The sequence below is a fragment of the Mirounga leonina genome, unplaced genomic scaffold (assembly GCF_011800145.1).
Source record: "Mirounga leonina isolate KUSES-001 unplaced genomic scaffold, KU_Mleo_1.0 Mir_200, whole genome shotgun sequence".
Taxonomy (NCBI): Eukaryota; Metazoa; Chordata; class Mammalia; order Carnivora; family Phocidae; genus Mirounga; species Mirounga leonina.
In genome coordinates this window covers 22,368,773-22,439,876 of record NW_023270503.1, presented here as the reverse complement: position 1 = coordinate 22,439,876, position 71,104 = coordinate 22,368,773, and the positions used below count along the sequence as shown (strand labels likewise).

The 71,104-nt window shown below is 46.8% G+C and overlaps 1 protein-coding gene across 2 annotated transcripts; it reads left to right on the top strand.

Moving 5' to 3' along the window:
- The first annotated feature begins 15,502 nt into the window (after positions 1–15,502).
- On the top strand, positions 15,503–45,975 carry KAT7 (lysine acetyltransferase 7). Of its 2 annotated transcripts, XM_035026889.1 has the most exons (15): positions 15,503–15,692; positions 18,127–18,274; positions 20,753–20,929; positions 22,718–22,957; positions 26,107–26,189; positions 29,451–29,540; positions 30,943–31,041; positions 34,352–34,462; positions 36,602–36,793; positions 39,260–39,349; positions 39,569–39,709; positions 40,784–40,877; positions 43,037–43,183; positions 44,030–44,136; positions 44,921–45,975. In XM_035026889.1, exons 1-15 carry the CDS (start codon positions 15,678–15,680, stop codon positions 45,020–45,022), a joined length of 1,836 nt encoding a protein of 611 aa, XP_034882780.1. In that variant the 5' UTR covers positions 15,503–15,677; the 3' UTR covers positions 45,023–45,975. The 2 variants fall into 2 exon arrangements, with proteins under 2 accessions (XP_034882780.1, XP_034882781.1); XM_035026890.1 differs by lacking the exon at positions 29,451–29,540.
- The last annotated feature ends 25,129 nt before the right edge of the window (positions 45,976–71,104 follow it).

Sequence of the window (71,104 nt, the reverse complement as noted above, 5' to 3'; positions counted from 1 at the left end):
TAGATTTTTTTTTTTTTTTAAGAATTGAGGAGCACCTGGGTGGTTCAGCAGTGAAGCGTCTGCCTTTGGCTTGGGTCATGATCTCAGGGTCCTGGGATTGAGCTCCGTCCGCGTTGGGATCCCTGCTCAAAGGGGAGTCTGCTTCTCCCTCTCCCCTGCCCCTCCCCCCATTCATGCTCTCTCTCTCTCTCTCTCAAATAAATAAATAAAATCTTTAGGAAAAAAAATTGATATAGATGTTAGAGACTCTACCTGATCAGCCCTCTGATTTTACAGATGGGGAAATGGATGCCCAAACGAGAGAAGGGCTGGTCAGAGGCCACTCAGAAAAACAGGAGACAGGGTAGGAGACCAGGACTCCTGCATCCTATTCAGTGTTGCCTCAAAACATAAATAACTTCTAAAAGAATTTATATGGAATACTATTCAGCAATGAAAACAAACAACTATTGATATGTGCTGCAGCATGCCTAGACCTCAAACATGATGCTAGGTGAAAGAAGCCAGACGCAAAAGACCACATAGTATAGGATTCCATTTATATGAAATGTCCAGAAAGGGCAAATTTATAGAGACAGAAAGCAGATCAGTGCTTGCCTAGGGTTGGGACAGGGAGCAAGGATTACCTGGAAACAGGCACACTGGAACTTTTTGGGGGGATAGAAAGGACCCACAACGGGTGCCTGGGTGGCTCAGTCGTTAAGCATCTGCCTTCGGCTCAGGTCATGATCCCAGGGTCCTGGGATCAAGTCCCACATCGGGCTCCCTGCTCCGCGGGAAGCCTGCTTCTCCCTCTCCCACTCCCCCTGCTTGTGTTCCCTCTCTCGTTGTGTCTCTCTCTGTCAAAATAAATAAATAAAATCTTAAAAAAAAAAAAGAAAGAAAGAAAGAAAGGACCCACAACTGGAATGTGGTGATGGTTGCATAACTCTAGAAATTTACCAAAAAAAAAAAAAAAATCACACAGTTACACATGTATAAGTGAATTTTGTGGTATGTAATTTATACCTCAATCAAGCTGTTTCCCCAAAAAAGGAGTTAGATATGTGTATGAAAGAGGGATCTCGGATGTGTGGCAAGCCCTGCTATTCTTTTAAGGGAATGTCTCAGGAAACAAAGAGAGCTACTTCCGTGATCTCCCTTTTAAAAGGTCACTGTGAGAGACAGAAGATTTGGCTCTTTGGCCTATGGAACACCCAGGCTGGCATTTTTCAATTGTTACACATGTCCTCCTCTCTAAAACAGAGAAGTTTCCTCAGGAGAACGGGTGTGTCTTGGTCATCACTCTCATTACTCAGTGAGCTCTGTGCCTGGCATGCAGGTGGTGCCTCACAAAAATGAACTTGACTTGTCAGGTCACGTGATCACAGGTGCCTTGAGGAACCATTTGGTAACTAGAGCAGTGCCTTGGTGGGAACAGTTTGTGTCCCCCCACACCAGGCCTTCTCAGAGATCAGAGTCTTTGCAGAGGACAGATTGGGTTATGCACACTCCCAGGAGACTGCAGAGTCTCAGCTCCCTTTATTTTTTTTTAAAGATTTGTATTTTGGGGGGCCCCTGGGTGGCTCAGTCAGTTGAGCATCTGACTCTTGGTTTTGGCTCAGGTCATGATCTCAGGGTTGTGAGATTGAGCCCCGCATCAGGCTCCGTGCTCAGTGTGGAGTCTGCTGGAGATTTTTCCCTCTCCCTCTGCTCCTCCCCCCGCTTGAGCTCTCTCTCTCCCTCTCTCTAAAATAAATAAATTTTTAAAGATTTGTATTTTTTAAGTCATCTTTATACCCATCGTGAGGCTCAAACTCACAACTCCGAGATCAAGAGTTACATGCTCCGCCGACTGAGACAACCAGGCGACACTCAGCCCCTTTGACTTCCCTCTTCCTTTCCCATTTACCTTAAGTTGGTCTCAAAAATACAATTACCTGGGAGCAAATAAGCTACAACACCCTAAACGTTCTCCATCTGATTCCATATCCAATCCCTCTCCCTTCCTCTCACACCATGCACCAAATCAGGCATCAAGTATCATGAGATCCAACTGGAAAAGATTCTAAATATAAGAGAAGGAATGTATGATTGGAAAGTTGGTCTGCAGTCTGATTTCCTTTAGACCCAGGGCATAGGCTCCAGAGCTTATTTTCAGAGCTCAAAATATTATCTCTAAAGGTATCTTTTGTGATAGATAACTGCAAAATATCACCACAGATTCTTCCTCCCTTTTATTCTCTGGGCCTTGGTATATGAGATTTGCCCCTCCCTCCCCCTGCCAGCCTCCTGGCAACTCCGTCTTCTTCACCATCTGCTTCAACTTCCACTTCCAGTTAGACCTCATTTCCTCCAAACATTCCTCAACTGACCTGGTCAGGCACTGATGATTCCCTCAGGATGTAGGTCTTCAGCTTCAGTGTTCGGCTTGCAGCCCATTATTTTGTACTAGCTTATGGGTAGCTTTCTTGCTTCTCCTAAGTCATTTTATGTATGTTTGTCCCTTCTCCCCAGTTCTGAGCAAAGGGAACCATTTGCTCTTGTATTTTTTTTTTTTTAAGTTTATTCATTTGAGAGGGAGAGAGAGAGAGAGAACCCGAAGCAGACTCTGCACTGAGAGTGGAGCCCGACGCGGGGCTTAATCCATGACCGACCTGGAGATCACGACCTGAGCCGAAACCAAGAGTTGGACACTTAACTGACTGAGCCAGCCAGGCGCCCCTTGCTCTCGTATTTCCTGTCAGTACCTAACATGACCCACTGCACTGGGCAGTGGTGAGTCGGTGTTGGTTATTTAAGTAACTGACTGTTTCTCCAACTGATCACTCTTGAATGTTCCTGATCACTCTTGGAAGTTGGGGCTAAAAGTCGTGACAACTGAAAGGAGGGAAGGAAGGCTCCAGGTTTTGTGAGGACTAATGCTTATCATCTGGGGGTTCCTCTTTAAGTTAAAGAGTAAAGAAATTATAGAATTAGGTACAAGGCCCTAGAAGTATTCTCTGCAAGTGAGGGGCTCAGACTCTTAAAGTTTCATTAGCTTCATGGTAAGCCTGTTTCTGACTGAAAGAATGAAGTCCAATTATATCCCGTCCAACTCTTCAGCCCTGACTGAATGAGGTGTCTATTCTTTTTTCCTGTGGATATCCTGTACCCAACACATTTATTCCACAAGATGGCTCTGGCTCAACAAAATGGCTTTGGCAGCCTACTCTGTCTATCTCATGAGAAAGTCCCAAAGTGCTGAATTGACACTCCTCCCATTTAGTAACTTCATGGCACTTAGAACCGTTCTTTCAGAGCAGGTGGTTTCTCCTGATGTGCATCATGGAGGGGAGGGGGAAGCTTGTGCTCAATCCTGGAGGCCCCCGATGGCTCAAAGACTTGAGGAGTTGTGTTGTTGTACAGCAGAAGGGCCTGGAATGTTCCAGTACATTCCACCAGTGGCCTTTGTGACCCCTGCTTCCAATCAACTTAGGCAAAGGCCTGGTTGTCTACAAAGTAGACTGTATTCTGCTGGGGTAGGAAGCAGTTGGGCCTTGCTTCTTCCATGCCACTCTGATAATATCACACAAGTTGGCACCTTCCTTGGAAGTCCCACCCAGAAGCTCTATCCAATTCTTTGACCTCCTGGGTGTTTGCCCAGAATGTCAAGCCAGGGTTTAGAAACCAGCCCTGTCAACTTGTTGGCCCTATACACTCAACTCTGAATTCTTCCCAACACAGACTAGAAATTCTGGGATCCCTGAACCCAATAATGGGCCTGCATTCCTCAAAATTCCCAAGAAGTCTGCACCACCTGTGCAGAGAGTAACATCAGCCCCCTCCCAGGAAGGAAGTGATATAATCAGTATGCTAAAGGCCATGTGCCCCGGCTACACAGCATTAGAAGAAAACATCCACTTACTGGGTGCTTACTATAGGCTATGCAATTTGCACACGTAATCTCATTTAATCCTCAGTCATAGTTATTATACCCTATACAGTAGGTATAATTAACCCCATTTCACAGGTTGAGAAAACTGAGGCTCAGAGAGGTTAGGAAATGGGTTGAAGTTTAAATAGCTAGAAGTGACAGGTCCACCTGCTTTCAAAGACTGTATGTATAACCACTATGGGGTTGGGGGGGTCACCACCCCTTACCCAGAGGTCAAAGGTCAGAGTTAGGAATACAGGCCAGACCCGTCATGCCACCCATCAGACGACCCACTCCCCTGCCTCCCTGCCACCTCCCCAGCCCTAAACTCTCTAGAATTCTGACTTTGTTTATATTGCAGGAAGTGGTGCTCAGAAATTGTGGAGGTGAGTCTGGCAGGTTCCAGCTGTTCCTGGTGTGGGAGTTGAACAGTTTTTGGAACTTCTCCTTGGCAAAAGCATGTCTTTCCTTCAGCGGACTAGCCTAGGATCAAATCCATTTGCTTCCTCCAAGCTTCCCAGCTTGGGGGAGGAGAGAGAGATGGGGAAGCTGGGGGATTTCCATTAGGAGAAACGAGAGCAAAATGAAAGGAGGTAGAAGGGTTAGTGCTGCTCTCTAAGTAAGGCCACCAGAGCTCTGGAACCAAGACTCAAGAAATTTCTGTAGTGTGGCAGGTAAAGTGAGAAAGCTCTTCGTGGGGTCAAAAGAGAGGCAACAAGAGGAGGCTCTAGGGAAGACTCGGCAGAGGAGGGTGGCAAGGAGGTAAGAACTGATCCGGGACCGAAAGTGTATTTTAATTCTGAAACCACTATAATCACCAAAGGAAAGGACTCACCCCTTGACTCTATCTCCCCACTCTGGGGCGGGGCAGCCAAATAAGGTGCGCTCTTGCTGGATTGTGCTCTCCGAGGCCAGAAAACGCAGGGGGCGGGGGAGGGCAGGGAAGAGTGCCTGACCGATGGCCCTGTTTGGCTGATAAATGATGAGCACCCCTGCCTGTTGCCCATTCTCTTTTCTCTCTGCTTAGTTTGCTGCAAACTTCTGCCTGGCAGGGAGCCCCAGAGAGGGGTGGGGTAAAAAGGGTCCTCTAGACAGTATTTAATACTCTGTGATTTATAGGCTGCTGGAAGGGGGGGTGGGGAGCCAGAGAGGGGAAGCCCCTGGGATTAGGGACTAGTTTCCATGACACATCAGTACACCACTGACAAGAGTCAGAGTATTTTCTTGATGCCTGTGCCTTCAGTTTCAAGAGACAGCCCTCACCCCTCCTGGGGCCCAAGGCTTGGGTACCATCTAGGTTGAGACCCGTGGAACTGGCTGGAATGAGACTAATGGACATACATCCAAATCTGCAGCCTGTTCTGTAAGCCTCATACTGCTGGGCGAGGGAAGAAATCAGTGAGGTCGAGCAGCTCAATATGTGTTTTTGGAGGATTTATTTTTTTCATGTACAAGAATTCTTTTGAACCCTCCACGGCTCCAAGAAAAACTATTTGAAATGTCCCTGCTTAAGGGGCCAGGGGGTTAAGTGCCAGGGATGGAAGGCTAAAAGCCAGAGATGCTGGTTGCAGGGATTCTTGGGATCGGGGCTAATGGCCTCCCTGCTGTGGGCTTGGGAATACCAGGCCCAGGCTTTGGTTGCCCTGAGAGATGCAGCCATTTTTACTTCTGATTGAAGGGCACCACCTTCTGGGATTTTCCCTTCTCTGGTCAAAAACCAGAGTAGAATATGCCCTGAGGACCAACAGGGCATGTGCCCAACAGTCTGGAGGGCACTGAAGGAGATAACAATGTGAGGTAGGGTGAGACCCATGCTTTATATAGTTTACAGTTTGGTCCTGGCTGGTGGAAAGAAGATGCCTTCCATGAGAGCGCCTGGTAATTGCCCTTCATAAGGGTGATCTCAAAAGGTCAAGGGATGGGCCTTGAATAGCCCTAATGTCCCTGAAACAGTCTATTGTATGGCTATTGTCTCTACATGTAAAGGAACCCTTCTTGACCCTATTCGTACTTTTCTCTTTTTCTTGCCTCTGGGGTTTCCCAAGTGAATAACTGCACGCTACCCTGTCCCCAGACCCGAGTCTACGAGTCTACGAGTCTACCGTCTTTAAGCTTTAACAAAAGATTTCCACATGCATTTCTTAAACTCCCACTATGTACCAGGCATCACACTCCGTGTGGGGATATAGAGGTGAACAACACACAGGGTTCACTTCTCTGCCGAGTCCACGGTCTAGTTTTCAAAAGATTTTCCTTTGTGCTTTGGGATTTAGTAATCCAATGGGCAGGTAACCCTCTTACATTTTCATATGCGGGGCTCAGATCCTCAGCCTCCATCTTTCCACAGTCTTTTTTTTTTTTTTTAATTTTTTAAAGATTTTATTTATTTATTCAACAGAGAGAGACACAGCGAGAGAGGGAACACAAGCAGGGGGAGTAGGAGAGGGAGAAGCAGGCTTCCCGCTGAGCAGGGAGCCCAATGAGGGGCTCGATCCCAGGACCCTGGGACCATGACCTGAGCCCAAGGCAGACGCTTAACGACTGAGCCACCCAGGCGCCCCTTTCCACAGTCTTTTAAAGTTTGCCTCATAGGGTAATCCCCACTTTTCCCTTGGCTAATAATTTACATGACCTTTCTCTGGACTCTGATAGGTCTTCCTTGGGAGTCAAGTGACTGGAATTAGGCACTATATTTTGTATACGAATGCTATATGCATGTGTGTATATGGGTAACACAATGTTTTCTAACTTCCTTCATTTAACTGTTGGCCGTGTTTTCAAACATCCAATAGTTAATTGAGTGCCTACGAAGCACCATGCTCGATACTGAGGATGCTGTGGTCTGGGGTATATGTTAAGGTATGGAAGATAAAGAATCCAGAAGTCACACAAGTACATTTAGAACTACAAACAAGACGAGAGCTATGAAGAAATGTACAGGGTGCCTAAAGGTATAGAAATGGAGGCCTGGATCTAGTTTGGAAGCTTTAGGAAAGAGTTCCCTGAGGAAGTGACATGTGATCTGAGATCTGAAGGATTAGTGGAAATAGGTGAAGAAGAGTATGAGGAAGAACATTCCAGGCAGAGTAAAGTGCAAAGGTCCTGAGGTAGAAGGAACCAGGGCACTCCAGAAGAATTGCAGGGAGGCCAATGAGGCTACAACACAGAGAATGAGGTGGTGTGGGATGAGCTGGAATGTTAAACAGAAGACAGACCATGCAGGACCCTAGAGGCCAGGTAAGGATTCCAGTCATTATTCTCCAGAGGCATATGAAACAAAAATCTACAGAAGAGTTAATAATGGCTCTTTTCCCCAGATTACTAAATTGCTTATACTTGTCTTGAAGGAGAATGGTAATGATGGCCTGAAGTGCTAGGAACTTTCCCAGTGTCCTGGCATGGTGTGGCTATGTTTGCCTGGCACTGGGGGCACCCAGGACTCATGAGCCAGCCCCACCCTGGCAGCCCTCAGGCAAGGGATGGCCCCTGCTCATGTGGACAGAGGAGCAGGGGTGGAGGGTGGGTGGAGTGCTTTGCCTGAGGTATCGGCTCCACAGTGACATTTGGAACAGTCCCAAGACTGTGGCTCTTGTTCCCAGATAACTCTATCATGTATGCCCCCCATTTAAATGGGGCCCACTCACTCTGCTGCCCTTCCTGTACAGCTGTTCTCCCCACCCAATCTGGGGAAGGCCCCTGGATAAGAACTCTTGACTGCCCAGAACTTGGGGTTTTGACCTGCTGAGTTCAGGCCTCCGTACTGTCGAACCAGGTACATATCCTTGATAGCTTTGCACTGGTCTTACTGGAAACCATGGGATAAGAGGGTCATGATGGTTGGACTTAGCCTTTCTGAAGGCCTCTCCTTCTTCCTGGTCCTATTTTTGGAGAATGTGGTTTGGTGTAGTGACATCTACTGGCAAAGCAAGGCAGGTAAGCAAATGACCAGATGCCCACTTACCCTCAAGTAATTTCTAGACTAGTGAAAAAAAAAATCATCCTAAGCCCCTGATGTTGGTTAGAGCAAGAGTAAGAAGCCCACGGTTGTGGGTTTGGACCATGTATGTGCTGGTTTGCCTTAAATAGAGAAATGTTTTTTCTAGTTGCAGCTCGCATCCTTAACTTCGGCCAGTTGATTACGTCTGGCTACAGTTAGTCACAAGGGAGACTGGGTAAGCATGTGTAAATGACTCAGGGACCCATTCCTAGCCCCCATTCCTGGGAAAGCATCTCCCAACAAAATAAAAAGACCCACAGTTTACAAATGGCAAAATTCAGGGTCATTTTTCATCCTCCTGAAGCTTGACTGGTTTTGGAATTCTTTTTCTTTCTGGGACTCGGTTTCTTCTAGGTCCCTGGGAAAATACTGTCTATAGAACCATCTTCAAGGTTCCTGTAGTGGGCAAGCGTGACTACAGCTTTTTAAAGTGGCCCCACACCTCTTGCTGAGGTAAAAGGGAGCCTGCCTCCTCACTGCTTTAATGCCTGTCACCTCCACATTCTGTTCACGGGGCCATTCTCTTTCAGTAGCGTGCATTCTTTTTTTTTTTTTTTTTAAGATTTTATTTATTTGACAGAAAGAGACACAGCAAGAGAAGGAACATAAGCAGGGGGAGTGGGAGAGGGAGAAGCAGGCTTCCTGCTGAGCAGGGAGCCCGATGCAGGAATCGATCCCAGGACCCTGGGATGATGACCTGAGCCGAAGGCAGATGAGCTACCCCTAGTAGCGTGCATTCTTGACTAAGAGTTTACCCCTAGAGGTCATTGGAAAGCCAGAGCGAAACAGTGAGGAGAAAATACTAGGGCAAGAATTACAAAGCGGATGTTCTGCCTTCTTAAATAACACTGACTCCGTAACCGAATGTGGCTCACATGACGCATCTGACTATCATCTATCTATCTATCTATCTATCTATCTATCTATCTATCTATCTATCCATCTATCTGACCCTCGTTCAGACTTAAAAAGAAAATCATCAAGACCCCAGTAGAGAAATGGGTAATGAGGATTTCATGGAAGAGGAAACAGAACTAGTAAAGAAACATACGGCAGACTGAAGTAAATCCTTACCAGAAATCAAATCCAAAGCACATTGGAGGCACAGTTTTCATTTTGACTAAAATTGCAAGATCTTTTTTTTTTTTTAAGATTTTTATTTTTAAGTAATCTCCACACACAAGGTGGGGCTCAAACTCACAACTGCAAGATCAAGAGTTGCACGCTCTACAGACAGCCAGCCAGGCGCCCCAAATTGCAGGATGTTTTAAAGTGGTAACACTCACTTCTGGGAATAATGTCTTAAAATTGGCACCCTCACATGATGATGGTGACACTTTACATTTGCGTAAGTCTTTGGGGAAAGAAAAAAAGTGATATATAAGGGGCAGACATAAACAGAGAAGAGACCTGCAGAGGCACGCAGACGCTTGCTGCCGCGTTATCTGACATAAAAGATCCCACATAGGGGAGTGAGCACATAATGTTACAGTACCACAATGCAACGTCACACAATGATTATAATCACAATTATGAAGACCATAGAGAAACATGGCGCATGTTGAGAATATGTAAAAATATGAAATTTCATGTAAACAATGGGCGCATCTATACAAAAATATACACAATAATAAAATGTGCTCATGTGGTGAAAAATTGGAAGGTACTCTGCAAAAAAGAAAAGTAGCTTTGTGGCAGCAGTGAGATTAAGGATTTCTTATTTTCTCAAAACTTATTTAGTGTTGGGGCGCCTGGGGGGGCTCAGTTGGTTGGGCCTCAGCCTTCAGCTCAGGTCATGATCCCAGGGTCCTGGGATTGAGCCCCATGTTAAGCTCCCGGCTCAGCAGCCAATCTGCTTCTCCCTCTCCCCCTGCCCCTCCTGCCCTGCTTGTGCTCTCCCCCTCCCTCTCTCTCTCAAAAATAAATAAATAAAATCTTAAAAAAAAAAAAAAAAAAAACCCAAACACCTTATTTAGTGTTATTCTGTGTTAATGTTTGAAAAGGTGGAGGGATTGGGACAAGTGAAAATCATACTCTCCCAGCCCCCTCTATACACACTTGTCCTACATCCTCTGCTCCAGGAGGGGAAGGCCCACGTTTGCTTATCCACAGTTGCACTCAGCCCCTAGCCCTATCCTAGCACTTATCAGATGCTCAGTAAATATTTGTTGAATGAATAAATGAAAATGCCTGCAGTCCAAAAAGTCTCAACCCGGGATCACTGGGCACGTTCCATCCTGGGGAACGAAGAAGAATTTGGTTTTGCTCAAATAAAAAAAGGAAGGTGGGGCGCCTGGCTGGCTCAGTCAGTACAGCAAGTAGCTCTTGATCTCAGGGTCATGAGTTCAAGCCCCACATTGGGCTTAGAGCTTACTTAAAAAAAAAAAAAAAAAAAAAAAAAATGAAGGCCCATCCACAATGGCAATTCCCCGGTCTTCTTGATAAGTGAATTTGGGCTTGGAGAACCCAGGGAGAGACAGTCTGTTAAAGCAAACCCAATTACCACCCGGGAACATATGTTGCCTGGAGGCCTCTGCTGCCATAACAACGCTGTGTAACTATAACTACAGCCCTGGAGGGCTTTGGCCCTGTCAAATATGGAAAAGGATGTCTTCATCACACGTAGACTTCATGCGCAGACTGACTTCCCTGGGGAGCTTAGATCAGGGAAGGGAGGTAGATAAGTGGAGGAAGGGGGGAGATGAAGGGCAGGAGTGGGAGAACTGCTATTGAATCAGGATTAGGGTGTTTTTTTTTTTTAGCAATTTTCAAAATGTGGTTATTTGACTGTTTAGTTTTGGTGGTTATTTATAACCCCAGCTGCAGAGGCGGGGAGCCGTGCCTGAGCCCGCTGGGATCTGTCCAATACCTTCCCCCAGGGTGGGGTTGGGGGTGGGTGGTAGATAAGGGTGATAACAGGAACCAAATTCACAAGCGGCCAAGAAGGGAAGAGAAGTTGCAGGCCACCCTCCAAGAAGAGTGAGAAAGTGACCAGTAGTGACAGTGCTGACTCCATGTTGAAGGCAGCTGTGAATGAAAGGATTTTAATATGAATTACAGTCGCATCGGCAACCTCTGAGGTTCTTCCGAAGGGACAGAGACTAGGCCAACACTTCTACTCAGAAGTCAGGAGATTGGCCCGGCTACACTAGCCACTCTGAAGGTCAAGGCAGGCTTTCCCACCTTACAGGACAGTTGTCTGCACACAGAAGAAACTACTGTCTCTATCCTCTCCTGGCACATCCCTGGTCAAAAACAGGCTTAGAGGAGAGAGGGTGGCTGGTTCTGTGCAAGTCTTTCCTAACTGAGCCAACACTTGGCAGTAGCCGCTTAATTTACTGACCCTTGGAGATGTCAGGAAGCCAGGGAGAAGTCGCCCAGGCAAGGCTCCCAACCTCCAGGAGCCAGACCTCTGAAGTAAAAGACAAACAACTCCACTTTGCATTTGAAATACAGTACCTATCATTTTACTGGCAGGGGAGCATTTTAAAGGAAACTCAGGGATCTTTTTTTTTTTTTTTAATTTTATTTATTTATTTGACAGAGAGACACAGCGAGAGAGGGAACACAAGCAGGGGGAGTGAGAGAGGGAGAAGCAGGCTTCCTTCCGAGCAGGGAGCCCGATGCGGGTCTCCATCCCAGGACCCTGGGACCATGACCTGAGCCGAAGGCAGACGCTTAACGACTGAGCCACCCAGGTGCCCTGGAAACTCAGGGATCTTTTAGGGAGCTTACAAATGTGACTGAAGAGATAAGATACAGATACAAGAAGGAAAAGGCACAAGAACATACACAAAAGATCAGTCCCACGCCCCTTGCCCTGTTCAGTTCCTCTTCGATTCTGGGTAAGGTTATTGTTACAGCAGGATTCGCACTGGTCTCCCTGCCACTCTGATTAGTCCCCCTCACGGCTTCCAGAAAGAGATCTCTAAAGTGCAAGTGTGATCGTGGGACTACTCTGCTTAAAGTCCTTCCAAGATGTTCCATCACCTCCTGTCCGGGCTCCTCAGCAGGGCGTTGCCCAAACCATTCCTGCCTTTTCCTTTTGCGAGCCAAGCCCCCAGCTCCACCCTGCTGTTGGTCACCTCCATGCACAATGCTGCTCCGTCCCTCTGCGCTTTTGTGCACGCTCCTCCCTTTGCATGGAAAGCCCCTCTTCTCCTTGCCCGCTGGCAAACTCATCTGTCCTATGAAACCCCACTCTTCTTTTACCTATTCTAGAAATCCTTTCCTTTACCCTCCAGACAAAACACTCTACTTCCTCCTCTGTACCACTTCTGACCCTTGCTCGTCCTTCTATTTTCCCATTAATACTCTATAGTATTTGGGGACCATGAGATTACTGACTTGGGGAGACATGCTGTCTTGCCCATATTGGGTGTGACTCAAAACCTGGGCTAGAATTCCCGGGTAATTACTCTGCATTTCTTGAGCTGAAGTGAGGGTGAACAGACAAAAGCAAACAATCACTAGACCATGTAAAGATATATTGACTAACAGTAGGATGTTAGCCATGACTAGGGTGACTGGAATTATAAATATCAGCAACAGCCATTTACAGAGTATATACTCTGGCAGGAACTGTGCTAAGTGCTTTACGACAGTCGTCTCCTTGAATCTTTACAACAACCTTGTGGGGCGGCTATTAGTGTCTCCATTTCACGGATAGGAAAACTGAGGCACAAATTCAAAAACCTGTCTGAGAGCCATGCAGACAAGTGGCAGAGCTGAGGGGCACCTGGGTGGCTCAGTTGGTTAAGCATCTGCCTTCGGCTCAGGTCATGATCCCGGGGTCCTGGGGTTGAGCCCCACATCAGGCTGCTTTCTCAACCAGGAGCCTGCTTCTCCCTCTGCCTTGGCCACTCCTCCCTGCTTGTACTCTCTCTCTGTGTGTCAAATAAATAAATAAAATCTTAAAAAAAAAAAAAAGAAAGTGGCAGAACTGAAAGTCAATTCCTGATCTGACATCAGAGCCCTGGGCTGGGTACTAGTAGAGCTATGAATAAAATAAATAGGAGTTCCTATTATCTGTTTGGAAAGGAGAAAGGGGAACAGAACATCGACCAAACTGTATAAGGAAAAGTATAAATATAGTAGTAAATGTAAAATAATATATCACTATGCCCTACTACCTTAGAATGAATAAATCAGGAAAGATTTTCTTCTTTTTTTCTTTTTTTAAAGATTTACCTATCCATTTTAGACAGAGGGGAAGAGCTCAAGAGAGCATGAGTCGGGGGAGGGGCAGAAGGAGACTCTTCAAGAAGACCCCCTGCCGAGCTTGGAGTTTGAGGTGATAGGTTCCATCCCAGATCCATGAGATCATGACCTACATGACCTACACTTAACCGTCTGAGCCACCCAGGCACCCTAATCAGGAAAGACTTTCTGAAGAAAGTAAATGTTCAAGAAAGTTGGGAGATGCATCCAGGCAGGAGAAAAAGCCCGTGTGAAAGTGTAAAGGCAGGAGAAACAGTGGAGCTGGGCTGCCTGTGTGAAGTCTGGCATATGAAGATGGGCCAGGGGCAACTAGTCAAGAAACTCTGAAACCAACATCAGTTTCTGCTTCAAGAGCTAATTGCGCCATGATGAAAATGACCCTCAAAGTAAAGATTATATTTGATCCAGAAAAAAAAATGAAGGGAAAAAAAAGCTTTTAGGGTTCCCTCTTCCCCATTCTAAATATACCTAGCTGTTCCACTTTCATCTTAAATACACATTTTCCTTTTGATCATCTTTCTATCCTATTGATGTTAGTTTTTTTCATCTTTCTTCCAGAGTGCACACTTTCCAAGGACAAGAACCATGTCTAAATGAAACTGTAAATTCTTCAGTGTCAGCTGCAGTGTTTGAGAATCCAGTGTAAGCAATTAATGTTGAACATTTGTAATGCTGGTATTTGTATGATGAATGGTTAAATCAGGATAAGATCTTATTCTAAAATACTAGTTTCCAGGGAGGGATATTTCACCATCTTTGAGTGCCATCCATTCAGAGATTGTGGAACAATAAACATGTCCTGATTGACTAGCAAGTATTTAGTGTGGGGAGAGCACGGTCTGGGCACACAATTAAGGACGATACACAAAACTGAGTTATGCTCTTAACACAAGAGCTCCTTACTCTAGTCTGGGAGCCAGAGCATCCACGACTGACCTCAGGCACACACCAGTAAATGCAAAATAACAGTAATAGTGGGAAATTAAATGGAGAGATACAAGAGGAAGAAACGTGAGCCCTTTTCCAAGAAGTTCTTATGTGCAGTTCAACCTTAGGTAGGTTATTCAGAGGTATTTATACTAAACACTAAACACTAAAAGCTAAATACTAAATACTGAAAGCTGCCTGTGTTACCAGCAGCCCAGAATATCCCCGATGACAGTGCTGGCTAAAGGTCTGGAACTTTAACTTCAGAGTCCTCTGTTTTTCTCATCAATCAGATGTTTACCTTCTGCTGCTTTGTTCTTTAGCTCTGCTCATGGGGAACTCAGGTGAAACTGGGGTCCAGGATTCTAACTTAATGACTGAGCATGCCTGGATTCCACCCAGTCGCTTTCCGCCAACCTTTGGTTCTCTCAAAGCATTTCCTCCAGCGAGGTTAAATCCTCAACGCCTGCTCATCATTTCCCAGCTTTTTAAAATAGCTCTTCTAGCCAGATATTCTTGACCAACTTTTCCTTCTTCTCACAACTGACCCTATTATTATTATCATTTAAATATCCATGCCTTTTTTAAGCTCCAGCTTCACTAAAAATATTCCTTCCTCTTCTCCCCCCCCCCGTCCCCCCGCCCCCCCACTACTGGCTCAAGCATTTAGATTTACAGAGGTCACTTGGGCTAAATGGGGTTCACTGCTTCTCCGATACTGGTACCGCACCGGCACCCGCCCCCACCCCCACCCCCACCCCCGCGGGGCCACCCAGGGCTCTCAAACCCATACAGAACGGGGAAAGGAGGTGGGCGCTCACCATTAAGTGAAACTGGGAATTCTTTGGAGCTACAGCTTCTGGAGAATGGTTTTACCTCCTTCCGCGACGTGAACAACTAACTTACTTGCTGTTCGCTAAGGGCAAGGACAATGTCTCCTCTACCAGAAACAAACTTACTGATGATGGACGCTACCCTTTAGTTCCTTTTATAAGCCCCCATTCCCACCACTTTGTGATGCAGGATGGCTTTTAAGATACAAGTTCTTGTGCAAAATATCCCTTCCCAACTTTGAGTTTATATAATAAACAGAAATGTCCTTTAGCCAATTAGGCAACGAAGGGGTTAAACCTCAGCCACCTGATGGATTCTGGGGGTTTCCTTCCTCGACTTCAGAAATTAAAACGACCGGGAAGGGAAATTTTGCCCAAGGTAAAGATGAGAACTGCTAACTTCAATTGTCAGGCTTCAGCCCCAAACAAGAATGGCTGCCCACGTCCACAAAAGGTGCCAATCCCCTAACTAAAAATGGCTGGCCCGGATTTCTACTACTGTGCTACTTTCTGCCCAATTGCAAAATGGCGCTCACTAGCCTCACCAAGAGGAGCGAACCTCCCAGCACCCTCTCGGGCCCTCAACGTCAGGTGACGCGAGCCCCAGCCGGAAGTGAAGGAAAAAGCGCCTCAGCCCGCGGCGCCTGCGCAGAAGAGTCTAGACGCTGTGAAGCAGGAGGCACTTGGGATCGTCCGCAGGATTGGGACTGCTACAGAGGCCGCCACGGAGCCCGCCGGAGCCACCGTTCCTACTGCTGCTGCCGCCGCTGCCCGAATCGGAACTGTCGGGCTGCAGCCGCCGGCAATGCCGCGAAGGAAGGTGAGAGGAACGGGACAGAAGGGATGGCGGGTGTCTAAGGACAGTCGATTGAGCAACGTGACGCAGTTGGCCACGCCTCACAGTGGTTGGGATCCAACTTCCCGCTCCCCCGAACCTAGCTCAGCAACCTTCTCTTCTGTCCATACCCAACAGAAAAATGTGGGCCCGATCCTGGCCTCGGCCTGTGCTTGCAACTATTCCCGCCCTCTGCTTGCCTGGCTCGGAGGCGTTCTTCTCGTTAATTGGTTGCTGAAACGCCTAGAAGCATATTGATTGGCTGGTGGCACCGCCCATTTGGGTCCAACGGTCACCTCCCCGCGTGCGGGGGCTGTGTCGGGGCCCGGCCCTACCGCTCTCCGACTGGCTGTGGAGAACGATCCCTCCTCTCTTGATTGGCTAGGCTTGGCAGTCTGTCCCGTGGGGGCGCGGTGTAGCAGTAGCGCCATTGGGTGGCACGAATCCCCGCCCTTCCGGCCGGTGATGCTGATAGGTGCATAGGCGGGGTTTTGGAGCATCCTTCCTTTCCAGGCGGGGGGCACAACAAAGCAGAGGACTGGGTGGTAAGGAGCCAGCGCCCACTCCCTAGGGATCCCACTCAGGCCTGTTGCATCTAAGCAGTAATTTTTCCTTATTTGCCCAGTTGGACAGCGGCCAGAAAATGCAGTTCGTAAAGGCAAAAACTTTCCAGAGTTAGATGGGATTTATAAGGTCACCGAGGGATACCCCCATCCCTTTTCTTTGCAGCTGAACAAACAGAGACCTAATGGAGTGCCCCAAGCCACTCCCATTAGGCAATAGCGGAGCCAGGACTACAGAACAAATCTAATTAAATTCAACCCATGTTTATTGACTACTTGCTACTGTGCTAGTTGCTGGGGACTCACGAATTAATTAGACATGATCCCTGGCTTAAGGAGATCACAGTCTGATGGGGAAAACAGACATATAAATAACTGTAGAAGGAGCTAGTAAATTCTCTACTTGGGGGTATATAACGAGTATTGTGGGAGGGAAGTGAGGGAGCAGTTAAGTCGCCTGTGGAGTAAGATGGGAAGTGGATGGTGCAAGCCAGAGAGAAGAGCTGAATTTCAGGGTCAAACCAGGAGGGGATGGTCAGGGGACCATCTGGGTAATTGGACTAGACGACCTTTAAGACTCCCCCTTCATCCCATGGATTTTCTGGAGCCTCTGCTCATTTCTGGGCAGATTACCCTTGAAATATTTGGAAAGCTGCATGGTATTCTTGCTCATTTCTGCAGAAATCTTTCTTTTCATGGAGGTTTTCAAACATCTGTACCTTTTATTTCCTCCTAGAAATGGCCTACACTCTTAGGTGGTATTATGTTAAGGCTCACCACATGCTGGAATAGTATTGGTGCCTTGGAATAGGTCCACAGGCCCCTTTCTGCAATTCCCAAATACAAAGAGCTTTTGAAAATATGTTTTTAGTAACATTTGGTTGGCAAAACCTGTCTTAAAATATGCTGAGGCTACTTAAAGTTTTTGTGTGTCTTGGGGGGTGTGATTGTTTATATATTCTGCTGTAGAAATATTAACGTGTTTGATGATGGGGTGTTGCTTACAGGATATATGCAAAGTATTCCCTTTCCAAAAAGCCAAAAAGTTATGAATTTCAAACACAACTGGCCCTAAGGGTTTTGAATAAAAAACAGGGGGCTTGTAGCTTGAAGTTTTATATGGTTTTCTAAGCAAATACTCTTCCCCTTTCTGTCTTAGTAAAGGGTGTAGTGTTAATGTTCAGCTGTTAAAAGTTATATGTATGACTAATCATGCTTCAGGAAGATAATAATTGACAAATAATTATTAATTGAAGAGATGATAAAATCTCTGTTCTTGAATATCTACAAGTCTTCATGTGCAAGCTACTTTTTTTTTTTTTAAGCACTTTTGGTATTCATGTGGAGAAACTTCATAGGTAGATAACATAAGAAAGAAGAATTTTAGTCTTTTTCTTTACGTTCTCTTGGGATCAGAGTTGTGGATCATGATATTTTGAATTAGTATATGGTTTAAAAAAACGTGATGGCCTTTCGTGGAGACTTTGAACAAAAGCTACTCTAAAGGTAAAAGGAGACTAGCACTGATATTTTTCTCATCACCATGGACTTCAAGTGCATAGCATTGTTGGCCAGACAATTTTGAATTGGGTACTTTTATTTCCAGTTTGTAGTACTGACTGATAAATGGGTTTGTTTCAGAAGTAGTGTTAATGAAGTAAGAAATAATTCATTCATTCATTTATAAAGGTGCATTATTTGTAGGTTGTTCCGTTTAAATGCCTTAAGTAAAGGGAATTTGGCGGTGGAATCCTTCTTTAGTGTTTTCAGGATCATGGTTCACTTTATTTCCAGTGTTAACACAAACCCACAGAGTAAATGCTTCTGTGCTAATGTCTGGATCTATGGTGTTACAGAGGAATGCAGGCAGTAGTTCAGATGGAACCGAAGATTCCGATTTTTCTACAGATCTCGAGCACACAGACAGTTCAGAGAGTGATGGTACATCCCGGCGATCTGCCCGAGTTACTCGCTCTTCAGCCCGGCTGAGCCAGAGTTCCCAAGGTATAAGAATTCATTCTTCCTGATCACGCCTCACTGCCTACCCACTGGTCATGTTATTGTGTTAATATGGAAACTGGTCCCTTGGCTTGGTGTAGGTGACAGAATCTGGTAAAATGCAGAGTGAATGACTGCAGAAGTATCGAGTCTTAATGGTTCTGTTGAGAGTGTTGTCCAATTTGGAGACCCAAAGGAACTATGTCTGATATAATGGCTGTGTGACACATGGATGTCTTAAGTCGTTTAACTTTTTTTTAGACTACCTTTTTCCATCAATAAGATGGGAATGCCATCTCTTTACTTTCTATTAGAATGGTTTAGACTTAGGGACTTAGAAGAGTCTCTTGACCTTGTTTTTGGAGGAGGTTCAGTACTTCTCAGTACTTCTAAAACTTGTACTTAATTCTGTTATGTACTCAGACACAATTAGTGAATATAAATAGTTGCACCCAACTGTCAGTTGTAAATACCTAGAATTTTGCTTTGGTAGTAAAGAATGGAGAATCTCTGTGTTGGAAGGTAGTTTGAAGGTTCTCTTCTGCAATTAGCCATCTCGGCTTAGATTTGGAGGGTACCCCTGATCCCTCCTGGTTCTGCTCTGGGATTCCCTGTGGAGGAAAGAAGGTTGCAGTTAATGCAAAAAGCTGATAATCAATAGGTGATAACAGATTAAGAGGGAAAAATTTGTAATATGCTTTGAGCACTTAAATAGTGCCAATTTGGTTACTACTTCATGAGCACATTGCAAAATGAGAGAAAAACAATTTTTCAAGCAAGAAAATGGGAACATTCTCAACAACTGTTCTATATTTTATTTTTTAAAGATTCTATTTTATTTACTTTGACAGTGAGAGACAGCAAGAGAGGGAACACAAGCAGGGGCAGTGAGAGAGGGAGAAGCAGGCTTCCTGCTGAGCAGGGAACCCAATGTGGGGTTCTATCCCAGGACCCTGGGATCATGACCCGAGCCGAAGACAGATGCTTAACGAGTGAGCCACCCAGTCACCCCTATTTTATTTTTGAATTTAACATTTCAGCTGAAATGGTGCTGTTGTCTCTTGAGTCTCAGTTTGTGTTTATTTTTTTTAGCACAGTGGGAATATTGATAAACGACTGCTGTAATTCAGATACTGTGCTGTGTACTGGAATGCCATGATAGAAAAATCATAGTTCCTGCCCTTAAGGTGCTCACAGTTCAGTGCAAGATGTGTCAGTCGATCATGGTCATGGATTGTGGTAAGGGCTCTGAGAGGTTTGCATAGTGTATTTTGGAAGCTCAGAGAAGGGGCCGGCAACTTGGGGCAGGTCTCCAAGGTGGAATTCCTAAAGGATCTAGTAGGAATTTATAAGTTGAAAGATGGGAAAATGTTATTCTAGGCAGAGGGAACAGTATATGCAAAGGAAGGGGCATAATATTCTTACAAAGTGTAATTGGTCATGCCCCGGACACCTGAAAGTTGTAAATATTCAAAACAGCTAGGAAATACCTGGGCCCTGGGTCTCTTCCTAGTTGTTATACTTCATAACTGGGGAGTTGCACAATTCCTAGGGGCATTGTTCACAATGTAGTCTATGTAAGGTAGCCTCCTCAAAAGCAAAATGTAGACTGTGTTTTGAATTGAGACTTCTGCAGGTATGCAAGCCGATAACCTAGCTGTGTGCTAATTTTTTTTTTACCCAAAAGTTTGAGAATTTCACTTTTCTTCTTTGGAGAACCTGTGAGATTTACATACCACCTTAAGATCTTTTGTTGTTTAAAAAATGCTTGTTTTCAGCTTTGCATCTTTTTCTAGTTCTTTTTTAAGTGTCATCAAATTAGAGATGTCACAAGGCCGACAGGTGTTTCAGAATAGGTTTTGTTATCTAAAAAAATTCCAGAAGCTGTGTTCTTGCCTCACTCTTCATAAATCTATTATGATTTTGCTTCAGAGTATCAGAGATCCCTAAAGAAAGGAAATATTTGTATATTGTTATACCTTTAATATTAGAATATCTGTTTTATGGTGGGTTGGACTAAGGGAAGAAAGGGAGGATGCAGCTAATATTTAGAAAGCACTAGATCTAGGTACCAGGGATCACGTTAAATGAAGTTTATATGAAGTATTTCACTTAATTCTCACAGCAAACGTGTGAGGAATGTGCAACTAGTATTTTACCTTTTTTTATAGAGCAGGGAAAAGGCTTGAAGAGATGAACTTGCCCAAGATGCTATAGCTAGTTGGTATGGTGGAGTGGAATGGAATGGGAGTCAGTCTTGATTCCAGAAGCTAAACTATTCTATACTATATTGCACCTCTATATCTGATCTAGGCTCTTTAGCTTATATTTTATTTAATAAAATAGATATTTTAACTATTTGTCGGATTTTGTGAAGTATGAAGAGGAGGGCATACATGCTAATAAATCATATGGATAAGAAATAAAACAAATTTCCTTCTTTTCTCTTTAATTATTTTTTTATCTTTTAATATTGGGGATCAGATTCCAGTCCTGTTCGAAATTTGCAATCTTTTGGCACTGAGGAGCCTGCTTATTCTACCAGAAGAGTGACCCGTAGTCAGCAGCAGCCTACCCCAGTGACTCCAAAAAAATACCCCCTTCGGCAGACTCGTTCGTCTGGCTCAGAAACTGAGCAAGTGGTTGACTTTTCAGATAGAGGTGAGTGAGTTTTGGGATCATTTGGTCAATTACAGAGAGGATCTGGTCAATTTCCTCTTAAGGAAGGCTTGGGCCCACTGCAGATAAATGCCCAATACTGACAAAATTCAGCTAGGTAAATGCTGTTTGTCTGATTCCTTTCTTGAATGGCTTACTGAGCAGTTTTGTACTGGAGTACTCTTAAAGTCTAGAGTAACAAGTATATTAGATTGAACCCATAATAGGCAAAAGGGACTGGAGCCCTTTTACCCATAGATGAAGAAGGCTTGAACCAGATTTTCCTATAGTTAACGCTTTTCAGTCCACTTACCTCTGAATTTCTGAGGAGGAGTGACCTTTGGTAATGGGCGTGGTGAGCTGTTGAGATTGTGATTGACCAGCCCAAATCAGATGCCTTAGAGCACAGGTTGCAGACTGGGGAGCATCTAGCCTGCCAACATGCTCTGTTGGTTTGCTTGCACATATTTACCCTTTTTAAAAAAAATTTAAAAAAAATTTTTTAAGATTTATTTACTTATTTCATGGGGGGGGTAGCAGAGGGGGAGGGAGAGGGACAAGCAGATTCATGGGGCTCGATCTCAGGACTCCTGAGATCACAACCTGAGCTTGAAACCAAGGGTTGGACGCTTAACCGACTGTGCCCCTCAGGTACCCCAGTGTTTACATTTTTATTTTTTATTTTATTTTATTTTTTGTTAAAGATTTTATTTATTTATTTGACAGAGAGAGAGACAGCGAGAGAGGGAACACAAGCAGGGGGAGTGGGGGAGGGAGAAGCAGGCTTCCCGCTGAGCAGGGAGCCCAATGTGGGGCTTGATCCAGGACCCTGGGACCATGACCCGAGCTGAAGGCAGACACTTAACAACTGAGCCACCCAGGTGCCCCAGTGTTTATTTACATTTTTAAAAGTTTGTTGCCAGCATTTGAAAATACAGAATTTGATAAAAAAACAAAAACAAAAACCTGGGTTACTAGTTTCTTTTAAAAACTGGAAAGCTCTGGGAACATGAGGTGACCATTCACTCACAGTATTGATTGGAACGGAATAGCAGTTGTCTTCTTGAGGTGGACAGTTGCTCTCGATTTGGCCTTGCTCAGCCCTTTTAGGCATTTAGCTTACAGCCCATGATTTACAGTCTGGATTGTTAGATTACTAACAAGCTAGCTTGAGAGTCAAGTTCATTCACACTCTCACACCAAGTCTGTCATCCAGAAGGACACCCATTTTCATTTCCATCCTGTGTGTCTCCTGGAAGGAGAGCTGGATGGTCATTTTATTTTACTTTATTTTCAAAGAATTTATTTATTTATTTGAGGGGGGGAGAGAGACCACACAAGTGGGGGGAGGGGCAGAGGGAGAGGGAAAAGCAGACTTCCCAATGAACAGGGAGCCCAATGTGGGGCTCAATCCCAGGACCCTGGGATCATGACCTGAGCCAAAGGCAGACACTTAACCAATTGAGCCACCCAGGCACCCCATGGATGGTCATTTTAAAGAAAAATTTACTTCCGTCCAGTTTTGATTACCCATGATGGGGGCCTTATGAGAAACACAGATAAGTGAAATGTATTAGGGTAAACCCGAAACTGAATTTTACTTAGAATGTAAAGTTGCACAAAGGAATGATGTTAGTTTCTCTTCATTTTCCTTATAGCTTTATAGCAGATAAGTGGTTAAAAGTCACTAGTTAAATGATAGAGGATCTGGGAAGCCCATAAACTCTTCTGAATAGTAAAACTAAATAAATGAACCCCATTCATGAGCTCTACCAATTGCTTTTGCTTTAGAAACTAAAAATACAGCTGATCATGATGAGTCTCCACCTCGAACTCCAACTGGAAATGCCCCTTCTTCTGAGTCTGACATAGACATCTCCAGCCCCAACGTGTCTCATGATGAGAGCATTGCCAAGGACATGTCCCTGAAGGACTCGGGCAGTGATCTCTCTCATCGCCCCAAGCGCCGTCGCTTCCATGAAAGCTACAATTTCAATATGAAATGTCCTACTCCAGGCTGTAACTCTCTAGGTGAGTGTGACCGGCTCCATGACACCTGTGTTCTGTGGTTCTCACCCTCTGGAATTAGGATCATGAAGAAATGTTTTGTGTTCTCTTGTGATCTGGCTTCTTAGGTTCTTCAGTGGTGCTCAGAGTATCACCAAGTTGCCCACTCAAGTAGAGAGTATTTTTTTTCTTGGCCTGTTGTCCATAATAATAGATCTGGTTGCAAGGACATTAAATGTGATGCACTGATCAGTTTATTGAGAGCTTCTCCCTGCGAAAAATTTCCTCCTTTTTCCTTCAGAAACAAAACAAAAGACCAGTTACCTCCAAATGGCTCATTGTAAGGTGCATAGTTGGAACTTAATGAGGAGTGTATGCTAATGCAGAATACTGGTTGTATGGCCAGAGCTGTTAAGGAAATGAGAAAAACAAGATTTCTTATCGCACGGCTGTGAAACTAAAAGGGCACAAATGAGATGCTGGACTTCTGTGACTTCAGTGGTTTTAGGTTTTGTGTACTTAATAAGTATAAACCAGACAAGTATTTCTTCTCAGATAAATGAATATCTCAGTGTTTTCTTATGACCTTTAGCCCTTACTTGACAGATTATTATAATGGTTTAAACCTTATGAATGCTCCTTAAGGCGAGCTTCAGTGCAAATGTTGCGCTTAAGCTTTTGTTTAGAGTTGGAAGGCGCTGATTGAGATTACAGGCTTTTTCTCCACTGGGTCTACTTCTCAAATTTGTAAACTTTTCAACGTGGCCATCAGGTTCAGAAAGTATGTTCAGCAAAATAACATCATTAATTTTTTTTTTTTTAATAATTTTGGTATAAAAGTATTCTGTGCTCGTGAAAACTTAAAACCCTATAAGAGCCTTGAAATGCATAAGTAAAAGTTTTCCTTCACTCATATCCCTGGGTATAAAACTATTCTTGGGTAGTTTTTTAATGGATGATTCTAGTAAGTTTGTATGTACATGCGCACACACACACGTATATATACATATATTTCTATTTTGTTATTCACAAAAGGGAAAATATAATAGTTTGGCATCTTGGATATTTTACATTACTTAGGGTTCCATCTGTTTAAAGAATATAGAAAATTCCATTATATTGATAGTTTATAAATTTTTTAAATTGTCCAGTATGGATTGACCTTTAGATTATTTCTCATTTTATTTATTTTGAATTATACTATAGTGGATAGCCTTGTATATATGTATTTTAGTATCTTCCTAGAAAACCTGTAGGACTAAATTTATAGCAGTAGAATTGCTAGATCAATAGACTAGCCATCCTTTTTAACACTTTTGATATAGACGCATTAGATTGGTCTTAGTTTATATGTTCTAGAGTAAGACATGACTTGAATAATTTACCCAGAAGTTATAGATGCATAATATTTTAGAAAGAAATATTTATAGAAGTATTTCTAAGAAATACTAAGAAGGCTTTCTGTAGTATTGATGCTTTACATTTTATATATGGTGTTTGATCACTGAAGGTAGTTTTTTCTGTGCAAGATAAATTGAATGGATCTCTAAAATCATATTTTTAATAATACAGTCCTGGAGAAATGGCAGCCTGCATATCATATATTAATTCCTCTCTCCCCCCAGTACTTGGATTAATTTCATCCCTTAAAGCTTACTCCATAAATCCTGTATGATTTTTTAAATGGCAATGTCTCCATTACCTAAAGGTCTTGTAAACCTTTTGGTTAAAGAGATGTATAAAAAGGAAGTAACATTCAGTTCCCTGTGTGTTTCCCAAAACCACGTGAAAAACAGAAAAGTGAAAAGTACCCCTTTAGATAAAATGAGCTTTCAGTATTGTTATTTACTAACATTGTACCCTCGTAAGAGTGCCTTGTGCTGACTTCCTATATATTTTATTACAGTGTTAGATTAGTTTCAGGTGTACCATATAGTGATTCGGCAGTTCCATACATTACCTAGGGCTCATCAGGATAAGTGTACTCTTGATCCCCTTTATCTATTTCACCCCTTTCTCCCTTCCCCTCTTTGGCATCCACCAGTTTGTTCTCTTTATTTAAGAGTCTGGTTTTTTTTTCCTTTGCTTTTGTTTCTTACATTCCACATATGAGTGAAATCATACGGTATTTGTCTTTCTCTGACTGACTTATTTCACTTAGCATAATACCCTCTAGGTCCATCCACATCATAAATGGCAAGATCTCATTCTTTTTTATGGCCGAGTGATATTCCATTGTATATATATATAGAACACATCTTTATCCATTTGTTTTTAGATAGACATTTGAGTTGCTTTTATATCTCGGCTATTGTAAATACTAACTGCCTATTTAAAAGTCTGATTACAGAAGAAGCCTAAATTTTATTTTATTTTATTTTTTTTAAAGATTTTATTTATTTATTTGAGAGAGAAAGAATGAGAGAGAGCATGAGAGGTAGGAGGGTCAGAGGGAGAAGCAGACTCCCTGCTGAGCAGGGAGCCCGATGCAGGACTCAATCCCAGGACTCCATCCCAGGACTCCAGGATCATGACCTGAGCCGAAGGCAGTCACTTAACCAACTGAGCCACTCAGGCACCCAAGAAGCCTAAATTTTAAACAAAATCAGCTCCCCTCCAAAAAAATGAATATATTTAATCTGGTTCAAAATTATCAAAATACGCTTATTTGTAGATTTGAAGAGTCCATTTTCTTTATTTTCCATAAGTTTCTTTTGATTATTGAAGAAAGCTCAATTCAGATTGGGTAGCATTGCATAATAGAAAGGAAGGAGCACTTAATATACATATAACTTGAAAATTTAGCATAGGAAAATTAAATTTCACTGGAAGAAAATGTTCATTTGTTTTGTTCCTTTATTATAAATGTATGGCTTATGATTTTTTGGGAATTTGAGAACTATATTATCAGAAGAACAGAAGGAACTATAGTTGATATTGAACATATACAAGTATGTTCAAAGATTGCCAGATCCATCCTGTGGAAGAAAAGAATTTATTGTGGGTACAAGTTATGGCCCTGACATCACTTACCTTTGGTGGATTCAATCTCTGATCAGATATATATTCCATAAAAATGATACAGCAAAATAACACGGTTGACATACAGAAAACTATCATTTTATGAGCTTAAATCTTTTATCTTGAGATTAAGTTTTTACCTCTTTTAACAGGACATCTTACAGGAAAACACGAGAGACATTTCTCCATCTCAGGATGCCCGCTCTATCATAACCTTTCAGCTGATGAATGCAAGGTAATTGTATTCATTACTTGACGTATACTTACCAAGTGAGCGCTTACTTAAGGTTTGCCAGGCACTTTGCTAAACACTGGGGATCCAGTGTGAACAAAATAGGCAAGGTCCTTTTTCTTACATTCTAGTGGAGGAAACAATAAAAATACAGTTGTTTTTTAAAAAAATAGTTAAACAGGTAAAAGAATTCTAGTAGGTAATGAATGCTTTGAAGGAAATTAATAGGGAGATTATGTATGGAATATTTGGAATATCATTGACTTCAATGACTGCCAGGGACCTTTTCCATTAGGAAATAATTCGCATAAATATGTGATCTCAATAGTTATGCATTAGGTTCTCTTCTCACAAATCTGTGAAGACATTTTGCTCTTTAAATTTTTTCATAATTATTTTCCTTTTTCTCTGTTTCCGTGGAATAGTTTTTGTTTTTGTTACTGTCAGTCACACCTACTCTTGGCTAATTCTTGTTTTAAATTCTTGAGAAATATAGTCCTAAATAACCCTTGGGATCTGGGGGTAATGGATTTGGGAGAGCCTAAGATCCTATGTTATATGTTTCTGTGTGGGTTGCTTCTACCAAGGATGGAACTAATAATGGGGAAGCAAGAGTTGAAACATGCTTAATTAAATGGGTTGCGTGGGTAGTATTTGGACAGGTCATCCAAGCTCATTAGATCAAAGTATTAACTGTTGTTCTTGTGGCTGTTATTTTCTGACAATGCCGAGGTCACAGATTTATTCCCGTCTGAGCCAATTTCATCCTATGAAAAATTAGAATCCCTAGCCAACATTAGTTCTTTCTGATTCAGGAATTTGGTCTCTTATTCACAACTAGACCACACCATAGGAAATTTCTCTATGTGTTTAGTCTTTCATCAAAGTAGTATACTTGGAATGCTTACATGGATTTTAAGGTTGAAGACACTCTTATTTTTCTTCATTCCAAATTTTCTTGTATAAGGAAGGTCATTTCTTCTGCTCCTCCACGTAAGAGCGAGTGGTAGGTCTTCCCATTATCTTGCCATTCGCCTGAGACCAGATCAAAACAGGAAGAGCTTGGCCAACATCTGCATCAGATCACGGACAAGGCACTAGATATTTCTTTCTCTGAAAAGAACCGTGATCTCTTTTTTTTTGAGAGTTGTCCTCTGCATCTTGTCTTTAAATATCACGATCTGATACTGTGGACGGTTTCACAATTGAAGTCTTTCTGAGGTACAACTTGTTAAATTGTTGGCTTGTGGCAGTGTGAATAAGTGAAGCAATTTATTTTTAAAAAAGAAAAAGGGGACGCCTGGGTGGCTCAGTCGGTTAAGCGCCTGCCTTCCGTTCAGGTCATGATCCCGGGGTCCTGGGATCGAGTTCCGTATCGGGCTCCTTGCTCAGCGGGGAGCCTGCTTCTCGCTCTGCCTGCCACTCTCCCCACTTGTGCTCTCTCCCTCTCTCTCTCTGACATAGAAATAAATAAAATCTTAAAAAAAAAAAAAAAAGAAAAGAAAAAGAATTCAGTTTGGGGAAGAAAATTCTGAAAAAAAGGAAAGCATTTCCTGAATCTTTCCTCTCTTGTGCTTTCTTCTTCGCAAGAGAAATGAGGCTCCACATAATCCATCTCTACTACTGGAACTTAGAGGATCCGGGGAATTTCTGAAAGATACATGTTTTTATTAATTTAGAATCCCAAATGGAAAAATTAGACTAATTCCTGGCATTTATTGAAAGCTCTGTCATTTTTAACATACTTGCATATACATGATTACTCTTGAGTTTCCTGGTAAGCGTTTGCAATCAAGGATATTGCCATTTTTATTTGGTTACAGAATGTCATGACTGCATACATCCAGGTACCTGGGGGTTCTCTGAATGAGATAAAAAGACTGCATTCAGTGAGCTAACTTTCTCATGGGGGGAGGCAAAACGCATACAGATGAGTAAGTAGAGAAGAATTTCACGCAGTGATAAATGCTGTGAGGAACAAAAAAAACTAAAGATACAGAATGGCTGTTTTGGGGGTGATGGCTGTTTTGGGGGTGATGGCTGTTTTGGGGGTGATGGCTGTTTTGGGGGTGATGGGTACGGCACTGCTTTTGCTCAGGTCGTTAAGGAAGACCTTCCAGAGGAGTTGGCATTTGACTTGAGTCATGGCTGAGGGCAAAGAGACAATTGTGTCCAGATCTAGGAGAAGAGATGTAGATGGAAAGCTGAGCAAGCACAAAGGCTGTGAGGTGGGGATCAACTGCTGGGTTGGAGGGGCCAGAAGTAGGCCAGTGTGGCTGGAGCATGATCGGAAATGAGGAAGGAGGATCCAGATCCTGAACGACCCGTAGGCCTTAGCACAAGGAGTGTGTCTTTATTGTGACGACGGTGGGAAGCACTTGGAGGGCTGTAACAGAGGTCTAATATAATTTCATAAACGCTTTTTAAAAATCACAGCTTGTCGTGTGTGGAGAATGGACTGGTCGGGGCGGGAGTTGATGCAGGTCGACTGCCGAAGCTCAGGCAGTAGCTGGTGGCCCGGGCTAGTGCTGTATCTGTGGAGATAGTAAGAACTGATCGGGTTCAGGATATATTTTGGAAGGGAGTAGCCTGATAGACTTGCTGATGGATGTGATGTGAGAAAGAGAAGCAGCAAGGACGACCTTCAAGTTTTTGACCTGATGAGTTGGTTAGAAAGTGTTGCTATCTGTCGATAGAAGGAATGGTGGGAGGAGCAGATTTGTGGGAAAATATCAGTCGTCCTGTTTGACCGTGCTGAGTTTTGTTGTGAAGTGGAACAGGAGGTTGCATATGAGCCCTCACTTCCAGAAGGTGAAGCGGAAACTGTTGGAGAGCTGATGTGATTTGTCTTAAGATCACATAACTGCAGAGTTCAGTTTCCCCGTAGACTTGATCTCCAGCTATCCAGGCTTTTCTTTTGCACCTCTTCACCCTGTTCTTGCACTTCCTCACGGTTTCTTGTTTCTTACCCATTGTGCATTGCAAAGGGTCCAGGCTCAGAGTTATCAGACTTCATTAAAATCTTCGCCTTACCACCATGGAGCTGTGATGATTTCGCTTCTCTGATTCTCAGTTAATGGCTGAGAAAGCAGACCGTGAGGCCTGCCTTACCTGTTCTTGTAGAGATTTGTGATAATAAACACGAAGATCCTTTGAAAGTAAAAGCGCAACATAAATTCAAGGGATTACCATTGTATTCTTATGCTTTTAAGTAAATTTAGTCTTAGAAGCAGGAGGATTTATTGACGTTGTTGATGGTTGCAGGTGAGAGCACAGAGCCGGGATAAGCAGATAGAAGAGAGGATGCTGTCCCACAGGCAAGATGACAACAACAGGCATGCAACCAGGCACCAGGTACGGGCCTTGTTCAAGCTCCGGCCGCTCACAGCCTGAGAGCCAAGTCTTGGATCTCCTCTGCCCGGGATCGGGTGTTAGGTCTCTCTCTGTCTTTTGTTCCCGTGGTATTTCTAAGTAACTCGTCTTAAGTCGTCTTTACTTGTACACTCAGAAGCATATTTGCTTTCCAGAGAGTAAAATTTCATGAAACAAGCACTTCTGCCTCATAAATGAAGGAATCATGTTGTTTATGAAAATAATAGTTATCACACATAATCCTCATTATTTCAGAGATTACACTTGCTGCTCCATGCCCTCATGTCGCATCTCCATTTTAACCCTTTGTTACTTTCAAACCCCCTCACTGTGCTGGCATGTTTCCAAGGTCACCAGTGACTTGTGCTTATTAGCATTTGACACTTGTGGATGGTGTCATTTTCCTTCTACTTCTCTCTTGCCTTGGATTCCAAGATGCTGCTTTGCCCTAATCTTTCTGATTCTCTGAATATTCCTGCTTATTGATGACGCTTAATTCCTGTTCCTCCATGAATGCCTTTGGTCTTTGCTCTTGCTGTTTTTCTGGCTAACTCTGTGCCAAGAGATTGTGTTTATCCTTCAAGGCCTTGAACACTTCTCAGCTGTTGTAGGAATTCTTCCCAGACCTCCTACCATTGAGGAATTTCTTCCTTAGGTATTCTGTTGTAGTGTTCTCAGAATGCTGGTTTAGCCCTTGTCACGTATATATACACACCTCATCATACGGATGTCTGTTTTTGTGGTTAGATTATAGGTGGGTAGCAGAGGAAGCCTGGTGAGGAGGAAAAAGTTTGGGTTTGGAGCCAAACAGATCTGGATTTGAATACTGTGATTCTGTGACGCTAGCTGTGTGGTCTTAGGCAGGTCCCTAAACTTTATTTCCTTGTTAATAACAAGGAGTGAATAATACCTGCCTGGTAGGGTAGTCGGCTAACAAAATGCCCATCCCCGGTGCTTGGCAGGTAATAAGCATGCCATAAATGGTAGCTGCTCTTGTTTTCATTGTCTGTCTGGGGTTCTCAGCTTACTCAGTTTAAAAGTTTTATTCATTCTTGTATCAGTGCTTGGAAAACAGTAAACATTCAAGAAATGCTTATTGAATTGAAATACCTTTATTTTATTCCTGTTGCTCTGGTGGAGACATCCCTCCTTAATCTATGTTCTGTTTGATCCCATATTAACTGACAGTAACATAGCGGTCTGGGAACCCAGTTTGGAATTTTAAACTCGCCATAGTACTCTCAAGATGGCTGTCACGCATCTGGCATGTTTTTCTTCCCTGCCCAGGTTGTGTTTTGTTTTGTGTTGTTACTTTCATTTTGAAACTGAATGACATCATGCATTTTCTAGCTAGCTTCTCAGTGTCCCTCTTCTTGCCTTTTAGGCACCAACAGAGAGGCAGCTGCGGTATAAGGAAAAGGTGGCTGAACTCAGGAAGAAAAGGAATTCTGGGCTGAGCAAAGAGCAGAAAGAGAAATATATGGTGAGAAAAAGTTAAATAATTAACACGAATTCTTGTGATTGCGTTTGATTGCTTTTGGTTTCTAAGCCCTGCTTTTCACATTTGCCATTTGGTATTCTCAAGTAGAAGGGCCCTTCTCTGGCCCTTAAGAGTTTGCCATAATCCCCCTCAAACTGGGTTGTTAAGAGTGGAAACCAGGAGGCTTCGAAAAACAAAATACAATTAGGATTTAGATGAAAAAAAATTCACTCCTGTGGTTGTTTGTAAACCTCACTTTAGTTGTAAAGGGTTAAATTTAGTCACTCGAACAGGATGTTGGAGATGCCTGTATAAAGGAAAGTATTCAAACTAAGTGGTGATCTGTGTATTTTAATGGGAAAACAAAATTCCTGAATGATAAAAAGTATTAATTGGGTGATATATTCTATAAGAAGATTTTTTGGGTAGTATTTTAACTTTTTTTCTACTTTTAAAAATAACGCACATTTGTTTTTGTTTTTGTTTTGTTTTTCAAGATTTTATTTGAGAGAGAGCATGAGCTAGGGGAGTGGGAGAGGGAGAAGCAGACCACCCCCCCCTCATCCCCACCGCTGAGCAGGGAGCCCAATGATGCTGGGCTCTCTCCCAGGACCTGAGCCAAAGTCAGATGCTTAACTGACTAAGCCACCCAGGTGCCCCAAAAGTAATGCACATTTGTGGTAGGAAATACAGAACACATAAGAAAAGTATACAGAAATAAACATCAATCCTACTACCTAAAAAGTAGCCATGTTAGCATTTGGGGATATTTCTTCTTAGCCTTTTACATAATGCCTTATTTATGTAACTTGGATTTTACTGTAAGTACAGCTTTGGATTCTGTGTTTTCACTTAAATAACATGAACTATAATTTCCTCATTTCATAAAAAATTCTTCAAAAAATTTTTTGCATAAAATTTAACTTAAGATTTATTGTAAACATGATTTATAAGTATATGTGACTGATATTTATAAATGTGTTAAATGCTTCCTATTGAAAATACCGAAAATATTAGAGAAGAAAAATTCCAATAAAAATCACCCTCTGAGATAGGAACCCCCTCCTCCCAGTGCGTGTTTTGCTATGCGATCTCTCGGTCTTTTTCTTTCTTTGTTTTTTTTTTTTTAGTATTTATTTATTTGATAGCGGGAGGCACAGCGAGAGAGGAAGCAGGGGAAGTGGGAGAGGGAGAAGCAGGCTTCCTGCTGAGCAGGGAGCCTGATGCGGGGCTCGATCCCAGCACCCTGGGATCATGACCCGGGCTGAAGGCAGACGCTTAATGACTGAGTCACCCAGGCGCCCTCTCGGTCTTTGTCTGATGTGTATTTTTATTTTTTCATAGAGTTGGAATATTGGCTTATTTAGGCATTAGGTTATTTAATGTATGGCTTGTGGATACTTAGCACAGCTTCATTAAGGCAAAAATATGCCAAACCATGTATTTACTTTTTTGGTCATCCTCACTGCCTTGAAAATGATAATCTTTTTTTTAAATTTTTTTTTATTTTAAAGATTTTATTTATTTATTTGACAGAGAGAGAGATAGAGCAGGAACACAAGCGGGGGAGTGGGAGAGGGAGAAACAGGCTTCCCATGGAGCAGGGAGCCCGATGTGGGGCTCGATCCCAGGACCTTGGGATCATGACCTGGGATCCTGACCTGAGCCGAAGGCAGATGCTTAACGACTGAGCCACCCAGGTGCCCCTGAAAATGATAATCTTATGAATGAGATGGATATGGGCCAGCAGGAAACGGGTAGTGGGCGAATTTGTAGCTGAATTCCTACACCAGACTGTGGGGTTACTAGAGGGGAGGGTTCTGGTAGTGGGCTGTCAGGTGCAAAGTTGTATGCTTCCCTCTGCCTTGTTCAGTGTTTTTATCTACAAACTGGGTAGACGTGGAATGAGTAACATGATAATAGCATTTATTGAGTGCTTATGTGCTTAGGCACTAGGCATGGTTATGTTGTTCCCACCATCTTTATGACAACTCTTTGTGATGGATGGTCTATTACCTGTTTCATAGATAAGAAAACAGAGGTTTTGAGAAGTAATTTGCCCAGAAATCATATGGGGGTAGAAAGAATGTCTGAAGTAAAAGCTGCTGAAATTTAGTTTATAAACATCTGCTTTCCAAAATTTGAGCTAGGTTATTTGGATCCAACTTTGCTGTTAAAAATGCTGGATAGGATATTTTTTTTAAGCTTAAAAAAATGTTTATGAAACTAGAAGAAATAACTTAATATTTAGAATCTGAATCTTAGATGACAGAGTCCAAATGCAAAAGATACCGGTCAGATGGGCCCAGAGGAACCTGAAGAAATTGTAATAGGGGTCAAGGTATTGGTGAATAGTTTTTTCATATGCTAATATATATGTGAATTCTATAATGTTCTCCCTGGGATGAGCCATCCACTCCACTTAACAACCATTATCTTCTATTCTATGGGTGGGAGGTGGAGTCTAGGGCAGAGTGGGAAGGGCTAGAATCAGAGGTTTAAAAAGGGAAGTGCTTCCCTTGTGGCCTTTCTTTCCGGTGCCAGGGTACTTGTCATGACTGCCATGGTGAGATTTAATACTTATTGAGAACTGGCTTATTTTTATGCTGCTGATTTTCTATGAGTATTGTCTCTTTCTTCTTGCTTAATATTTAGTACAGTGGTTTTTAAAGGGGCCAGCCTGTGTTTCCCATGCACTGGGGCTGGAGATCTCAGGCGAGACTTTCAGGCCTTGGGTGGACAGTGTCTTGGGCCCAGCGACTGCAGGGATAGAATTTAGCAAGGACCACTTAGTGCAGATACCCCTTCTTCATTGCAGCTTTTCCTTTCAGTCTAAAATCTCAGACTCTAAGTCTCAGAGATTTTGTGCTATTTGTTTTGCTTTGCTTTGAAATATGGGAGTATCCACCAAGGTTCCTTCCAGGTCTCAAGATTCTAGGAATTTGTAGTGCCTTTGGGTTTGTTATATTTTATTTATTTGTATTGTCATGCACATTTTCAGATGAAGAAATGGAGGCATAGAATTCTGACCCTCGAGGTGCTCATTTAGAGAGAGAAGAATGAAACTCCCTTTTGAAGGTGTAGGAGCATTTTCTTTACAGATTCACTAGGGTGGATAATGGTTGTTTTTGGCATTAACCTGGTAATAGTGTGTCTTATGCTCAGTCCCCAGTGCCTAGTATAATGCCTGGCATACAGTAGGCACTAAATAAATAGCTTCTAGTTGTGCTTGGCCCTCTGGTTGGCATTGACTGAAATGAAATAGATGAAGTTCTTAGAAGCAGAAAGAATCACGCTCTGGTTATTTTCCTAGGAACATAGACAGACCTATGGGAACACTCGGGAACCTCTCTTGGAAAACCTGACTAGCGAGTATGACTTGGATCTTTTCCGAAGAGCACAAGCCCGGGCTTCAGAGGATTTGGTGAGTATTAAAACCTTCAAGCTTGTGGACCACTTGTGAAGGGCTTGTACAATTGCCAAGAAAAGTGATCAGCAATCAGTTGATGGGAAATAAATGTCCTTTGGTCCTTTGCTGCATGAATCTCTTTCCCCTCCCCCAGCTATCCTTTTCAGGATGATCCTACTTCCCATTCATATTTAAAATTAATTTCCCCTCCTCCCTTCCTTTGCCTTGACCGTTTTTCCCTCTCCACCTCACCTCCCAGAAGGACCTGTTTGGTGGGAGTGTTGAAGCCGGTTTAGACAGTAGGTGCCCCTTGGTCTCAATTGGGCAATTTGCAATTCTGAGAGCCTCTAGATTGGTGGCTAAGCCTCTCTTGTTCTCAAAACACCACCACCCCCCCCCCCCCCCCCCCCGCCCAGGAACTAGCCTTTGCAGGGTTTCCTCAGCCCTCCAGTCTAGCTCTAAAAGAATTAAGAGAACAGTGAAGAAGAATAATGGAAAAGGCTGTGGTTGGTTGTTTTATAAAGGAAATTAATGTTTGACCAGCCACGTTTTATCTATGAAGCTGGTTTTCTGTTCTGGTTTTTATTTACGGTTAGTCTGACTTAGTTTTCGTACCCTAGGCAGAATTTTCAACAAGGTTGCTTTAAAAAAATTGTGGTACCTCTGATTTAACAGATTAAATGTGTTGAGGGAAATTTAGCTTGTAGAGTGATTATCCTCTTTACCCTTTTTTTTTTTTTTTAATTATATTAAACACTTCATTCACAAATCTTCGACTTGTTGGAAACTTGGAGGAGGCAGGGTTTGGTAGCTGCTTTCTCCTGCTCTGGAGCAGAGCATTTCCTATCACAGCTCTCCACCTGGTTAGGCTTAAAAATTCTTCCTGTAGGGCGCCTGGGTGGCTCAGTTGTGTTAAGCTACTGCCTTCGGCTCGGGTCATGATCCTGGGGTTCCGGGATTGAGTCCTGCGTCGGGCTCCCTGCTTGGTGGGGAGTCTGCTTCTCCCTCTGACCCCACCGCCTCTTGTGCTCTCTCTCTCTCTCTCTCAAATAAATAAATAAAACCTTAAAAAAAAAAAATTTCTTCCTGTAGTCAGCTCCTAGCCACTGAGTAGAGATTGATACCCAAGAATACTTTCTACTTTATCTGGAGTTTAGATTACAGTATTAAAGCATTGTCCATGTTCCAAAAATATTTTTTCAGGGACCTGCGTTGAGAGGATGGCCCCATATACTTGTGGATTTATGTCACACAGATCCATACAGTTTTAGAAGTAGTAAAGCACATTCTAGATAATCTTTTCTGTTTGGTTTTAGAATGTTTTGTAAGGGTGGGGCATTTGTATTTGTGATAGATTGCCTTTATAAAACAGTTTGGTGGGGCGCCTGGTGGCTCAGTCGTTAAGCGTCTGCCTCCGGCTCAGGTCATGATCCTAGGGTCCTGGGATCCAGCCTCGCATCGGGCTCCCTGCTCCGTGGGGAGCCTGCTTCTCCCTCTCCCACTCCCCCTGCTTGTGTTCACTCTCTCGCTGTGTCTCTCTCTGTCAAATGAATAAGTAAAATCTTTAAAAAAAAAAAAAAAAAAGTTTGGTGTAGGCTGATTAAAAACAAAATTTTACCAAGGACTTGTTCTGAGGTTCTAGAGACGAGGCCCACACAGCATGGTAGGGAGCAGAGAAAAGCCACAGTCTGTTGAGACCTGTGTTTCCAGGCAGTGTAGATCGTGAGTTTTCTAGAAGCCATCTTGACTATCTGTGTCCAGGTAGGTACCCCTCTTTAGGGCAAGTTTCTCATGAGTTAGAAGGCAATTCTATTTTTTTTTTTTTTTAAAGATTTTATTTATTTATTTGACAGAGAGAGACACAGCGAGAGAGGGAACACAAGCAGGGGGAGTGGGAGAGGGAGAAGCAGGCTCCCCGCAGAGCAGGGAGCCCGATGTGGGACTCGATCCCAGGACCCTGGGATCATGACCTGAGCCGAAGGCAGTCGCTCAACCGACTGAGCCACCCAGGCGCCCGAAGGCAATTCTATTCCGAAGGCAATTCTATTTTTTCTCCTAGCCTAGCATGGTGGCATACAAACAAGCATACTAGAGGCTTTTTAAGAACAAAGATGATTGATTGTAATCCTCTTTCTGATTTCTTCTCTGCAATAGGAGAAGTTAAGGCTGCAAGGCCAAATCACAGAGGGGAGCAACATGATTAAAACAATTGCTTTTGGTCGTTATGAGCTTGATACTTGGTACCATTCTCCCTATCCCGAAGAATATGCACGCCTGGGACGTCTCTACATGTGCGAATTCTGTTTAAAGTACATGAAGAGCCAAACGATACTCCGCCGACACATGGTAAGCTGTCTGGGGTTCTCTGATCATGATGGTGATGAGCCAGAGGAGCTCTAGATGTTGACCTCTACCTGGATGACCTCCATCTCTAAGCCTTCCTCTCTCAGTGGTCCATAGTAATGGCACAAAGGCATTGGAAATGGAAAGCCACATTTCAGGGTGGGGAGGATTCAGCCTGTGGCCTGGCTGGTGCCATGTGGCACCCAAAGCAGCTGATGTCCCATAACCACATCCTGTCACACACATTGACTTGTCTTTTTTCTTGCTGCCTGCTCTTTGCCATTTCTCCTTGGGATAACAGTTACCTCTGCCCACAGTTTTTATGTGTCCCAAACTAGATAAAAGCAAGTAGACTTCATTAGATTGACTTCATTAGACAGGGCAAGGACAATGTGACGCACTTTGTATCCTTAGCAACCAGCGAGGGCAGGAAGTGCCCAGTAAATGTGTGTTGAATGAATGCGTATTTAAAGGAGACAACTTATGAAATTAACAAAATGGGTGCTTTGGTGCCTTCTCCCAAGTTTAGTGCTTTCTGGTTCCTGAACATTGTCCTTCCTATTCAAATAGGAAGAAAGATGTGACACTCATTTTATTGTTCATAAATATGCTCACTAGGTATTTTGTAGCTTTAAGTCATTTTTCATTTCCTAGCTGAAGAATGAAAAACTTGTCTTAAATAAGGGAATTTCTAGGAGCAGGGATGGGGAAGAGAGGAAGGAGCTTTTTGGGCAGGACACCTTCCTTTTCCTATTTCTGTCATCCCAGCGTAATTTGGCTCTAAGACCTTTTAGGGTGTCCCTCCTTCCATCCCCTTCCACCTTTATTTACCAGGTTTTCTGTATGCTGAACATCTACGGCCCAGGCTTTCCCAGAGTTCCTATCCTTCTACTCTTGTCCCCAGTTGGGTTGGGGAATAACTGCATTTTGTGTTCTCATCTCTGGAACCCATACTCTTGTAGTGTTGAGGCCCAGAACCGCCCCTGTGAATTCAGCCCTCCAGACTCCTGCACACTCGGCTTGACTCGGGGGGGGAGAGCGACTGAGGGATGAAGGATCGGTGGGGCCGCTAGGCCACAGGGGTGAGGGTAGCAGAGGACTGGTCTCTGTGGTTGTGGACCATGGAAATAAACTAAAATCCGGTTTTCCTGTGTGAAAGTAAGGCTGGTATTTTTACTGATGTGAACTGCTTACTGTTTAGGTTTTACTTCTTCCTTTTTGTTTCTGGTTATTTAGTGGCATTAACCAATAAAATAGCCCGAAAGGGCAAGACACAATAGTAGGCGGGGAAAATAAACGGTTTGAATAAATCTGAGGGTCAAGTAAACGTTTTGAATATTTGAGGATCTGCATTACGGGAGGTACAAAAACTGATTTTCAGGAAATGAAAACCTGTGTTTTCGTCTACACTTCTGATTCCCATTGCTTCATGAGTAGTCGCTGAAATGGGCCACCTTTGGCCATTCGGCCAACAGTTGGGCTTGTTTCTAAACAATTGTTGTATTAGTTGGGTTATTGTGGGAAAGAGCCAGCATGAATAAACGGGTGGATATAGGAATAAGCCTAGGGGTGGAGCTTTCTTGAAGCAATTCCAGTTAGTATTTGGATTTACATGTGACAATTGGGGTGTGATTCTTGAGTTGACCAAAAGTCACAGTAAAACTTAGTAGAAAATGTTCCATATACATCTGCTTCCTAAATGATACTATTTAATGTATTTACATAAAACCTTGTAAGAATTCACGTATTTCCAGCAATGGCTGACTGGCTGCATTAAATCCTTTAGCAACTGAGGGTGAGGAAAGGGGTTCTTTGTGCCTCCTTGTGGCCAGATGCCCACCTACCCCTGCAGTTTCTTGCTTCTGAACCAGGCTGCCTTGCCTTTTTTTTTAAGCCACAGAAGGACTTGCTCATCTTCCTTATATAACAAAGGGAACGCTTTGGTAGGGGTTAGTCTTTATTGTCACGGGCCTGTTTTCTAATCTGGAGAAAAGACTAATGGTTATGTGGTAACAAAGTTTACGGGTGAAGGTGAACATCAAGTATTCCTACCTTTCCTTAGCAACTCTAAGCTGCTGGAAATAAGCTGCTTAAGAATTTCCTGTTGGCACAGGGTGTTTTAGAATCGAGGGTATTTTTTATTTATCTGGCTTTTACGTAGTAGATGATTTTAATCTCCTGGGTTGAAACAGGGCCAGAGTATGATCTAGAAAACTTGTCCTAAACTGCTATAAAAATACCATAAACACATTACTATTTGTTTTAGACTATGATTTTAGAAGCCGTTAATTGTTTTACTAAAAAAAACCCCAAAAAACAAAAAAACAACTCTTGCCGTACATTCTCAAGTGTGTCCAGCTGTCTGTCACCTCCACTACCTAAATTTGACCTGTGATTCATTTTTCCTTTTGAGCAGCAGTCTTATTGGGGAAGGTTTGTTTCCCTGATACAAATTCCATTCTCTTGCAGGCTAAATGTGTGTGGAAACACCCACCTGGCGATGAGATCTATCGTAAAGGCTCCATCTCCGTGTTTGAAGTGGATGGCAAGAAAAACAAGGTAAGAAGGAGGTGTGGTGGTGGAGGGTGTATATTCACAGGTCTTGGAAGCAATTTATTCTGTCTCCATCTCCCCTTTGTAAAGAAGATAGGACTCTGCTGTGGACCAAAGCACACTTGCTGCCTCATCAACAATGATGATATGATCTTTAATTTTAGGCCTTTATCTGATAAATTTAAGAATCACTGGCCCATGCATGAATTCTGTCTCTGCTTCCAGATCTACTGCCAAAATCTGTGCCTGTTGGCCAAGCTTTTTCTGGACCATAAGACGTTATATTATGATGTGGAACCCTTCCTGTTTTATGTTATGACAGAAGCGGACAACACCGGCTGTCACCTGATTGGATATTTTTCCAAGGTCAGCAGGATCTGGAGATTAAGAAGCTACCTGCCCCAGCAGGGTGATTGATGTTGGCATTTGGGGACCCGGATCACTGACAGGAAGAGGCTGTACCCTGGGCAATGACAGCCCTTCCCTTAAGGGTTGGGGAGGAGGGTCGCAAAAATCCATGTATCAAAGATTGTTTAATGAAAGTTTGCAATTCTTTATTAAAAGCTTCTGGTTTATTCACTTCTGGACTTGTGGGTTAGAGCTACCTATTAATTACCGTCCAAGGCCCTGCCTGCTAACCCTGAAGCCCACATTTTGTAGTCGAGCCAACGCTCCTAGCTTTGCCCTCTGTTATTAGCCTAAAACCAGGAATATATTCCTTTTGCCTGGTTTTCTAGCTGGGCTCATTCTGTGATAAGGCCACTGTGCCTTTGAAGGCTGAAGGCCAGGTTTTGCTTCTGACTTTTTATTAGGAACTTTATTGAAATCTAATTCACATGCCACACACTTGACTCATTTAAAGCGCATGACTCAGCGGTTTTGTACGGTCAGAGTGTAGTGCAGTAGTCACGCAGGCCCTCCGCTCCATTCTCCCTACCCCAGCAAGCACCCCCGGAGCAACACTGCCCATTTCCCCTCCACCACTGTCAGCCCCATCTCTGTAAGTGTGCCTGTCCTGAGCGTTTTGTGTAAAGGGAACCGTACAGTATGTGATTTGATTGTTGACTCCCTTCCAGACTGGGGGCTTACTGTCGGGGATCCCTCTTTTCCAGTAGGCAGCCCCTTTTGATAGATTACATTTACAGAGGGTTGCCCTGACCAACTCAGCAGTCAGACCTTGCCCTGCTCTGTGACTAGAAGGAACTCAGTTAGCCCTCTTAAAATGAGACTGGTCTCTGAGCTAGGGAGAGCCTGGCATGGCTGGCTTCGGCCATCGTAGGAAACGGCGTGCACGGACCAGCTGTGAGCATGACAGCCACTCCCTGGGACTGCTTAACCAGACCGTTTGCCAGCAGCCTTCTTTTGCGTTTGTGGGACTGCTGACACCTCGGGTTCCAAACCCTCCTGACGTGCTGTCATCTGTTTTGCTCTTGACTTTAGGAAAAGAATTCATTCCTCAACTACAACGTGTCGTGTATCCTCACCATGCCTCAGTACATGAGACAGGGCTATGGCAAGATGCTCATCGATTTCAGTAAGTGGGACTGCTCTGGCCTGGGCTCCGCGAGCTGCAGGGGCGACAGGAACGGTTGGGTCTCTGTAGTTCCCGGCGTGCAGCAGGTGAACGGCTATGTGGACAGAATCTGAATGTCCTTGGTCAGCCGGGTGTTACCTGGAATCTTCCGTGAATACAGGACTCAGTTGCTACCTGATAGTGGGGGAAATAGAGGATAGGAAAGAAAGCTCATGAGGATTATCCCCATTTGAGACTTAGGAACAGCACATACATGCAAAAGGCTTCAAATCTATTCCTGGATTAGGGATTGGCAGTTTTGTAAGGACTTTTCTAGTGGCAATCCCTATACCTGATAGAGGCTTTGGGCTTCTTTAGTAGTGTATTCTGTTTTGGGAATTTGCCTCCTCGAATTTATTTGTAATCCCCAAATCAATACTCTTGTCACTTTTGCAGTCAGTTGTGGACATGCACACAGCAGCAAGAAGGAAGTCACCACATTTTCTCCGCTCTGGTCAAACAAGCAGGTGCCTTGTTTCGGCTCTCAGTGTAACCACATGTTTTTTTGCAGTCTGTTAGTGCCGTGCTTTTCATATTTTTGTGCATTTTGTTGCTGATTTTATTATTTTTAAGGATTTTATTTGAGAAACACAGCATGAGCAGGGCGGGGGGGAGTGGGAGGAGAAAGAGGGAGAAGGAGAAGAAGTAGGCTCCCCACTGAGCAGGGAGCTCGACGCTAGCCTGGATCCCACTGAGCTGAAGGTAGACAACTGACTGAGCCACCCAGGCACCCTTGTTGCTGATTTTAAATGGCCCCTAGGTGTAGCGCCGAAATGCCATCTACAAAGGCTGTGGGGTGTGTCTTACAGAGAAAATACCCGTATTAGGCTTCATTTAGGCATAGGTGATTGTACTGTTGGCCGGGAGTTCGATGCTAATGAGTCAACAATGTATATTTAAAAAGGCATTATTAAACAGAAACACAGAACAAGGTGACCATAACGATGGGTTGATGAAAATATGACCAGAGGCTTACAGAAACCTAACCCTGTTTCCCCTAGGAGCAGTGGTTCAGTGTTTGCTAATTTAGTGCTTGCCGTGACTTTGTAGAATGTAACTCCTATAAGTGATGAGAATCAACTGTATTTTGTTCAGTGTTCACTGTCCTATGAGATTTTAGTCAGAATTACAATTCTTAGAGTTAGCCTTCTAGCCCATCACTTCCCAGCTGTGGGAAGTGATGAAATCAGGAAGAGGCATAATCCATGGAGGAGGGGGCCCTATATCTTAGAACAGGTGACACCTATTTTATAAACTTGATTTTATGTAGATTTCTAAACATACATAACAAGTGTAGAATAGTTGGATGATAAAAGACCTTGTAACGTATGATTAGCGTTTCACGGCCAATCTTGTTTTACCTCCATTCTCAACCTCAATTACTTTCACATCTCTAAAAGATAAGCTCTATTTCACATTAAAAAAAATCCAAACCTCCCCAAATTCCTTAATAACCCTAAGTTATAGTATTCAAATTTCCCTGATTTTGTGATTTTTGTTCCTTTTAAAGAAAACACACATGTAATTATTTTACTTAGTTCCAAATAGAATTGATACATTGGGATTGATCGATGTGGCTTGTAAATCACTTTTAATCTGAAAGTTCCCACTCCGATCTCTTTCCTGTATTTCTTTCCTATTTATTTGTTGAAAGCATGTTAGTTTTCCACTAGCGTTTTGCGGAATGTGGATTTTGTGGACTGCATCCCCATAATATTTAACGTTAGTCGTTGAGATGTTAGAACCAGAGGCTTCAGGAGATTCAGTACTGAGATAATCTATTCTTAAAATCGAAAAATCTCAAAAAATATAAAAAGTGACATAATGAAATGGCTTCCCATCTCTGTTCCCAGCACACACCTACAGATTACCATTGTTATTAAAGTTTCTATCTTGTGAAACCTTCCAGAGTTTTCTTAACGTCTGGTACAACTAAGTGCAAACACCCCATTCTTCCCCTTTGGCTTATCCCAAGGCAGCATGCTGTACAGCAGCCGCCCCGTATTGAATGTCCGACCCCTAGTTGGTACTGTGAAGCAGCCTGTCCTCAAGCCTTCCATGTTGACACAGTGGTGTTTGTGATTAGGATAAAATAGTGCCTGCATTTTGTTCCTCGGTAGGTTACTTACTTTCCAAAGTGGAAGAAAAAGTCGGTTCCCCGGAACGTCCCCTCTCCGACCTGGGGCTCATAAGCTATCGCAGTTACTGGAAAGAAGTGCTTCTCCGTTACCTGCATAATTTCCAAGGCAAAGAGATTTCTATCAAAGGTTGGTTTTTGGCTCTTTATGATAGTTGGTACCCAAGGTGTTAATGCCACTGAACATTCCAGCTTTTCTACTTGGCCCTGCTGTGCTTGGTAACCTGCAAAGAGAATATCCCTTCCGTGCTTCATCTGAATATGAGAACAGAAGGCCCACTGGATGGCGGGCCACTGCAGAGACCCTCCGGAAAGTGCCTAAGGATTCCATAGCGTTTGGCCCTTTGGGAATGGCTATATGATTTTGGTTTTACAAACCTGGGGTGGTTAACACTTTAATTCTTTTTTTTTTTTTTAAGATTTTATTTATTTATTTGACAGAGAGACAGTGAGAGAGGGAACACAAGCAGGGGGAGTGGGAGAGGGAGAAGCAGGCTTCCCACTGAGCAGAGAGCCCAATGCGGGGCTCGATCCCAGGACCCTGGGATCATGACCTGAGCGGAAGGCAGATGCTTAACGACTGAGCCACCCAGGCATCCCTAACACTTTAATTCTTAATGAAAGTCAAGAAGGAGGAAAAACGTGAATATTTTTTTTTCCAAGTCTTTTGGCAAACATAGGAGCTGATAAGACATGCCTGTATATTTATGTAAGGGTAGAAGAATTAGTCAAGTCGGTCTTTGACCTTGATTTCTATACAGGTCAGAGTGATTTCTTGCTGTAGTATTTCTCTTTTGTAGTTATTAGGACTGGTCAAATAAATGCTTGATAAGCTTTCTCTGAACAGGTTGGGTTAAGTATCAGATTTCAACCATCTGGGTTTCCTCTAAGCAAGGTGGGGGGCTTGGCTTGGTGGGGGTCGGTGAAGGTGGGGGTCTGCACTTTGGCCCGGTTCTCAGTAGCGCTTCTATTTCAGAAATTAGCCAGGAGACAGCTGTGAATCCTGTGGACATTGTCAGCACTCTGCAAGCCCTTCAGATGCTCAAGTACTGGAAAGGAAAACACCTAGTTTTAAAGAGACAGGTAAAGTTTTTGAAGTTTTTGTCAGCTGCTGGCTTAGTGCTAAATGTCTCTTGAGGCCTAGCAGAGCAAAATGGGGCCTTAATACCCGAAAAGCTGCCTTCTCTCCTTAAGGCAGTTTGCCTGCATGTACCTTTTTTTTTTTTTTTTAAAGCGTGCAGTGATGCCTGTTAGGCTTCTTATCTTGTCCTTATCTGAAGCTTTTAGTAAGCTCCTGTCTCAAATTTGGATGACACAAGCAAAGGAGCTCAGTTAAGCAGCTTTGTGTCACACAGCACTTCTGATGATTTTCTTAGATTGGAGCAGAATCCTCATAAACTCCAGGGCTTGTGCACTTGTTTTCTTTTTTAAAGATATTTAAAAATATCTTTGTGGAAGTACACTTTAGAAAAAAAAAAAAGATATATATATCTGAGCATGGTGCCTGATGCTGGGTTTGATCTCACAACCCTGAGATCACCACCTGAGCCGAAACCAAGAGTCGGATGCCCAACCTACCAAGCTTCCCGGGTGCCCCTCATGCAAGTGCTTTTAAATTCTTTAAACAAATGGCATCTCAACTCATGCCCACTTTTAATTTGTTTTAGTTGATTCACGTATAAGGGAAGGTGAATGTTGAAGAATGATTTTAGTTCTTCCTGAGGACAGTTGGAAATGGTTTCTCTAGGAAAACATTTTCTAAATCAAAAGATAGTCTTTTATGCCTTTGGTGTATTATTACCATTAGTATATTAATAAAGACATTTTCGTTGAATGTAGAGTCATTTTTCCTATTGTTCTCCCGCAGGACCTGATTGACGAGTGGATAGCCAAAGAGGCCAAAAGATCCAACTCCAATAAAACCATGGATCCAAGCTGTTTAAAATGGACCCCTCCCAAGGGCACTTAAAGTGACCTGTTAACTCTGAGCCAGCGAACCCCAGCAGTAGGAATCCGTACCCTAGGGATCTGTCTGTCATTTCTGTTGCTCTTGTGATTGGCAAGTACAGTATCCTTTGGGAAGGCCATCCCCCTCAGGACTGTCCTGGCTCCGACCCTCGTGTTCACTGCAGACGCTGGTTCTGAGGAACTGTTGTTTCGGCCTCAGTGAGGTTGCCCGGATGGGATCTCTGTTAGACTTGAGAGCAGATCCCTTGTAGCACTGACCCAAGGTGTTCTGTTTGGTACTGTACCTGTCCAGTCACTGGTTCTCCTCATGTCCTCTAGCCCCATGAGGTTGTGTTGTGTCTTCTAAACTTTGTACTAGTGCTTCTTGCTGCCCGGTCACCAGACTTCCAAACCATGGTTTGCCACCACCAGGACCTTTCCAGTTACTCCTTACATGTGTTTTTTTTTGGAAGAGCAGGGAAGAGGTAACATTTCTGACTGTGTGTACTGGGAGGGGTCCATTCCCTTTGGATTTTATTTCACTTTGAGTTTTTCCGCCATTTTTATTGAAAGACCGGTTTTTGATCAGTGTCAAGCTGAGGAGAGACCAGTATTTTTTAAGACTCTCCCAGGGACTCGTCTTGGTAACTGCACATAATTTATCTAAATGAAATGGAGAGAATTGACAGGTGGTGATTCTGTACTTTGATTTGAGTTCACCAGTGGGCAGTGTGTTGGTGGAAGGAAACGAGTCCTTTTTGCCTCACCAGAAAGTGCCCAGCCCTAAGTGTTTTCCTCTCTTGTGACCCCCTGCCCCTTTTTACGTTTGCGGGGGCCAAACAATGTCCGGTGCTCCCTTTCATGCTGCATGCTAACCAGTTCGTAAGACTGCAGAGCCCTTTTCCCCGGTACCTGTCGCTCTGATCTGGCCCACCTGTACTTCTCTGCCTCAGTTGCATTGATTTTTGCCTGAACCACCACAGAGAAGTAGGAAATGATTGCACATCTCCTCCCACCCCACGCCCCAACAAGGCAGGGGGCCCCCCCCCCCCCCCCCCCCCCCAGCGTTTGCTTCTACAGTGCCTCACCCTCCCTTCCGGGACTGAAGTGCTCCTGCCCTTCCAAGAACTCCCATTTCCTTTTTGGGATTTGACACCCCCCCCTCCCCCCGCCCCATTCTCTGCTCTCCTATTTTTGGTTTCAAGCAAAGGAAGAGCCGCTCCCTCTAATTTCTCTCCGGCCCATTATAACCCACTATCTTGGGGCAGCTTTGGATGTAGGACATGTGCTCCCCTTCCCGACTTGGTCTCCAACACTGCTGTCTTCGCGTGGAGCCCTTCCCACGGTCCCAACTCTGGTCATTTGTGCCTTTCTCTTGTCCTCTCTGTACACTACTTATACTCACTGTGGGTTGGGGGAGCCCCTTTTCAGCATGTCAGTGGCAGCCCCCCACCAGTTTCAGTGTCACTGTTAACGTTTATCCAAAAGCAACTTCACTGGGGGTTTTCTTAAGGGGTAAAGGTCTTTTACCGAAGCTAACCCTTCCCCACATGTGGTAGAATGTGCTGTTCTATATCTACTCCTCAATAAAGCATGTTCTCTGCTCAAGCCTGTTTCACTCAGGGGCTCTTCTTTAAGTCTGCGAAGGGCGCAGCCCACCTGCCATTAATAGTGAGCACACTGGGGGGTTATTTTCCCCGGCAGTGAGGTGACTGTTGAGGGATGTGGTTTGTGGCTGTGGGATTTTTTTTTTTCCTCTGATGCAGGCTATCTATAGAGGGAGTGATTACTCTGAACTTGTCTAGTTGGTGGGAAGAATTCTCTGCCTCGCTTGGTTGCCGCTAATGGGTATGCATAGTGATGACAAGTCAATATTACTCTTTTTTTTTTTTTTAAAGCTGTATGCCCAATGTGGGACCCTAACTCAACCCCAAGATCAAGAGTTGCATGTTCCTCCAACCAAGCCAGCCTTGCGCCTCAGTGCTACTCATTCTTAAGCTCATTTTCCTGTGATTTCAAGGGCAAGGGCACCGGCAGGAAGTTAGGATAGATGGGGTACAGTGGATACTTGGGATGGGATGGGGACAGGTTTATCCCTCCTCGTCTCCCAAGTTCATTTGCCAGTAGTGAACATTGTCCCCCCGCCCCCCAGTCATGGATTCTCCCAGCTTGAGAGGATTTCTGGAAGCTGCGTTGTCCTGCAGCATTTATCCAGTGCAGGCAAACAGGCCGGCACTTACTTGGATGCTGGAAGGTGTATTTGCTGGGGTGGTTTTGCTCAGCATAGTAGGGTTGAGAACCTATCCTGGTGGATAAACTAGGGATTCTCCTTTGTAAGGTTAGAGTCCTGTGTGCCACTTACTGGGGGTGGAGACTGGGTTGGAGAGAAGCTTGAGGTTACAGAAAGACCCTTTTTACACTGTTTGATATACACTCAAATCTCCCCATTCTAGATATTTGTAATGAAGGGAAATTCTGCTCCCTCACATTCTGAAAATACAAGGGTAGATGATAATGAACCATGCGAGTAGATGCTGAGGGTTCAGGGCACTTGAAGTTTTGTGCACTGTCGGGCCCCCAAGACTCCTGATTGCCACCCAACTTGCCTTACCAAAAAATAAAAAGATTTCTCTGGTTTAAATACCTCACAGGTATGGAAACAGAATTTACTTCCTTAGCAACTTTGTGTAAAACTGTCCCCTCCGACTCTAGCTGCATGAGAGCAAGTCCGCTGTTGGGCTCCTTCCTTAGCAGAGCAAGTGCAGAACTGTTCCTGGGTCCAGCTCCCGAAACCCTTTAAGAAGAAGCGCCCACTCTATCTGGAGGACGAAGGGAGCCCCGACGTGCTGGTTGCTTCCTATATGCTTGGCGCTGCCGGGTGCCTTCCTCCTGCCTCCTCTGACCCCCACGTCAGCCCCAGTGCAGGAGACATTCACACTGGTTTGGCAGGAGGAGACCGGGAGCCCAAGGTGACAGCAATGAGGGCAGAGAACTCCTTTTGGTCTCTCCAACTTGAGAACTTCCACCCTCCCCTCTACCATTTGCTTTCTCTACTTTTTTAGTTCCGTAATGATTAATCATCCTTTCCTTTTTAGTTAGGTTGCCTGGCTTTGGCCACAGGCCCCCATGCTTCTAGTGGCTTCCATTACAAGAAAAATAATGGAACTGGTGGAACCTTCAGATGAAAGAAGGGATTTTAATTGATCCTGTAAGTAACATTTGGGGACCAGAGGCCCAGCAAGCAGCAACTGTTCCCCAATCTGACACTGCTGCTGATTTAGGAATAAGCTGTTCAGTAAGCACTGTCCCTTGACTGGTTTCCCTCCTCACCACACCTCTGTAAGGTGGGTATTCTCTGCCTCTTTCTCATTGGAAAGTTGGGGGCTTAGAGGTCTTGCTTCTGGGTTATGGAGCCCCAGCCCTGATTTTCTGATTCCAAACCCATTCCTAAAGCTGTCAGGAGGCCTCTGATGCTGTGTCTGTTCCCGTTTCTCACAAGGGGGAGTAGTGAGTCAAGTGATTGGTGACCATATGGTTTACCCTTTACGGGGTAAGAGGACACTTGACTTAGCTTTGTTTTGTCCTCCAGTTCTGGGCAGATTGCCTGCCTCGGCTTAAGAATGACCTCGAATGGAGTTGATGTGAAGGCAGTTGGTTCAGGTCGAGGTTGGGGCTACATGTGAAAGGCCAGTAGAAAAGACCACAGCTTGCTTGCAGTACACATTCCTTCTGGAATACAGAATGGAATGGAACACAACACATCTTAGAGGTATATTAGTGACTTCAAGCGTAATTCTAAACCTGCCTGCCTTTGTCTGAAGAGCAACTGCTAAGCCAAATGGCATTCCAGAAGCAGGGTTTGTGTGAGCCGTGCCAGGATCAAGCAGTGTAGCTCTCAGCAGCGATCCTTTCTACCTTTTTTCTCTTCTGACCTTATGAGAAGAATCTTAGAATTGGATCTTCTTGAACACACATGATGCAAATTTCTCTACAGTTCAGGAAATTGGACCTTTGAAGTCCATTCCTAGACTGGGGTCAAATAAGAAACCTTGGTTTGGGGCACCTGAGTGGCTCAGTTGATTAAGTGGCTGCCTTTGGCTCAGGTCACGATCCCGGAGTCCCATGATCAGGTCCTGCGCGGGGCTCCCTGCGTGTGGGCACCACCCCCCTCCCGCCATTCTCAAGTGAATACATAAAATCTTTAAGAGAAGGAAAGAAAGAAACCTTGGTTCAAAACAGAAAGCCTCCTTGAGCAGGTATTAACTCTGCCTTCACTCACCCCAAGGCCCTAAACTGGCTGGCGTGTGCAGGCTCAAATAACAGGTCCCATTGAGTGAAGCAGTGACCACCAAGGGAGCAGGCCTGGCTCGCTGTGGCGCTGTTTCCTCCCATGCCTCACAAGTGCAGGTATATACAAAATGTGGCCCAGGGTTCTGCACGTTACTAGAATAAAGTGAAAACTCCTTTGCTAAACATGTGCTGTGTGCTAGGAATTCTGAAAACTTTTTGCTCTTTGCTGGGATCCTGGAATGCTAGTACTAGACCCATGGGTTTTTGTCCCAGAACTTTCTGCTACAGACTTTTATGACCTCGTCTTCCAGACTGTTTCCTGCTGCTGGGAGCACTATAATTGCCCACTTCCTTTGTGGCGTCTTCCAACAAAATGCCAATGCATGTCACCAAGAATGAAACAAAGGACTGCCCGGTGGTGACAAATGTCCCAGATGCTCGTACGTCTCTTCTGTCTTGTGCATTCCCTGTCCACGTGGGTCATGCTGCCACCACTTGGGGGCTGGGGGGCTCGTTTATTTGTGCACAGGAGTGGAGAAAATAACCTGCCTGTTGCGCAACATCAGCTCCGTAGCTCCTCCCAGATGTTCTCCGTGAGCTATAAACACCTTTTTCCTTGACAAGTCCGGTTCTTTCCAAGAAGCTGCTCTTTCTTAACCGGGTGCCCGTTTCTGGGAACAGCTCACTGTGTATTTATTCCGAAGTCATTAGAAACCTACACTCTTGTTTCACATACACACAAACCTGGTGTGGTAGATCATCTCCAGAGCTGACCACCAGCAATTTCTGCCATTTCTGGGTATGTGTTCTTCCAATAAGAGATTTTTCCTTCTTGAGTGTGGGCTGGACTTTTCATTATTTTGACTAATCGAACGTGGCAGAAGTAATGTTCTGGCAGCTTCCCCTTCGGCTGTTGGAAACCAGCAGAAATATTTCCAGACCAGAAGCTTGAGCTACCGTCAACGGTGAGGGCCGCATAAGAGAGACCACGCAGGGTAGGGCCAAGAAGCTGCAGCCTCTAGCACCCAAATGCCCGCCCCCTCCCAGCTGAATGCAGCCTCAGCCGTGACCCCTGCTGCGGGAAGCCAAAGAAATGCAGCCGAGTCCTGCCAACCTCGGGAACTGCGAAAGACTGCTGTAAGCCATTCGTTGTTTTGGCACGGTTCGATACACAGCAGTGGGTAAATGCAGGAAGAGAACTTCTGAAATGAAAACGAATTTGGTTTGACCTCAGAGGTTCCGTCAGCCGATTGCCTGTGATTGGGAACCAGATGTGCCTGGCGAGGGCCGCCACCCTGTGTAACTCCAGGGGGCGCTATTCCTATTCCGTACAGTGGGAGCCTGGGAGCCAGTTTGAGCCCTGTTTGGCCATTCAGCTTGTCTCGCTGTCAGTCAAATTGCTCCTGAAGTCCCTGCCTGGCCTGGGAATCTTAGCTACCTCCTTACAGAAGTGGATCAGGAAAAAGGAAGAATATCCTGCTCTTAAGACCTGGCTTGTCACTTCCCTGCTCATCCATGGGGCTTGGATTAAGGTCACAGATCCTGGCTTTCAAGTCTGTCCATAAACTGACTCAGCCTACGTAGCTTTCATCATTACCCGACACCTAGTCTCAAAATGCAACTGGATTAGTCTGTATCCCCTTTCCTGTTTTTACTGGGAAATCCACCACTTCAACAGCCCCCCCCCCCCCCCCGCACAATATATTGCATTGAACACAATAGTATGGGCAAAAAGGATACTGTAGTCGTATAAACTTGGAAGACAGTTAAAAAGTATCAGTATGTTTCTTGACATCAGAGCTGCTCAAAACCTCCTCCCTCTGGGGGTTTTCCTAGAGGGAAGACACAGTAACATTTCCTGAGAGACTGGTACACTGGAGGCTTATATTTGGGTTTCTTTCTTACCAGTTGAAAACGTCCAGGAATTCCTTGTGAAGTCTTAATTCTGCCCGGGACTTGTCTGTATGATTATGGATGGCATAGACCAAGTAAGGTGGGGAGGGGTTGGGTGTTTGGTGTGAAGGCACCTTGGCTCAAATCCTGGCTTTGCCATTTCCTGTGTAACTTGGAGCACGTGGCTTATCCTCATCTGCAGAGTGAGGACAGTGATTGTGAAGGGAAAATTGTCTTGCGGAATGCCTGATTTGTACACCAATACTCATTTGTACAAAAAAGATGTGGACCTTGCATTCTGGAGGAGACCGATATTAATACATATGATTTCTTTTTTTTTTTTTTAAAGATTTTATTTATTTATTTGAGAGAGAGAGAATGAGAGAGAGCACATGAGAGGGGGGAGGGTCGGAGGGAGAAGCAGACTCCCTGCCAAGCAGGGAGCCCGATGCGGGACTCGATCCCGGGACTCCAGGATCATGACCTGAGCCGAAGGCAGTCGCTTAACCAACTGAGCCACCCAGGTGCCCAATACATATGATTTCTAATTGTGATCAGTGCCATGAAGGGAAAAGGACAAGGTGTGTGAGCAGAGCTAGAAGGAGCCCTGTCTGAGAAAGGGCCTTTATCCCGGGGCCTGAACAATGAGGAATTAGTCCAAGGAGGAGTGGAGGGATGGGGGCAGTGCTCAGACAGTGGGGAGTGCCTAGCTACAGACCCCAGTGTAAGCAGCCCCTTGCTGTGTGTGAGGGCCTGCGAGAAAGCCTGGCTTGGGTGTGTCGGGTGGGGGGAGTGGGAAGAACCTGAGGACACAGGGCCTTGGAGGCCTTCAGGAGACTGTCAGGTTTATCCCAAGAAGCTGAATCATGGCCAGCAGGGGATGGCATGACCTGATTTCTCATTTTAAGAGGTCATGCTCCTGGTGGAGAATGGATGGGTCAGGTCTGGCAGTAAGATGGGAAGCAAGGAAGTCACTTGGGGCTGCCTCCCCCCGGGGAACGGCAGACTATGGTTTGTATTAACAGTGGTAGTGGAGGGGGGAAGGAATTTGAGATGGTTTTGGAGAGACCAAGAACTAGGGGATATATATTCCATGTGGGGAGCGGAGAGCGGAGGGTAATTCCCAGCAGCAGGGTACTTGGAGATGCCGTTGGTGGGGATGCCCACCACGGGGTGGGGAGTGGCTTTGGGGCAGTAGGTGAAGGGTTCGGCGGCGGGACGCGGTGAGTTTGAGAACTGCAGGATACACATTCCATAAGTGGTAGCTGCTATTATTTATTTCGGGTACTTGCATTAAGTATGGCTCTCTAGAGACAGAGACTCCCCAAGGACAGGAAGTATGAGTCTTGTCAAACACTCTCCAAGGACCTCTCAGGGGCCAAGCACCAGTGCTGGCACTGGGATAAAGATAAATGGGATGTGTCCGTGTACTTGGGAGAAACTGTGAATCAGAACATCTAATGTTAAGTGTTGTCATGGGGGAACGTGCAAGGGGCTTGGGGAACTCAGGAGGGAGTGAATGGGTAGTTCCCGGCTGGGGAAGGCGTTACAGAGACATTGACCTTGGAGTAAGACTTGCCCAGAATGGCATGTGCAGAAACCAGAAGCTTGAGGGAACTTGGTGGGTTTGAGCAAGGAGAGCAAGGAGAGCAGGGCGTGGGCTTTGGACATCTCAGCTCCCCTGTGAGGTCATTAGGTCTTCAAGGACAAATGTGTCTCCCGCTTCTTCAATCCTCCCAGTGCCATCTGAGTTCCTGGCAAAGTGCCCGCACAGAGAGGAAACTCACCAAATTTTTGGTGACCCCAGTTTCTCTTAAATGTCCCAAACTTCAAACACGAGAAGAAAATCTTCAATCTTCACGGATCCTTCAAGTTTGGCTATGACAGTGAACCGCCTCTTGGGCCCAGAGCACCAGGTGGGGTGAGTTGGGGAAGGCGCCGGGGGTGCCCCGGGAGTGAGGGGTTTGGGAATGTATGGAATAAGTGCGTTCACTGGGGGATTCTGTCGTGGTGTCTGGAGAGGGCGCACACCGCCCCCACCCCCGGGCGGCGCGCTGGGCCTGGGTAAGGTGGGAGAAGGAAGACCGGGGAGGCCTGAGATTTATTCAGGGCTCATGACAAACTGTCTGTCTTAACATAGAGGCTATTTCATTACAGGGCAAACAGGGATTTTGCTGGCTGTGCGGACGCCTGGCCACTCCTTAGTGGTCTCTGCTGTTGCTAAAAGCTTCCCCGGCGCCCAGGTGAAGGGCATGCCTTCTCCTCCAGGGCCACTTCCTCTCCTTCTAAAACAGCCTGGCCACCCACTCCCAAAGGATCAGACGTCCCCCCAAAAAACGTCTAACCCATTCTTTGTGGAGAGAGGGACACAGAGGCTAAATGTTATGTAGCCTAGCAAATTCACTAATTGTCCTCTACTGCTGAGCCCACCCCACTCCCAGCTCGTTCCTTTACGCAGCCCTCCGTGCTCATGACCAGCTTTGCCCTCCACGATTTCATTCTGGCTGAGGTGCCTCTCTCTAAGCATCCTGGGGTTCTCTGCATCCTGCCCCATTAACCACAGGGACAGTGACAGTGGTCTCCCCATCAGACGGGGGGCTCCCTGAGGGCAGGAAGTGCTTCGTGCCCCTGGAGCTCTTCCCAGTGCTCAGAGCATGACTAACTGCCTGTGTCCCAAAAGCAAAGCAGTGAGTTGAAGGGCCACTTCATGCATGAGAATTGAGGAAGGACCTGGGACCCAATTCTCCAGGTCAGAAGACACAGGGATTTGGGGCATTGAGATGAGGACTCTGAGTAGGGAGAAGGCGTCTGCTTTCAGGTGGGGGCTGTCCTCCTCACCTGTGTCCCAAGCCTGTTTTCCCACCCAAGCGTGGGGACCAGGGCTGTTTACTATTTCCCTTTGCAGTTCTGGAAAAGTGCCCCCCGCCCCGGCCTGCTGCGCTGTAGGCCGCTAGGCAGGGTGTAACACCCAGACCGTTCCTGCCCTTTGCCCTGTACCAGAGAAGAAGCTATTCGCTGTTTGTCCGTTTATTGAGCCCCTACGGTGTTCCAGGCACAGGAGACCTAGAAGTGGGGGACACAGCCCCGCTTAGCAGTGAGATGGGGGCTGAGCACTGAGGGAGGGCAGGGTCACTTCAGCTCACAACTGCAACAACAGTGCATTTGTGCATCACCATTGCTTAGGACCGAGAGTCCTAGAAGAAGCGCAGTGAGTTCAGTGAGGCCGGGTGGGACACACCAGTGTCGGGCGCAGGGGACACCCACAGAAGAGAGTTGGCCTGGCCGGACTGTCAGCTGTATTGTCCAGGGAAGGAGACGGCGGGTTCGTCCTCCGGGAAGTGTGCGGTGGGGGTGCTCACTCTGACCCATGCTCCTCGTCCTCTCTGCCTGGGAAGAGTTCTGTACGTGGCAGTGGTTTCAGGAGTCTTGTCTGTCTCCTCCACCCTTGGGGGGACTTCCCTAGTCACTCCTCCCTGGGCCCTCCGTTTCCCTAACTCAGGCTGTAGCTATCTGGGGCAAATTACAAGTTCATCTGCCATATCTTCCTGTTCTCAATCGGAAGCGTCTCCAGAGCATGGACGAGCCAGCCTTCAGCTATTCTCTCTAAAAGGAGGGAAGTGCCGATCTAGTATTTGCAAGCCCAAAGGCCCTCCTAGAGACGCGGAAGGTGCCGCGGACTAGGTAACGGCAGACCCAGCTTTAGCCCCGGCTGTCCTTGGCTCACTGTGTGACTTCAGGCAAGCTGCTTTCCATCCCTGGGAAATGGGATTCCTGCCCACACTCTGTGTGGAGGGACATTCATCTCCATTTGAGTACTGAGGTGACTTCCATGGCCCTTAGAATGGAATGGCTCAGACACTTAGAAAAGAACCCTGGGGGGAAAGAGAGGACTTGCCATCTTTATTCCAAAGTGCTTATGTTGGAAAGAGCAGGTGTTCGATCAGGGAAGCTAGAAAGGCATCCTGCTAGAGGATGCGCTCCGGAGGAAGAGATCGGGCATTAGCGAAGGCCGACTGGAGCTCGGTATCTCTGACCCCCTCCCATGCCGCTGGCTTGAGCTTCTGATCTTTCCCCCGCCTGCGTCGCTTATCTACCTTCATGCCTGTTTATTCATTTATTGAGTGTACCCTTGGGCCCGTTGGGGTTGTGGCCCCTGCCAGAAGGTGTTAGCTGCTAACTGCTTACGGTGTGACCCCTCGCAGAGTGATTCACACTTACGATTGCTGAGGAAAGGAAATATCTCAAGACTAAGGCATGACTTCCTAACAATCATTGATCACTGTGGGAATAAGGGGGATGTTCCAGGGTCTGAAAAAACACACATGATACTCTGTGGCTTCAGCTGGACCTGAGAAGGCGGGGTGTAGAGTGTGCTTGGGCGTGCTGGGGGTGGAGAGGGTACAGCTTCTGGACTCTGGCTGTCTCAAGCCTGGATCATCAAAGGGACCACCTCCCTACGCCTCAGCTGCTCTCTTCTATGGGACATCTGCCCAATGGCTTGTGGGCAGGCTGCTCCGTCTGTCCGTCTGCCTGGCCCCCACCATGGAGACTGGCAGCGAGGTATCTGGTCACTTTCTCATGATGCCCTTGCAATCCACCAGAGGCTCTCACCTACCTTCTGTAGATGGTCCCGCCCTGCCCAGGAGGCCCTGCACCATTTGTCCTTGCGGATGCTCTGGTGGTGGAGCTAGAAGAGATAGAGAAGAAAGAAGGCAGCAGAGTAAGGCTGTCCTGGGACCCAAGAAGGGCAGGGCAGGGCCAGGACCAGAGCTGGGGCCTCGTAAAGGCAGTCATTCCTCAAGCATCCTGGGAGGTGAGGAAAAACCGTGGATTGGTTCGTTCATTTACTGATTCATTCATTGATTCCCACCTCTTTCTCCTTCATTCTCCCTCCCTTTTGCCCTCCCTTCCATAGATACCTAGTGGGTACCTCTCATAGACAGAAACTGCTCGTGCTGTGGGTACAGAGGAGGTGGCCCACCTGCTGCTGCCCATGGTGGGAGGGGTTCTGCTCTGGGGACACCGGCCACGTGACCCGGCAGTGCAGGGCAGGGCAGGGCGCCAAGGACAGCATGGCACCCAGGCCACGGAGACCAGCTCCATCTGGGTAGGGCAGGCAGTCGGGGAAGAAGAGGTGGGGCCTGGAGTCAAGTCAGTGAGAGCAGCCCCAGAGGATGTGGTGAGGCGTCAGAGCATTGGACTTGATCCTGAGAGAGTACTGAGGGTGTGGTGGGTAAGGGCTGGTTGGTTTTCTTTTGATTTTTTTTTTTTTTCCCTTTTCACCAAGGATTTTGGGCAGGGTACTGGCTGCTCATATTTGCACTTTTCAGATCCTTCTAGGTGCAGTGTGGGGAATGGATTGGTTAGTTTTTTCCAATCCCAGGCTTTAGACCCAAAGTAATTTTGAAACTTTAGCAGAACTAGATTCATCCGGTCTCCTCCTTATCCCTGCAACTCCCCCCCCCCCCCCGCCCCGCCATGTGCCCGGACCACCTCTCTGAGGAGACAACCAGGAAGCCTGGTGTGTGGCCAAACCGTGCTGGCCCCACCCCCTCCAAGGCCAGCCTGGCATGCCCCCAGCCAGAGCATCTCCCCCACCTCCCTGACTTGTTAGCGGCCAGGCCAACTCAGCCCTCCCCAGGAAGCATGCTGAGGGGAAGGTGTGGACAAGGCTTACCTGTTCTGTCTGGCTGGATAGGAGGTATTCCTGGGGGGAAAGAGAAAGAAGGAATGCGGGCTGCACTGCTTCCCCCTGGGGTTTGGTGAGACAGGAAGGGCTCATGGCTCTTTGGGGTTCAGTGCCTTTGGTGGGTAGTCAGCAGAATTCCAGTCCCTTCCCATTGTCCTCATATGGCCGGGCCACTTGGCTGCTCAAGGGAGGAGACAGTGTGGACTTCTGGGAAGGGCACGGACTTAGGAGTCACCGGTGCCTGGCACCACTTGAGCATCCTTGGAAAAGTTTTTAACCTGTCTGAACCTTAGTTTTCCCGCTGGTGGTAAAGGGGACGTTGTTGTGAGATGTCATCGTATGTGAGCATTCTAGGTGTTCAATAAATCTTTTTCTTCTCTCCCCATCCCCGGCTCCTCCTGGGGTGTTGGATTTGGAAGAGAACTTTGAAGCAGTGCAGTCCAGAACACGTTTTGTGGAGCAGAAAACAAAGGCCAGAAGCGTTTGGTCGTAAGTCGGTTTTCTGTTTTTATGTGCATATGTTTTTTTATTACAAAAGCAGTCTTTAAGTACATGCCCACTATAAAAAGAATCAAGTAATGAGAGGTTTGTACAGTAAAAATTAAAGTCCCTTTCACTCTCTCTCCCTCACTTCCACTTCCCAGCCTAGATGTAACCACTGTTTGTTTTTTTTTAAGATTTTATTTATTTATTTGACAGAGCGCACAAGCACAAGCAGAGGGGAGGGGCGGAGGGAGACGGGGAAACAGGCTGAGCAAGAAGCCCGACGCGGGACTTGATCCCAGGGCCCTGGGATCATGACCCAAACCGAAGGCAGCCACTTAACCAACTGAGCCACCCAGGCATCATCCCTAGATGTAACCACTGTTGACAGTTTGTATTTATCCTTCTAGAAATTTCCCTATGTATTTGCATATATATGTGTGTAAGTGTGGAGTTTTTAAAATTGTTTTTTAAAGATTTATTTATCTGTTTTAGAGAGAGACAGAGAATGCAAGCAGGAGGAGGGGCAGAGGGAGAAGGAGAGAGAGAATCTCAAACAGACTCACCACTGAGGGTGGAGCCCGACTGAGGGCTCGATCTCATGACCCTGAGATCACGACCTGAGCTGAAATCAAGAGTCAGATGCTCAATCAGCTGAGCCACCCAGGCACCCCTAAGTATGAAGTTTAAAAACAAAAAACAAAAAAACAAGTAGGCTCCTATCATGCATATTATTATATAACTTGCTTCTTCCACTTAACTGATATCTCGGAGATCTTTCCATATCTTCCCACAGATCGATCTCATCCTTTTTAATGGCCACAAAAGCTATGGGTGTGCCTAATATATTTTGACCATTCACCTATTGATTTTTTTTTTAAGATTTATTTGTTTGTTTGAGAGAGCGAGTGAGAGAACAGGGGTGGGAGGGGCAGAGGGAGAGGGAGAGAGAGAGAATCTCACGCAGACTCTGCACTGAGCTTAGAGCCTGATGTGGGACTCAATTCCAGGACCCTGAGATCATGACCTGAGCTGAAACCAAGAGTCAGATACTTAGTGACTGTGCCACCTAGGCACCTTACCTACTGATGTTTTGTTTTGTTTTGTTTTTAAGATTTTATTTATTTGACAGAGAGAGACACAGCGAAAGAGGTAAGGCAAGCAGGGCGGGTGGGGGAGGGAGAAGCAGGCTTCCTGCCGAGCAGGGAGTGCGATGCGGGGCTCTATCCCAGGACCCTGGGACCATGACCTGAGCCGAAGGCAGACGCTGAACGACTGAACCACCCAGGCGCCCCCTACTGATGGTTTTTATGTTATTTCCAAATTCTTGCTATTACGAACAAGTTGGCAATAAGTACTCTGATACAAATATCTCAAGGCTCATGCATCAATAACATTTCTATTTAGTACATTTCTGAAGTGAGACTACTGGTAAAAGGTGTGCGTACTTCCAACTTGGATGGAGAATGCCAATGTGTCCTTGACAGGGTATAAAAGTGCCAGTTTCCTCAGACCCTCACCGACACCACTTAAATGTGTAGATAGATATAGGGATACATATAATGTTGACAATGAAAAGGAGAATACTACCCTCTGTCCAGACTATTTGCTCCCTGTTCCCCTAGGACATGACTCCCGCATTAAGAGTACCCTCAGGGAACATGGGTTCATTTTAATAATTCTATCTGAGCCAAACAGAATCGACTAGAAAGCTTGGCCAGTGGCTTGGCTCCCATCTAGACGCTGATGCCCAACTTCACCACCTGTCTCCGGAGTCATCCCTAGTATGGATGGCAAGGGCACCAGCAGGGCGGGAGGCATTGCTCTCAGGTTTAGGGTGACTGCACCCGCGCATGCCCGAGCCAGCCCCGAGTTTAACACCTGTAGCCTGGCAAAGAAACTCTCCAAAGTGTTGGGGTTTGACAATCATTCCTATGGACACTCTATGGCACGGGCGACCCCTACCAGCCCCTGGGGGCCTGGGCTTGAAGCTGGGCCTCTGCTTGGTGTCACTGAACCCGCTCAGGACCACTCCTTGCTGGACAGCATCCACCTTTGTCACTCACCTCTCACCTGCTTCCCCATTAGCCCAAAGAACTGGCTCGCTTTTTCCCTCTTCACCTCCTGGAGCTGGAGGTGAATGCCACCATCCTGGAGAAGCAGAGAGTTCATTGTTAGAGCTGCAGGGGAGGCTGAGGCTGGAGATGGGACAGGGCAGGCAGCCTGAGCGACACCAGCATCATGCCACTTCTCTCTGTGCCGGCATGCGGCCCTGGTGCATTCTCTACACCACACAGTGCCTAGACACAGTCATTCATAGCTAATGTTCTGCCTACTGCGTTCCTGGCTCTGTGCTCAGCACTTTTGTGTATTAACTCATCTAATCCTCACTGAAGCCACACCAAGTAAGAACCAGTGCAGTCACCATTTTACAGATGAAGACACCAAGGCACGGAGACAGTTTGCCCAAGCTCACCAGCTAGGATGTCAGAGACAGAGACAGAACTTGAACCCAGGTCACCTGGCTCAAAGGCTCAAACACTGCAGCCAAAATCTCACTTACTCTTTGCATCCGCTGTATGAAGTGACTATGATTTATCCCCACTCTACGGATGAGGAAACAGACTCATGGAGGGTGAGTGACTTGCCCAAGGTCACACAGGAAGTGGCAGAGGTAGGATTTGAACCCAAGGAGTCTGACTCCAGAGCATGGGTTCTGTTCCATTTAGAAAACGTCTCCAACACGGACAGGAGCGGACAGCTGAGGAACCCACGGTGGGCACCCCATAGGCAGGGTGGGAGTGCTTCCCTGGAACCCCCACTCTTGCTGCTGCTGTCCTTCCCCCCAGACGCCCTACATTGCCCTGGATCTACCCTACCCCACAGCCTGGGCCTCCCCCGTGGAACATGGCATGTGGCCTGGGGTGGAGGCCACTCCTCTGGGCAAAGACATTTTCATCCGTGAGCTGATGGGGCGAAAGTCTGGGCCAAGGGCTCTGGATTGTAGTTCTTATTTTTCCATCAGGCTTTGTGATGTAGGCCAAAAAGTCGCCTCATTTTCTGGCCTTAACCTGAGCCCCCAAAGGGCTTGCTCAGCTCTGCTGAGAGGAAGAGATGCTTGCTAGTGGAGAGGGTGACAGTCATTAGACCATCTTCACATCCCTGTGTGCCCAGCACCTGGCACAGAGCCTAGAACACAGTGTGTGAAGGATACAGAAAGCTGAAGAGGGGCCCTTTCTCTGGCAGTCTGGGAAGAGGGAGGAGGACGGGGTCTCCTTTTCCAGGAAGGCTGGAGACGGGCAGCTAGAGCCCTAGAGTAATGCAGGCCACCTGCCAAGAGGATGGGAGCTGGGCTTGGATCAGGGGTTCGCTCTTTGGTCCCCTGCTTCCCCAGGGGTGGCACTGGAGCTCCTGGGACAAGCAGGGACCTGGCTGGGGTGCAGCAGACACCCCTTTTCTCTTACAGCTCATCTGGTCCTGACTTTCAGGACCAGGAATGGATTGTTTTCTAAGCCCTGGACTGATTCAGTCACTTCCAGGCTGTCTCCTCCCCAGGATGTCAAGGGCTGGGGTAACTGTCTCGGGCTGGAGTCACCTAGCCTGGCCAGGAACCAGAAAAGTCTCTTCGGAGATTTGGACCCATTGCTGAAAACTCATGAAAAGCACTTTGCGTGGGTAAAAGGCAGCCTTCAAATGCAAGCTGGAGAGAATGACTACTTATGAATTAAGTAAGGCTTACCTCTCTCCCACCATCCTCGGGGTTTCTGGACACTGGATCCCTTTGACTCAGGAAAGACTCCTCCCCCACCTGAAGCCTTCCTTATGCACTTAACCCAAATTCCTAGCTCCAGGGATGACCACAGGTGGGGAAGCCCTCAGGGCTGGGGAGGTGATTAGGTCATCCTGGCTCTGCCTCATTCCTTCTTTCCATCACCTCACTCCTTCTCTGCGAATGGTTCCTCTACTCCCAGCCCCATGTCTCGGGAAACAGAATAAGCACGAGACCCCACTGCAGGGGGAGGTGCTCGCGAGTGGGAAGCCCAGCAGCACCCGGGAAAGTGGATGATGATGATGTTTCTTGCGTGGCTGTGTAGAGAGCTCCCTGTCACCCAGCCCGACTTCCCTGGGCCTAGATCAGGTCCCACGATGTTTGGCACAGACTCTGCAAAGCATGTCAAAGCGTGAGAAGACCCTTGGGGACCATCTTCCCTCTCCTCCCATTTTACAGGTGGCCAGAGAGCAGCAGTGACCTTCCCAAGGTCTCACAGAGTCCATGGAGAAGCTGGGACTTGAACCCAGGTCGGTCCACCCTGTGGTCTTCTCCACTGCACACGTTTCCACATTCAGACAAAGCAGGAAGGAAACCTGCCACCAATGGCAGTTCCTTCCGCGGCTCTTCCAGGGTCCTGACCATCCCAGGACTGGGAGAACCAGGCTCAGCTTTGCCCCATCCGCCCTCCTGAAAGCCTTCACTCAGTGCTGGTCCTATTTGGTCTGTTGGCCTCGCTTCCCTGTCTGGTTTGGAGCTGCCCAAGGTCAGGGTCTTTGTCTTCCCGATCAGATGGAGGGCGGCACCGGTGCCCTGTGCCTCATTTTTAGATTTCTCCCCAGTGACAGCATTCAGGGCAGTTTCGTAGAAGACAGTGGCCATCAAACCAAGTACTTATCAGGGAATAAGAGTTTCTACATGGGAGATGAAACAGTGATCCTGCCCCAAGTTGACCGACCCCCCTCCTTTTTTTTTTAAAGATTTTCTTTATTTGACAGAGAGAGACACAGCGAGAGAGGGAACACAAGCAGGGGGAGTGGGAGAGGGAGAAGCAGGCTTCCCGCCGAGCAGGGAGCCCGATGCTGGGCTCGATCCCAGGACCCGGACCATGACCTGAGTGGGAGGCAGAGGCTTAACGACTGAGCCACCCAGGCGCCCCTGACCGACCCACTTAAAAGGAAATTCTGGAAAATGTCCTCTGATGCATAGACACACCGAATCTGACCTCGGACAAATGTGCAGTTGTTCTTTTGAAGCTGCATAACCTTGAACTAACTGTTTGAGCTTTCTGTGCCCCGGTTTCCTTATCTGTGAAATGGGGATAGTAATGGTACCTTCCCCACCAGGTTGATATGAGGATTAAACTGGTTAATATTTATGAAGCACTTAGGACACTGCCAGGAGCATAGTACATGTGAAATAAAACACAAACACAAACTCACACTCACACACACATACACACACACACCGTGGCTCCCATGTACGCGTGCCCCTTTGGATGACTGCCAGGCCAGGGGCCATGGCCTTGAAACTACCTGCAGAGGGGAGCCAGACAGCATGGCTAACAATGTACAACCTTCTGTCCGGGCAGCCGTGGAAGCGATCTCCTACCCCCTCCACAGCAGACCAGCCCATGCCTCACCCCACGGTACCTCCAGGGTCAAGCTTATCCAGGACCCTGCTTCTGCTCCGAGTGCCAGTCCCTCGTCAGCTGTCACAGTGCCTGCAGACAGCCCCATCAGGAGAAGCATGGGGAGGCAGGGCAGCATCGCGAGTACTGCTCTGTCCTGGAACCTTCTGGGGGCCCCTCGCAGCCTGAAGATGCTGTCTCCAACATGGCTGGGGCCTCTCTCTGGCTCCTTTCTTGTGTGTTTGGGTGGTGGGGGTGGGGGGAAAACTCCACCTCTTCTCTGTCCTTCCAGTTACCCTGCTTTCCCTTCTTCGGCTTATCTGACCCATGGGGCCACTTCCTGTGACTCCCTGCCCTCCCTCTTTGGCTGGCTGGAAAGGCCAATGATACCAGAGGAGGGACCAAACCTCTCCCACTGCCGCCCCAGCACTTGATCCCCGGGCTTAGCACTCTGATGCAACACGGGCCTCACCTTTTGGCTGCATTCCCTCGGTGGCAGGTGCACAATGGGGCACTGTGTGGGGGCCTTGTCATCCTGGACATGGGGAGGGAGAGCGTGTGTCTCCTCCCTTCCCGATGCTCTGCTCCCCTGTAAGAGAGGCCTCTTCTCTAGAACTCAGTGCTTGACCACTTGTCTCCCCATCACTGCGCCCCCCCTTCCTGACGTTCTCCTCCATCTAAGGTCCCCATGTGTATACAGAAACGCACATCTTGCCCTAAGAGAAATAACATAGCGCTTAAAGGAGTAAAGCTCCTCGGAGGGAAGAATTGGGGATTTACCAGAAAAATGGCCTCCTGCTCAAGTGTCATCAACTCTAAACTACTTCCCACTGCTGTCAAAGTGATCTTTCTAGAGCCTTAACCCGACAAGTCTCTCCCCAGCTTACAGCCTTCCAATGTGTTCCCATGGCCCTTGGTATAATGTTCGGGCTCCCTAGCATGGCATTCAAGGCCCTTCTCCACTTAGTTCCTCCCTGTCTCCCATCCATCCATCCATCCATCCATCCATCCATCCATCCATCCATCCTTCCAACTATCCATCCATCCGTCCATCTGTCAGTGTAGAACAAGGGCCCTGTGGTCAGAGACCTGAATTCCAATCCTAGCTCCACCACTAAATAGCTGTGTGACCTTGACACATTACCTAACCCCCCTAAACCTTAGAATCCTCATCTGTAAAATGAGATTAACAACAGCACTTATTTCCAAAGTTGTTGGAGGATAAATGAGATCATGCGTGTGCCGCACTTAGCACAGAGTGAGGTGGTAAATATTTCACACCGTTAACTGTTATTACTGTTACTATTATTGTCCGGGTGAAGCACTGGGCCACAGAGGATGAATAAGACGCCGAGGCTGTCATCCAACATCCCCCAGTCCAGGAGAGACCTCTGGCCGGCAGGGAAGCTGTGTTCAGTTTGGTATGTGCCAGCCTAGAGATGGGAGCAAGAGAAGGACATGCCCCCCCACCCCGCATCTGCCCCAAAGCCACTCCCTGGTCCCAGACTCGCCGCACCACCTGCTCCCAGGACAGGCTCATACTCCTTGCCCCATGCCCTGACCTCGGCTTGTTGCCTCTGCCTGGACCTCCTTTTCCACCTTTTCCTCCTCTTCCCACCCATCCTTAAAGGGCCCGCTTCATGGTCACCTCCACAGTAGGGTTTTTCTGCGCCTATTCCTGACTCCGGCAAGGAGTTGCAATTGATTGGCTCTCTTCCTGGGCTTTCCCAGTATGTCCCACTTACATCCCTTGTAGCTGAGCTCAGGGGAGGTGTGGGAGTGGCAGGCGAGAGTGGAGGGAGAGTGGATGGGAAACCCAGCCCTCGCTCTGTTCACTGAGCCTCACAGCCTGGTGTGAGGCTTTGCTCCCCCGGAGGAAGGTGCTTTGCTCCCTCTCTCCCAGAGGGGATGGCTGGGCTGAGGACAGCCTTGCTGGTCTGCTGCGGTAGGCCTCCGCTATCTGAGAGTGGGGTTGTGATACAAGTGTGCTTGGTGTACAGTGGGTCCTTAACAAACGGGCAGTCACTCTGAGTCCAGGCCAGTGAAGGCAGAGAGGGAATAGGGCAAGGAGGGAGGTTTGGGGGAGGACACCCCCAACACCCCCCCTCCATTCCCCACCCCCGCCCAGCAATCTCTTTGGTGGATCCCAAACCTGATGGCTTTGGAACCCTTGCATGCGCTAACATGCAGATCCCCCAGCTCTGCCCTCTTCTGGCCCCGCCAGCCTGGTTTCTGGGTCTGTCTCCACACTCCAGGTGACTGTCACTCGGCCTCCCACTGAACTTCCCCAAGGGCGGGGCATTCCACTTTGGGTTTTCCACTGTTGTTCACAAGCTCTTCTTTCCAGGGAACAGAGTTTCGCTTTTCATCTCCTTCATTTTACAGATGTGGAAACTGAGGCAGGTTGGGCTTGCTCTAGGTGACAGTAAGAATTGGTGGCAGACTAGCATCCAGACCCCAGTCAGCTGCTTCCCACCTCCCACCAGGGCCTCAGCCTCTAAGGGCAAGCAACACAGGGCTGGAGGCAGAGTGACAGCATGGACCTGGGAGAGGGGAGGAGGCTATGGCTTCCCATTTTGCTGGTCCAAACGGGGTGATCTTAGGACTTAAGAAGTATCCCTGGGCCTCAGTTTCTCCATCTGCAAATCGGAGCTGCTGCTCATTGGATGGTGGTAAAGATTTCCTAATTACCCCAGTTTTAAAGAGCTCTCCGCACAGGGCCTGGCACATAGTAGGTGCTCAATTAATCCTCACTGGTTTTCTGTGATTATTCGACCTCTGGAACCCTGGACCTGGGCGTGGACTCCCGCCCCCCGCGCAGAAGCCGCCCCGCGGGGGACAGGATGTGGTGGGTGCACAGCGGGGAGGAGGCAGGGGCCACGGGGCAGAGGAGAGGGCGGCGGGAAGACGGGAGAGAAAATCCCAAAGGTCCGGAAGGCCGGGAGGAAGGCAGGGCACGGGCTGCAAACCGCGGCTATTTGTAGCGCTGCCTTCGGGCTGCGGTCTCGGGGCTGGCGCTCGCTCGCCGCCCCGGCCGCCCGCCCCGCCGCCCCGCCCGGTGCCCTCGGCCACCCGGGCACGGCCCCGTCCTCGCGGCCCCGGCGGCGGGAGGGCTGGAGCGCGGCGGCCAGAGCCGGGACGGGGCCGACGGGGCGCCGAGCCGGGAGCGACCCCGGAGGGCTGCGTGGAGGCGGGTGCGGAGCGGGGCGCGCTGGGCCGGGCCGGGAAGGGCGCGGGGGGCCGTGTGGCCCGCGGGGCGGGTCGCGGCCGCGGCGAGGCTCCCGGGGCGCCGGGTGGGCGCGCAGGATTGCTAAAGGCTGCGGTTTGGCGAAGACCGCGGGAGCCGAGAAGAGAAAGGGCGCGGGAGGGAGGGAGTGTTTTTTTAAAGCTGAGGGCGAACGGCGAGGAGGGAAACTCGAGAACACGAGAGGAGGGCGGGCGGCGGGCAGGAAGCTGACGTTTCCCGAGCGCCCACTCGGCCCCCGGCAGGAGGGAGGATGCGGCTCCGCGCGGCCGAGCGCCCTGGCTAAGGCCGCCCCGCGGCGGAGCGGCAGGGCCGGGATTCGAACCCGGTGCGCCTGCGGCCGCGCGCTCTCCCATCTGGGCTGAGACGCCGGCCCGCCGGGGCCGAAGGGGCCGGCCCGCGGAAGAAGCGGGGCTGGGAAGGGGAGGCCGCGGGGAGGGGGCTCCGGGCAGGGGTCGCGGCCGCCCCGTGGGGACACTTGTGGGGAGGGGTGGGACCCGCGGGGGGTTCCACCGGCCCGGATGACGCCGCAGGGACCCTGCTTCGGGCTTTCCCGCGCCCCTTCAGCGCCCCCACGTGGAAGCTTCCCCCGAAGCCGGGTCTCCCCTCTTAGGTCGGAGTTGGCGGATCCAGGCCGGGCAACCGCTGCGTCCTGGTCCCCACGGCCTGTCCTGTGGCTAGAGGGACAGGAGGTAAAGGAGGGGCTGGGCTGCCAGAGGGGGCGAGGCTCCTGGGGCCGGCGGCCTGGGCCTTCTAAGGGAGGGCAGGGGAGGGAAGTAGCCCGGAGTGCGGGATCGGCGCAGCCTCTGAAAAGGGCGACTCCCCCACGTCTTTGAGGTTACCGTCCTGCGTTCAGTCGTTGACTCCGGACTTACCGAGCACTTTGCAACATGGGAGTCGCTCCAGAGCAGAGATGAAAGAACCAGACAAGCATTTATAACAATTCTAACTCAGTGTGGAAAGTGTCATGGAAGGGGCATTTGGGGAGAAACCAAGAATCCTGGACCCCCTGTACTCACACTGATGGTGCAGGCACATTTCAGACACTTGTCCTAGACGGGACACTTTGGGTTTAGGAACGTGGGTCTCTACACCCGGAGCGCACATGAAGCCAACTGAGCAGTTGCCCTCTGTGCCCAGAGGTCGTGTGGGCAGATACCTCTGCCCAGAGTCAGGACAGACATTTGGGCCCAAGCCTGCCTTGTTTTTGACATCGAGACCTTAGTCATGCGCAGAATATCTGTGGAAGGGCCTGAAGTTATTGCTCAGTTTCAGAAAGAAATTCTTAGAGTCCTGAAAATGATTCAGAACAATCCCGGACCTCACCCTTATGGTCAGACACCTCCCCCACCATGGAAGGCACATGGTGGCCCTGGGGGCCCCTTTCTCTGTAGGTCCCTGACACACATCCACATCTTTTTTTTTTTTTTTTGCAGTTAGGCTCCAAAAGGAAAGAGAAATACATGGTGGGGAGTATTTGTCCCCAAGAAGGATCCAAGTCAAGAGTAGAAGCAAAGCATAACATAGTGGCTAAGAATGAGACTCTGGGGGGCGCCTGGGGGGCTCAGTTGGCTAACATCTGCCTTCAGCTCAGGTCATGATCCTGGGGTCCTGGGATTGAGCCCCACATCTCAGGCTCCCTGCTCAGCGGGGAGTCTGCGTCTCCCTCTGCCCCTCACCCTGCTCCCCTCATCCCGCTCCTGCTGGGGCGCGTGCTCTCTCTTTCTGTCAGATAAATAAATAAATAAATAAATAAAATCTTAAAAAAAATAAAGAATGAGACTCTGGGTTCAAATTCTGACCCCACCACTTACCATCTGCGTGATGTCAGGTGTCAGGCACGTTACTTAACCTTTCTGGACTTCACTTCCCTTATCCCTAAGGTGGAGATCATAATATATTCACTTCAGAAGGTTGCTAAGATGTTTAAATGAGATATAATGCATGAAAGAACTTCATGCAGCACCCGGCACATTGTAAGCCTTAATAAACAGTGGCAATTATTATTGCCATTAATAATATAATTAAGCAATAACACTCATCCATGTTTTATGGGGAAGCCCAGATTAAGGAAAGTGACATCAGGCATTCCCTGATACTTTGCCATCAGGTTGAGAATTTCATAAGGACAGGGACTGGGCTTCTCCTGTGGGACTAAGAGTTCGTTTCCTGTGGCCAGGCCTCTTAGACGAAGGTCAGTGTGCCAGATCTTAAAGGTAGGGTTCAGCAGCTTCAGGCCTGAGAGCTGAGGGAGGTGTGTGAAGCCCTCCTTGTTGGGGGATGTGGGTTCAGGTCCTACCCCTGCCTCAACTGTGGGGGGGGGGGGTGGAGAGAAGTTTCTCTCCTGAGTGCCTGCTTCTCACTGAGCCCTTTATGTGCATAAAGGCACCCAGAAGTCTGACCCCATTAGTGGGAGAGAAGCTCATGATGTGAATCGGGCTTTTCTTCCTGGATCTTGGTTAGCGAGTGTGGGAGAAAAGTGAACAGCTAATTGAAAATATAATTATAATGCACTGTCCTTTGTCTACCGAATGGAGCCTCCAGACCCCACTGTCTGCGGAATAGTTTGTTTCTCGAGTTGGGGAGGACTCTGGAGCCAGCCACCCGGAGACAGCCCCCACGGGTTGGGTAACGTGGCTGGCTGGGGCTCCGCAAGAGGCTCAGGATTGAACCTCCGTCCCGCTCTCCCTGACCGCCGTCTGGCACACCTGAGTTGACGGAGCCCTCAGGAGAATGCTGAGTTCAGTGAGATCCTGAGCGGGCTGCTAGGGAACCAGGGAGGGAAGGGATGAGGCCAGGCTGGGCAGTGCGAATGTTACCCAGCAGACACTGGGGAGTCACTGAAAGCTTTAGAACAAAGGATTTATGTGGGATTTTGGTTTTTTTCCCTTCCTGGGTTCCCAAAGCCTCCTCCCCTCAAATGAGGTGATGAGAAGGAGGGGCTGGAAGTGGGGAGAAGCTGGAGACAGGGAAGCCTGTTAAGAGGTAATGGTGATAGTCTCAGGAAGCTCTCAGGAAGGGGGGGGGGTGCCGCGGCTGGGGGGAAGGGAGAGTGTCCTCAGGTCTGAGCTCTGGGGGGATGGAGAGGGGCGGCACTGGGATGATGAAGAGGAAGGAGAATAGGCTCTGGGAGGGTGCGGAGGAGCTGCTGGGTGTTGGTTTGGACAATCTGACAGTTTCAAGTATCTCTGGCTGTCCACGGGGTAGACCAGGAGGGGCTCGGAGCTCAGGGGACAAGGTCATAGAGCTTTCAGGAGGTCACGTACAGGCAGGTGAAGCGAGGGGAAAGGAAGGTCACCCAGGGAAATCACGACTAAAAAGGCCGAAGCTGGACATCTGAGCAGTCTCAATATTTAAGAGGCAGGTGGTGGATGGGGTGGTGGGGGGGAGTGTGGCAAGAGAGACTACAAAGGAGAAAGTAGAAGGATGGGTGCACAGGAGAAAGACATACAGGCGAGAGATGCTCATGAGAGATACACATGGATATGAGCAGACGTGTATGTTAATGCCTAGAAAAAGTACTGCAGAATCCACGCAGGTGGTTGGCGGTGGTACGTCCGGGATGCGCAGTAGATAAAGGGGAGTTTCCATAATCTATTCGATATCCTAACATTACTTGAATATTTTACAATGAGATATATACATGCATTACTTTTGCAATTTTTTTTTTGATTTTTGGGTTTTTTGTTTTTGTTTTTGTTGTTTTTTTACTTTCACAATTTAAAACAAGACAGGAAGTACTCGAAATGTCCATTAACAGGAAAATGGATAAGTCAGTTGTGGCATGGAATACTCCATAGCAGTGAAAATGAATGAATTGGAATGAGCTGGATAAAACTCATCAAGTGTTAAGCAAAAATAAAAGCAAGTTGCAGGAGGATCCCTACGGTCTGATTCCATCTATGTGGAATTTAAAAACATGAAAAACAGAGATCCATATTATAAATAGACACATATACATGTAGTATATATATGCAACATATAGACATATACTCATGGGAATAACCGATACGTGCAGGAGAGCTTCCTTCTGGGAGGGGGAGGGGAATTGGCGAGGGGACACAAGTGATTTCAGTTTTCTCTGTAATGACTCATTTAGTAAGCTGGGTAGGGAACATTCAGGTTCCCTGTGCTATTACCTAGGCATTTCTATGTGCCTGCTACAATTAATACATTTTGAAAAACCAGAAGAGAAATAGGAAAAGCCGTGGGGATGGGGAGAAGAGTTTTAGGAAAGAAGGAAAGGGTTGGGGCGCCTTGGTGGCTCAGTCAGTTAAAGCATCTGACTTTTGGTTTTGGCTCAGGTCATGATCTCATGAGATCCAGTCCCACATCGGTCTCCGCGCTCAGCACAATCTGTTTGTCCCTCTCTGCTTGGTTCTTCTCCCACGGGCGCGCGTGTACGCGCTCTCTCTCTCTCAAATAAATAAATAAATAAATAAAATCTTATTATTATTATTTTTTAAAGATTTTATTTATTTATTTGAGAGAGAGAATGAGAGAGAGAGAGCACATGAGAGGGGGGAGGATCAGAGGGAGAAGCAGACCCCCTGCTGAGCAAGGAGCCCGATATGGGACTCGATCCTGGGACTCCAGGATCATGACCTGAGCCGAAGGCAGTTGCTTAACCAACTGAGCCACCCAGGGGCCCAAAATCTTATTATTTTTTAAAGATTTTATTTATTTATTTCACAGAGAGAGAGAACGCGAGAGAGGGAACACAGCAAGGGCAGAGGGAGAAGCAGGCTCCCCGCTGAGCAGGGAGCCCGATGCGGGGCTCGATCCCAGGACCCTGAGATCATGACCTGAGCCGAAGGCAGCTGCTTGACTGACTGAGCCACCCAGGCGCCCCTAAATAAAATCTTAAAAAAAGGAAAAAAGGAAGAGGGGAAGAGCCAACAGTATGAAATGTAGCAGCAAGCCCCACAGTGAAGGAGGGGCTGCAGGTGGCCCCCGGGTTGCCCTGGGGTCAGAGGTGCCCACCAGCATTACCAGCCCAGAGGCCGAGGGTCTGCTTCAGTGTTCCTGCTAAGAGCCCTGACATGAGCGTTCTGAAACCCCATTATCAGCCAGTGGTCCCCCCGTGCCCCCCCCCCACTGCCTCTG

What these genes read in the sequence shown, in the direction of transcription:
- KAT7 (XM_035026889.1), top strand. An exon ending in TGGATGGCAAGAAAAACAAG is followed by an intron (nt 39,350 to 39,568) that starts GTAAGAAGGAGG and finishes CTCTGCTTCCAG; the next exon opens with ATCTACTGCCAAAATCTGTG. An exon ending in TGATTGGATATTTTTCCAAG is followed by an intron (nt 39,710 to 40,783) that starts GTCAGCAGGATC and finishes TCTTGACTTTAG; the next exon opens with GAAAAGAATTCATTCCTCAA.